The 72,089-nt window shown below is 46.2% G+C and overlaps 1 pseudogene; it reads right to left on the bottom strand.

The window, feature by feature from the left end:
* Positions 1 to 56,318: 56,318 nt before the first annotated feature.
* LOC146209295 (uncharacterized) lies at positions 56,319 to 58,517 on the bottom strand (annotated as a pseudogene).
* Positions 58,518 to 72,089: the final 13,572 nt, after the last annotated feature.

Raw genomic sequence — 72,089 nt, 5'->3', positions numbered from 1 at the left:
TTCTTTGCGGCCGAATTAGCATCCAAAGCAGCACTAGAAAAAAACGTTTTAGTGTGTTACATCCGATCTGCCAAATATAACCTGCCGGTGGGTTATAAATATGCAAGCTGACTACTCTGTTGCAGTAACAAATAGCTTATTCCGTATCGCAATTTTACGCGAGCGGCCTGCAAACGTTTTTACAAGCATCAGGGCAGGAAGTAAACGCTGTGTATTCGACTTCCCCCATGTACTGGGCGGCTTGTTTCCACGTAATAACTGGCAAAGAGTTTCGTGAGGGTTCGTACTCAGAAATAAAGTAATACACCCTATGGTGACACGTGTCGATCTGTTTCCCGCATAGTTCGTCGCACTGTCACATAACGCAGCGCAAATTTGCACCCAAGCCTCATTTTTTAAGCGAAACTTAGCTGTGTTTACCCAGCGCAGAGCAGTGGTTTAGTTTTGTGTACCGAGCAAACATGAAGGGTTCTCAGAGCGTTACGAGGCGACGTTCCGCATTTCGCATATCGCCTGTGTGCTCATGATTTGTTATCCCTCGCGAATGGCGCAAAACTTACGAACACCGTAAAATGAAGCTTCAACAGTGCTTGTTATACTGTCGCATTACAGTATTAGGTGCATGGTTTCAAGGCCGAACTCTCAAAACCACCCCTTGGTCCAATAATGTTCGACAGTAGACGTGAACTACAAAATTACTTACGGGGCCCGATTAACACATTCTACACACTGCACCTCATTGCAGGCTCTCTCCCATAAGCAGTCATCCACCCACCGTGTCGCTCGGGCGACAGGGTGCACATAGCAGCACTAGCCTCTGTCGCCCACACAGCGAAACGTTTTTCACGCCGTACCGTCGGACAGCGTCATTCCTCCCAACGAGTATAATGTAAAGCTCAGGTTCTCACATTAGTTAACCGGGCCGGTGCTCGCGCTTCGCTTATATACCACAAGCACTGGACTTGTGTCGCCCAAGGTATAGGGGAGCGCAGTTCTATTGAGTAGCCTGTGATTACAAATAGGACGGCACAAATTGCGCCTAAGTCTGTTCATGTCACTTTTCTCTGGCGCCAACTTCTTCAACGGCATACCGATAAAGGTATATATAAGGATCAATGTTCGCTTTAAAAAAAGAAGTATCACATCTGCATAAGTGCTCCTAAGCAGTATGCCACAGCCGCAGAGCCACCCCAACAGGAAAATCTACTTGAGCTACACACATTTTGCAAACAAACAACCCTTTATTGGGAGAGGCAGTTCTCGCCGCAGCTTGCCCAAGATGCGGTGTCCCATCGCTCTCTTGCGCACACTGATCCCTTTGTGTGTTGTTTACGCAAGAGGACACGGTCCTAGCGCTGCAGGCTGGAGGAGCCACCGCACAAACTGACGAGGACACGCTGGTAGTCCAAGGGATGCTTCCTGTTCCTGCGGCACGCGTGTACAATGAAAAAGTGAAAAAAGAGCATGAAGTAGCAGAATGATTGATGCAGTGACTTTGCACAGACAGCGTCATAAGCGGAGAGAGGGGGGGGGGGGTGAGAGCGCGCAACATTAGGGCGGCAGACACCTTGGTGCACAACGCCGAGGCCCTCCGCGAAAACCAGTCAAGGTGTTTTGTCCCAGTATGAAGTCGACGCGCTGTTCGATGGCTATTTTATTATCACTGTTAGTGCAATAATATTATCCAGTACCAACGCTGCACTGTACAAACTCCAGCTCGCACAATTTTTAAGGCTAGAATGCAACCTCAAAGCCTTGTTCGGCATGTCATTCGGTGAAACAGTCAGCCCGTTCCTTCGCACTACAGGCAGCATCAAACCCAGTCTAAATAAGAAAATAAATAATATAAATACATCTGAGTGACATACCACAATAGGAACAGGAACGATCTTTTAAAAACAGCTGTTTGGACGAGGAGCAAAACGCAGTTGATCAAATCACGAGGTTTGCCTCGTTTCTGAGCGCACTTGCTGCGATGGAAAAAGAGGCAAATCTCACGTATGCACTCCGCTGTTTCTAATCATCGGCAAGCGAAAACATAGATGGACACTTAAGTTCGCGAAGAAGCCGAACTAAAGCGTTAAAATTAGGGGGACACTTAAGACTACTTTGATTATACGACACGACAGGGGCATTTCGTTCTCTGACAATCAACTATGAAATCGACAAATACGCGGAGTTTAAATCGCAAAAGTAGCCTTCAGATAGAGAACACTGATGCCACAAAGCGTCATTTCACCCATGAGCCACTGCTGTGGCAGCGACGAATGAGCTCCTGAAGGAGTCCCAATCGCCGCTACATCCCATCATCACCATCTCATGGGAGGCGGTGAAGCAACACCAAAAAGCATACTGCTACTTCTTAGTTACTACTTCGCCATTACAACTTCTCTATTTAAGCATATACTCGTTGGCATACACCAGTAAAGTATCCACTAAATTCCCACAACAGATGCATAAACAATAGCATCAAAGCCCCACAAGAGCTCCATCTTGGCGAAGTTGGTAGCCGACGTCCTTGGCTGGCGGCCAAAGAGTGGTGAATTCAAAATGCCAGTGCAACTGTTACATCACATAACGCGCATTGTGCGTTCCGTGCTTCCATGAACCACAGACGGACGCACGAAGTGGAAAGACGGCTATTCAAGCCGAAAAACCGGCTTATATAGCCTGACCGGGAGAGGGGGAAGGAGGAAAGAAGGAACGAGGGGAAGGGTGGAAGACATTCTGGCTGTTGGCCAAAGACGGAACGTTTTGCAACAGCAACATATGGAAATAGTTATTTAATTAAAATTATGGCTGCTTACGTTTTGAGAAAAGCACTGAATACCTTTAATCCACTCAAATTCATTAACATCCACCTTAATCAAACTATAATCAGTATATTAAACGGGCAATTCAAATTTGTCCGCAATAGTAAATGTTACACATACTAAACTCTACGCAGATCTAACCTACAGCTGGTTTATTGCGACGCAATCTACCAGAATTTTCTTTTGGTAAACTTTGATAACGAAATAAAGGAAATCGAGTTTAATTCAACGTATTGACGAAAACAGCACTCGCCGAAGTCACAGACAAAAAAGAAAAAGAAAAAAACAAAACATAAACACATTGACGTTTCGGCACCACTACGGGTGCCTTGTTCACAATGGAAATGAAACGAGATGGGCCGTTGCTTATGAAGTTAAAGTGTTGCGTACAAAGTGCATGTACATCTCATGTAGATTTCCCCGCGTCCTGTTTATCGCTTCGCTTGTCATTTGGATGTGTAATGATTCCTTGAGTAGGCGGGTAGATAACAGATAACGGGTAGCGCCCAGCTGCATCTGGAGCGGCTCATTCCCGCGGATTTCATTTCATTTCATTTCATTTCATTTTATTTCCTTAAAGGCCCCAGGAAGGGGTGTTACATAAGGGGTGGGAAACATTATAAAAACATAGTTATTGTACATATTTTTTGACATTTTCAAGAAACTCGGATGAGCAGGTGATAACAGCGATGTCACCTGGAAGGCCGTTCCAGTCTGCAGCTGCGCGGGAAAAAAGGAATTCGAAAAGGTAACGGTGCGTGACAATGGACGGGCGACGTGCAGGCGATGACTGGTGCGGGGTGATATGCGTGCTGGGGGAAGAATATAAGTAGCTGCCCGCATGGGACTGTTGAATATTTTATGGAATAAAGAAAGGCTTGAAGTGCGACGACGGAGAGATAGTGATGATAAACCTGAGGCTGTTTTTAGGGCAGAGACACTAACATCATAAGAATACAGGGCATGGATGAACCTGGCAGCGCGATTTTGAACGGATTCGAGAGAATTAATGAGGTAAGCTTGATGGGGGTTCCAAATGGGTGACGCGAATTCCAGTTTAGACCTGACGAGTGAATTATAGGCTAAGAGTTTAACATGTTGAGGCGCGCAATGTAGATGACGTTTTAAGAATCCTAATGTTTTATTGGCCGATGATATTGTGTTAGTTACATGCAAATTCCAAGAAAGATCACTAGAAAGTGTTACGCCTAAATATTTATATGACTGAACAGGTTGTACGGGCACTCCAGAGATTACGTAGGAAAAAATAAGAGGATTACGACGACGGTGGAAGGATAAAAGTTTACATTTATGTGGGTTAAGTTCCATTAGCCAGTGGTCACACCAGTTATGTACAGCATTAAGGTCATTTTGTAGTGTTGATTGATCAGTGGGACCAGTGATGGTACGATAAACTACACAGTCGTCAGCAAACATGCGTATGTTAGAGGTTACATGTGTTGGTAGGTCATTAATGTATATAAGAAAAAGTAGGGGGCCAAGTACTGATCCCTGGGGAACACCTGACGTCACCGGAAGGAAGTTAGAGAACTTATTGTTAATAGTAACAAACTGGGAGCGATTAGTTAGAAACTCTTCAATCCATTTTAAAATGTTGGGGTGCAGATTTAATAGGGAAAGTTTTATCATTAAGCGTTTGTGGGGTACTTTGTCGAAGGCTTTAGCAAAATCTAAAAATATGACGTCGTACTGTTGATTAGAATCCAGGTTAATGTGCAGGTCATGCACAAAATAGCCAGTTGGGTTTCACAAGAGTAGCCCCTACGAAACCCATGCTGCGCGGGGTGAAAAAAGTTGTTAGAATCAAGGAAGGCCATGATATGGGTATAGATAACATGCTCCATGATTTTGCAGGGTACGCTGGTTAGAGAAATGGGGCGGTAATTTAATGGCGAGTTCTTGTTACCTGATTTAAAGACTGGAACGACCTTCCCATGTGATTCCTTGACGCCCTGCTACATGCCAACAGTGAAGCAGCCAGGAGCCAAGAAGAAAGAAGTGACCAAGATGCCAAATTCAAGAAATTGTTGTGCAAAAAACCTGAGACCGAGGGAACATCAGGAGTCTGCAATCTGTCTTCATACCAGCTTGACGCAGATGAACGAAGCCTACTTCAGCGGGGCCTTAATTTCAATGTCGGCGCTCGTCCAAATGTCGTTCACATGACATGTGCTGTTGAAGAGGCTGTAAGCAAGGTCGCCCCCAGCTTACAAAGCGAAGCTCGCTCACGGGCCATCGGAGCGCTTTCCAAGCTTTCAAAAGGCGAGAATGGCTCGATCACACCCGCTGAGCAAAGAGCACTAATGAGACTAAAACACAACAGCGACATTGCGATACTTCCTGCCGACAAAGGTAACGCCGTTGTCGTAATGGACCGCGTTCACTACGCGCAAAAAATGGAGGCACTTTTGAGTGATACAGCGACATACGCCAAGTTGGCCCGAGACCCTACAAACAAAAATTGAAGCTGAGTTGCAGAAGCGTCTGACAGAAGTTTTCAAGTTCGTTCCACCGGACAAGGGCTACCTGTATAACCGTCTGCTCTGCCACAATGGCTCCGCGCTAGCCATATACGGGGTACCCAAGGTGCACAAAAAGGATGTGCCACTTCGCCCGATTGTGGACTTCACCCGGTCTCCATTATACAAGTTGTCGGGCTACCTACACCGGGTACTTGTTCCTTTGGCCGGAAGAACCAGCACGCACGTGAAAGTTTCGGCACAGTTTGTAGAAAAACTAAAGACAATAACGTTTGACGACGACCACGTCATGGTGTCTTTCGAGGTGAGATCCATGTTTACGTGTGTGCCGGTAGACTTCGCAGTCGAATGTTGCAAAACAACTATGAACAACGACTTGTCTCTGCTAGAACGTACACCTATTGAAACGGACGATCTATGCCAGCTCCTCAAACTCTGCCTGTCCAACACGTACTTTACGTTCAACAAGACGTTCTACAGGCAGGTCTTCGGGACAGCAATGGGTGCTTCCATTTCTGTGATTTGGGCCAACCTGGCCCTAGAAACGATTGAAAACTGCGCACTGACATCATTCGACCCTCCACCAAGACTGTTCCTTCGTTACGTTGACGATTGTTTCTGCCTCATCCGTCGAGAGGACGCCGAAAGATTCCTGCGGCCCCTTAACTCGTTTCAAGAAAGCGTCCAGTTCACTACGGAAGAAGTCAACGGGCGACTCCCCTTCCTTGACGTCCTTGTTGAAAGAACAAGAAACGGTTTAGCGACGAGTGTATACAGAAAGCCTACCCACACGGGTAAATATCTGGATTTTCATTCAGCGCACCCATTAGGGCATAAGCGATCGGTTGCCTCGGCGCTTTTTAATCGGGCCTTCAGGATTTGCTCAAGCCCAAGAAAAACACGTCGTGAACTGAGCCAGATACGGAAGGACCTTAAAGAAAACGGATACCCTTCCCAAGTCCTCCGTTCGCAAGAACTACGCGCTGCAGCCCCTCCAATCGGAGAAAGGAGAGAAAAGAAAAAGCGTGATGTCATTCCTTATGCCCAGGGCGTCAGCGAAACCTTATGCAGGATATTCGCTGCCTACGACGTCCAAGTGTCTCATGTACCATCCAGCAAGCTCCGAAATCATCTGGTACGGGTCAAAGACCCTTTGGAGAAGACAAGCTACCCTAGCGTCGTCTACAAGATCCCTTGCCAAGATTGCAGAGCTTCCTACATAGGCGAAACTGGCGACTTCAGAAGACGATTGAAGGAACACCAACATGACGTAAAGAACAAAAAAGTGACTTCTAACGCTCTAGCAGAGCACAATCAAGACACGGGCCACCTGATTGACTGGGATTCAGCGCAGATACTTGAAAGGGAAAAACTGTTATCTACCCGCCTACTCTAGGAATCATTGCACATCCAAATGACAAGCGAAGCGATAAACAGGACGCGGGGAAATCTACCCGAGATGTACAGTACTCACGGATTGAAATAGGACACTCGGAGCGCAAGCCTTGCAGCGCCACGCAGGCAGTGTGGTAAACAACAGGCCGGCTTATTGGCGACCGGAAGGAGCAGTTCTGCTTTTTAGATGTTCTCCCCCTCGCGCTATACCACAATGCAGCACCTTGGTTCCATGAGCATCCACGGGCGGCGCTGCACGCAGCGACGGCCACGCGCTCCGAGTGTCCTATTTCAATCCGTGAGTACTGTACATGCACTTTGTACGCAACACTTTAACTCCATAAGCAACGGCCCATCTCGTTTCATTTCCATTGTGAACAAGGCACCCGTAGTGGTGCCGAAACGTCAATGTATTTATGTTTTGTTTTTCCTTTTTCTTCTTTGTCTGTGACTTCGGCGAGTGTTGTTTTCGTCAATATGCTGAATTTCTCTTGCCGGACGGGTTTCCGTCGAATCCTCAACTAATTCAACGTAATCCACTCTTAGTCAACAATCCGTTACCGCGCTATCCACCTTAGACCCTCGCAGTTCCGTCTACTGCAACATATTTGAATGTAATGAACTGTAAGCCAACCTAAAGCGACTTAATACAACGTAATCCGTCCTTCATTCATATATAGCTACTTACAGAAAAGTAATCAAATGTAATTCACTGAAACCTCCGGGAATTTGCCCTTAATACACAGCACCGAACTAATCCGCGTAAGTTTCCGTCTTTAAACCGCATTAATCTACCAGACTCTGTCCTTAATTATACTTCACCATAATACAGCATGATCGACTTCAATCTATCAATATACCGTTTATTGTAATGCAACCTGCCCTTTATATATGTGCCTCTAATCCAACGTGTCCACCAATAAAATAACGTAATTCAGGCTCAATTTTTTTTTTTTGTTCTATTCAGACCACACGTCAACGCATCCTTCAAGGCATTCCTTCAAATTTTTTTTTTTTTTCTGCTTCAACCAGGGCGGCCGTTGACGGCTAGTTTGAGCCACACAGGCTATCTTGCAAATCTGTCCGGAAAATAAATATTCAGTTTGGCTCCCTGGCTATTTCGACCCCTTGTTGCGTGTTTATCAACCACTTTTCAGTAGCACGAGATACGACGGAAAACAAATAATAACAGCCCATTTTCTTCCTGCAGCTTTGTTGTCGTGGCAGAATTTCGCGCGCGTCGTCCACGCCGGAGAGGATGGCGCTCGCGTATAGGCAGATTGTGGGTTATTGTAAGTCTCTCACTCGAGGTTAACTAATTTGAGCCCTGGCAGATATTTCATACTCTACCCACTTCTATTTATTTATATTTATGTTTGTATAAAGGGATAATTGGAGAAATATGGAAGAGGCCTAGCCCTGCAGTGGGTAAAGTCAAGCTGATGATGATGATGATGATGATTATGATGATGATGATGATGACATAAAGCGATGTGTACAAAGGCAACATGACTACCCTGCACCAGTGCACTTGATCCATCATGTTTCATTTTGTGGCACGCAGCGAAATCTTATAGGAAAACTGCGATGACCGCCATTTTCCTCACATCGCGGGACGTGTACTAAAGTCTTAGTTAGTGCGAGTTTCTTTCATTTCCTTCCCTTAGAGGTTTTTATCTTGCGTGAACTTGACAAAAATAGCCTCGGCGACAAAATGAAGTTGGGCTGCCTAGTGGCAATTTTAATGCTCAAATTCGATATGCATGTCCACGAAACGTTTTAGGTTTAACCGAGTTGTTGGCTAGACTACAATAATATACCTCGGGAAAAATATTACACATATCAGAAAAGATATGTAGACTCTCATTGTGCATTTGTTGATTTAAATATTTATTTCCAATGCATACGTGGCTTTAAAATCAAGAAAATGCCAAAATTTGGGATGCTCCTTGTCCTGCTTCTAGAGCCAATTCAATTTGCTTCAATTGGTAAACTATTTACAACAGCGCTTCTATTCTTTTTGGCTACAAATTTGGAGCGCAAATGAAATGGCGCGGCCATTTTTGGCAACTTTAACTCGAGTTCGGGCTTCCTTTAATATCTCCTCCACGCAAACCTGGCTTCATATAAATAGCTACACCATTTTATAGCTAATAGTGGAAGCATTTGGAATTTGGTATCCCATCAATTGTTTTTGGATTATTGATCATCAATGGGCGCGGTAAGGAAAGCGCTTAAAGCACGCTTCGCTGTAGATCAGAGACACTTGGAATCATGCAAACCAGAACTTAGCATCGCTGGAACCGAATGTAAATCTGGTATCTGCCAAGCAGCCATATAACACCTCTGCGGTGGAATTCAGGCAGAAAGTTTACCGCTCCTCACGACATCAAGAATTGTGCGTTTCAGTAGTAGGTGTTACTGTGTTCACTGTGTGCGACCAAATTGCACTGTTCCCTGGCTGGCTGCAGCCGTCCTAAGCCTGTATACCTGCCTAATCTCATACACCCACCTAGCAGTCGCAACCTGCTGCATGTATTCGCTCCCTGTGCAGCTTTGATCTCTTCCTAAGCATTACTTTTACCCCTACTTTTTTGTTTTGCGTACTTGTGGCTTGCCCAGAATAAACTCGACGAGACTGAGGCCGTCCAAAGGTATAGAGAACCGTGTGGAAGGTGTCAAACTAAATATCAGAGGCCTTTATTGTAACGAATTGTCTCACTTTGCATTCGTTCAGTGCTCTGGCACTGATTGAGGCATACTGCTGACAAAGGCCATAGAGAATGACATCAGGTACAGAGGAAACATAACTAAACGCTGCATAACAAATGACAAAGTTATGTCATACGCGCTTGGTGCCAAGAGCCATAAACCGCTGGCCACATCTGAGCAAACGGCCTTTCGTATTCCACCTTTGACTGGCGCTGGAGAGGTGCAGCACAGGCGCTTACCTAGCCTTAGTCGGACCGTCCCTTTCCGCCTTGCTCGCGTTTGGGGGAGGCCAGCTGGTCCTGGTTTTGTGCGCAGCGAGAACTGCCCTGGAAGGAACAGTGGACAGTGAAGCACCTCACAGATCAAAAGCGCAATGCTGGAACCGATCAACCGTGAAACGGAAAAAACAGAGGTGGCTGGAATTATGGGTCATAGTGCTAGCGACGAAAATCAAATGTTGTAGCAGCACAAAGGCAGACTCTCTAGTAATAATTGGTTTATAGCCTATCGCTATAGGCGTTTATTGAATAAGGCAAAAAAACTACCCATGCTTACTCTTGATAGCTTTATCTGCTCGGCATTCTAATAAAGTTTGTTGGTGGAGCAGCTGCCCCAATAGAAAGTGGTAGCCGGTTTCATGTCCATAGCAGGACGTTATTTCCTCCGACTGCGAGGCTTGTTTAGAGGTTTTGTTTTTCTTTTCTGACCATATAAGGGAGCTCAAGATGTTATCCGGAACTGGTTTTCGCTTCATCTATGAGGTTTTCTTCAGCATGAACTAATCATGATATGGCGCAGAAACCTCGGTAGGAAAACAAAATCACTTACAAAATCCATGTGCCACATCTTCCATTCAACGAACCGGCGCGCGTCGACCGCGAAACGTAAGAACAGTTCTCACCTGAGAGCTCGCTCATAACTCTCCAGAGATCATGGAGACACAGAACGCATTCTACGTACTCCTTTACAGCTGTATTGGCGCCTATTAGTCGTCTTACTTGCCCCTCACTCCTTGCCTTCACCCGAACTAGGTGGAGGACAAACAGGTCTTGCAGGACCCATATATACTGAGGTCTGGAATGAAGTTCTTCTTTTTCCATGTGTGCAGAGTTTTCGCAGCGTGTGACATGGCTGTGTATACTTGCCTGGTGCTCCTCGATGAGACGTGTCATGAGAGAGACCGGCAGCATGTTGGAAAACCCCGGGCCCCGCCTCGGGGCCCGCTCCTCTGGCGGAACTGTTTCGACCCTTTGCCTTTCACCAACAACGACGCTCCCACTGCCGAGTCGGTGCGGGATCCCACCGAAGTAGCACATCATATGCACAGGTCGAACCGTCGCGGACTCGTCAGGATTGTCTGCTTCTTCGTCTGATGTGTCGGCAATGGCTGCGTTTTCGCCTTTAAGGAGAACCAGGAGAAATTGCCGAGACTCAGTTCAGCGAGGAAACAAACATGTTACTCTGTGTTAAGTTATCAGCGTATTAAAGGGTATATAAAGGGTTTCCACCAAAGATGAAGAAAGGCAAAGAAAAGGGTTCATACTGTCACCTGTCTTTGTCTCGTAAAAAAAAAAAGGAAATCTTATGTAGTACCGGAGATGCAGACGATTAAAAAGAAAGATTATTGACTAGTACCGCACTTTGCTCACGATTGTGTCACGAGCCGATCAGGCTCGAGTTTTACTTTTTTTTTCTTGCCCTCCGCGGTAGGAAGCAGTGGGAAAAAAACAGTGGCTATTATAATTGCTCACCGGATGACCTCCCGGTTTTGGCCAAACCTGATCACAGATCTGTGACACTGTTGAGCAAAGTTATTATTCATTAGAAAAGCGTAACATTGACCAGTGCTTTATTTTAAGCCGAGGCTGCCTCTAAATAAAAACAAGCACTCATTAACTAGAACCTCGCGAAGCAAATAATGTGATTTATGGGCAGTTGCGAGGAACCTGAAATTTTCCTACCTTCGAAAACGCTGCCCTAAATGGACCTATAAACGCTATATTGGTTAATGACCTTGTCATTAGGTACAAATTTACGTGTTTGTTTCATCACCTTGTCGTACTTTTATTCACTACAGCCTTCATCGACAGCATGGGCTTGCCGGCGTTAGTACTACGTCCTGCGAAGCATGCAAATGTGGTAACCTATCAAAGAACTCTGGCGTCGAGCACTTCTTATGTCAAAGGCGCTTACGACCCACATGAATCAGAATTTCTGTAATAACTGCGGTTATTTGAAAGCAGCCCCAAAATGGGAAGTTGCTCCAATTTACCACATGCTCGGATAGCAGTGAACACCAACATACCCTTTTTATCCGGCGTTGAAGGCCGCTCGGCGGAGACCACGACGGGCAAAGTTGAAGTTACCACGTCAGCATCGGACTCGGCGCCTTTGGAAGACGCCGCAGGCGGGCATTCTTTCTCAGGCACCAACGACATCGGTGGCGTAGGCGGTGACCAACGCTGCTTGCAGAAAGGTGGGGACGTCCTGGTCTTGAGGGCCGTAACGGAGGGCAGCGTTCGGAAGACAGGAGACCGAAGCGCAGGCTGCGACCAGCTCGTAGCTCGGTCGGAATTCGTTCTGCGCGAGACGCGAGGATGGCAGAGAGCAGCGCATACTTGCGAAACTTCATATCGTCAAGCGATATTATTGAAGCCATTAAATTGCCGTAAATATAGCTGGAAACACAGCTAAAAGTGTGTTGAAACTGCAGAGTGCAAATTAGTTCTTTGGAACATAGCAGCGTAACATTCTCTGAAACACGAGCTCTGTTTCTAGGGAATGTATAGACGCCACAGATTTATTGGCAAAGGATAGTGCACTTTGATAACGCTTAATCTCCGCTTCCTTAATTTGTGCCCGTGTTATCACGCAAATACTCCATAGCACACAACCATAACCTACCACATTATTTGAAGGGCCACCCGACAGAAATATAAAAGCTTCTTTAACCAAACCATACGCATATACAGGCATTGTCAAAATTGTATTTGTTTAAAATATTTTCTCAAAGAAAATGTTTTAGGGATGAGGAGCGGCGTTGGGCGGTCCCGCTGTCCGGCACTTCGTTGGCCGAAGCTGCCGGCCATGCCCTCGCAATGAAGCACCTTTGTGCCGCGAGGTCGGACTTACACTGGGCCGCTTCCTTATCCGCCCACGCGGCGTCTTCTGTGTGGGGTACGCCTTGAATTTCTAGGCAAACCATAGATTTATGATAGAAGTCTGCATTCTGGCCACAAAGCTTGCATTCGGCCGCAATATAATGTGGTTTAGTTTCGTACAGTCTAGCTGACGTTTTGTAGAGCAGTAAATGTAGCAGCCCCAGGTGACACTTCTCAGATTTATTCTGTCCTTCGCGTGAAGGAGAAATGTTTGCCTCAGTAAGTGGGTGTTTTAGATTATCTCGAGGTACGTAGTAAGGAAGAGGTAATGGCGTGTAGGGGTAGTGATGAGGGACCTCGGGAGAGGAATGCTCGGGCTTTGCGTGTGCGTGCTCATTTTCCTCTACCTCTTTATGACCAAGTACCCATATGCGTTTCTTTTGTGAGGCCTCGTCTTTATCTTGATTAAAATTTGGGAGGCCAATGAAGATACCTTGTTCCGAATGTAGTTTCTGCAGGCGGCTTGGGAGTCGCTAACGATGTACGTGGATTCGGTGCGTGTTGGGGCTAATGCGATCGCTGCCTCCTCCATGTGTGCGATGTCCGACTTTATGCCCGTGAGCCCAGCTACATACGGTCTAGTCCAGTGACACTACTATTGTGTTGCGCTCGCCGGGACAAGTGTTTTTCAAAAGGAAGGTCTTTTGTCCTTGGAGTAGTTTTGGCTGTCGTCCTGGCTTGCTCCTCACACAAATGTGATTCAGGGTAGCTGCATAGTGTGGAATTTGCCTACCCTCTCCGTTCACCCGTTTGTCTTGTCCACCTTGCGTGCTGTTGCTGAGGTTAATGTCCAGCGTGCCGTACAGCGGTGGTACCAGAGAGGCGGAGGGTTTTAGTAACAAAGTCCGCCCCTGTGAATTGTCGATGGTGTTGAAGACGTGAAGTTGAAAGAGCCTGTCGGTACACCCAGTGAGCGGTAACCCCACAAGCCATGCTTGTTGTAGGCCATGCTTAGGGTATCGAGAAGCTTGAAGTACCTATTCCGTAGCGAGCCGCATAACCTCTGGAGTTACGTACGCTATACGGCTTAAGATAAAGGGTCGAATTAGAGAATGCGTTCTCGTCATACAGCTTTCTTTGGTCTTAATGCGCGAGTTAATTCTGCTGACTTGTCCACATGTCATTCGGTGCTCACTGATAGCTGTCGCGTTGGCCCCTTGTTGGTAATACACAGATCCATGCGAACCGTGTCTGCTTTGTGATTCGGTGTATCGTAGATTTCGATATGTGTCAGTTCTTTGCTGCCGCAATAAACAGCAATGGAGTGCAGGTGGACCATCTCCACGGACGCTGAAGGACCATGGTGCGATCTCGATGGTGCGCAATTATTTCTCTAGGCAAAACGAAATTCGCATGTCGCTGTAATTGATTACGGACGCCACTGCCGAAAGATTACTCCCCGCCGAAATAAGATTTCGCCATCCTGGTTGAATATAATTACTGTAATAAGCCTCCGCTCATCAGCCCCTTGCACCAACTTACCACGGTAACGGTCACACCTGAGACGCAGCGGAGGTGCCAAGAATACCGAACCCAAGGCCGGCCCCATTAAATACTCAGCCTGGTAACGTTTACTGTAGAACCCGCCTCTAGTGAGTCTAGTTCAGCAGTCCTGTTCTAGGAACCAGCAAGCATTAAAAGGTATATCACGTGGCTTAAGGAGGTTGTAAGTATAAATGAAGCGTATACTAAATTAAGGGTGGGTATGTGCTGCTAACAAGGTTCAATTGAAACACGAGAAACGGGTGCGAGGCTCCTTGTCAATACGCACACAGCTGGTAACATAGGTGAGTTCTACGGCAGTATTGAGAAAGTGGCCGGTCATAAGGCAATCCGTAATTATACTTACGCTAGACAAACTGGCCGTCGTGTAGTTCTCTATATGAAATTCCTCATGACAATTCCTGACACCGGAATATTGGCTAACATTACCTGAATTCTAAGAAGTGAGCGAAAAGGCTTTTAAGAACTACAGACCGGTCTTCTTACTATCCATTACGTAAAACGTAATCGCTAAGATAATCACGGAAAGAATGTCTAAATGTCTGGAAAGTCTAGCCTAGAACATAGAAAAGCCTTAACGGGCAGACTAAAAGTGAAATTTACTTCATACTTTAGTTCATACCCTGGCATTGTGCAGGATGCAGAATTAATAGAAAAGGTGCGATGCAGTGACTACAGAATGATAAGGTTTCGAATTTGCCTGGATTTCAATTTCAATTTAATTATTTCCCTTGCGTACATGATGAGGTTCGAAGGACAAAAGCCAGAAAATGTGGCTTGGCATGCCCCGCGGCCCCTACATTGCAGGGCAGCAAGCAAATTTCAAACTAAATACACAGGTAACATCGTGAAATGCGAGCATGGTTGTGAAAGAAATGGCATTCGCAAAATTAAAAAGATAAACAAAAAAGGAAGAAAATGAGGCGCATACAAAAAATAACAAAAATACAATTTATAGAAAAGCAGGTTTTTGGTTATTCAAAACAAGTCATCACTTTGAGAAACGAAAAAGATGAACAAGCAAAGAAAGCATGGTGAAATCTTAAATGCGGCACATCCTGTGTACCTTGGCGGCATGCTCGAGATGTGTGAACTTTTACAGCATGAAACTGGTTTAAAAGGCGGGACGACGTGTTTGCTAAGCTATACGTACCATATATTGTGCGGCATGTTGGAATATGCCACAGTTCGCTGTATCTGCTAGAGTAAAATTGTGCATTTAGCGAAAGGTGTGATGTGTCATGCAAGTAATTGGCATTTTTTATATCCCATGCGTTTGATGAGAACAGTGAGACGTCAGCTGCATACATAACACACTTCGCATGGGAACATTGCTTAACGATATCATTTATATACCTGTATACATAACACTTCGCATTTGGGCATTGATTAACGCAATCATTTATATCTAATTAAAAAGTAGGGGCCTAAGATTACTTCCCTGAAGTACGCAAGAACTTACTTTTTCTTGCTGCGCTTAGACAGCTATTAATGCTGACAAACTGAAAACGGTGTGCAAGATATGACGAAAGGAGCGCATGAGCACGTCACCAGAAGCCTTAGTCGGACAGGTTTGCCAAAAGCATATTATGACTAATGTAGTCGAATGCATTTTGAAGAGGATTTTAACGGGGAATAAACCAGATTTGTAAGGTAGGCGTTCATCTTTGATTTGTAGCGAGAGGGAAGGCAAATGAATTCTGGATCTCGCTACAAATAGATATTCAGCTTTATCTGAGGAAGAGAACGTTAGTGTAGACACAATGTACGACAACTTTAAAGATAATGCCGCGAAATTTTCAAAAAGTATTTGTTGTTTTTTAACAGCCGCCAGCATACAGGCTTATCACTCTGATCCTGGACCGCGTATCAGTTCCGTAATCTTTGTTTGTTAATGCTCGATGTCGCGAGTCACACCTTTATCAGTTTCGCTTTAGCGCAAGATGCACCGAGATCTGTCTCGAAGGTTCCGGCCACTCGGGTGTCTTTCCACAATGTTCCAGCCCGTGCTGGTAGCTGTTTGCGACGTTATCTAGAGTGTTCTGTGCAGCTTTTAAATTGAGCGTTGACGAGTGTGATGGGCATTTTTAGTTCGACGATCGACGAGCACGTTTGTTTCTATCGCTGCCGCCGAGTTGCTTAGTTCTTTTGCGGGCGCAAGTCAGCCCAAATAAAGAGTTTCTTTAGTGCAGTCATCGGCCCTTCATTTGTGTCGTCGACCTCGCCACCACTACGTGACAATATAATTACTGGGTTCGGTAGGAGTAGGAGGAAGAATAGTTAGAGATGATACCAGGAAATTATCTCAGCGAATGAAATATTCGAGTAATAAATGGCAATGTATGAAAGGAATAGAACTGGCAGAACTATGCAAGCTAATCAATAAGCGCATAGTGTCCGACATAAGAAAGTAAGCATAATATGGAAAAAATCGAGCAGGCTCTTAAGAACGGCGGAAGCCTCAAAGCAATGAATAGGCAATTAGGCATTCGCAAAAACCAAATATATGCGCTAGGGACAAGGCGGCAATGTCATCACAAATATGGACAAGATAGCCAAAGTAGCCGAGGAGTTCTATACTGACCTATACAGCAGCCTAAGTCAGGACCATAATGAGGTTCACATTAGTGAAGAGTAATCATAAGTTACGCCAGTAACGAAGGGCGAGGTTAAGAAAGCGTTAGTAGCTATTGTTGAAGAGAAGTAGATTTGTTGAAGGATGGTTGGGATGTTGCGCTAGAAGAAAAGCCGAACATGTATACGCAATGTCTGAAGGCATCGACGGTACCGGAATAAAGCTACATTGATCCATAAGGAATGGGACACTGAGGGCTTGAAAAATATGTCCAAACAGCTCACTATCCGTTACCTACAAGATATTCACTAAAGTAGTCGCGAATAGATTCAGGACAACCTTAGGCTTTAATCAAGCAGGTTTTCAAAAATAGTGCTATACTGTCGAGCATATCCATAGTATCAACCAGATGATAGAAAAAATATCGAAACATAACCGTATATATAGCATTGACTGACTACGAAAGAGCGTTTGACTTAGTCGAAACCTAGGTGGTCATAGAGGATTTGCGTAACCTGGGTGTTGATGAGCCATGTGAGAAAGTACCTAAATATACCTATTGTGGCTGCACAGCAACCATAGTTCTGCATAACGAAAGTAATACAATTTCCATAAAGAAAGGCATTTGGCAAGGAGACATGATCTCTCCAGTACTATTCATACCTTGCTTATAGGAATCCTTCAGACTTAGAATGGGAGCAGTGAGGGATAAGGTTCGATAGAAAATACTTCAGTAATCTGCGATTCGCTAAGTAACTCAGGGGACGAATTGCAAAGAGTGGTTAGTGACTAAGACAGGTAAAGCACAAAGACAGGCCTTAAAATAAATATGCAGCAGACCAAGGTAATGTTAAACATCATCGGAAAGGAACATTCTACAATAGGTAGCAAAGCATTGGAAGTGGTAGGCGAATATATCTTCGTAGGACCACTAGGACAAAGACAGTGAAAAGACCACATTCTTCACACCGGACGGATTATACCGTTTAAAGTCATGCCGTTCTGTCTCTTCAATGCTCCAGCTACCTTGAAGCGAATTATGGACTCCTTGCTTCGAGGCTTTAAATGGCCTATATGTCTTTTTTTACCTGGACGATGTTGTAGTTTTTTTCCTCCACATTTTCCGCGTACTTCGAAAGACTAACGAGCCTTCTTTCTGTCTTCCGTATAGCCAGGTTGCAGCTCAACTCATCGAAATGCCAATTCGGACGCCGCCAACTCAAAATCTTTGGGCATCTTGTCGGTGCTTCTGATATCCGCCCAGATCCTGCTAAACTTCAAGCTGTCAAGGACTTCCATCTGCCTCGATCTTCAATGGATGTGCGAAGCTCTGTCGGCTTGTGCTCCTATTTCCGACGTTTCATCAAAACTTTTGCTGCCATCGCCCGTCCCCTCGCCGACCTCCTTAAGAAAGGCACCCCTTTTACCTGGGGCCCTCCTCAAGAAAACTCATTTTCTTCCCTGATTCACTTGCCCACCTCACCACCTGTATTGGCTCAGTTCGAGCCATCGGCTGCAACAGAAGATCGCACAGATGCCAGTGAATGTGGTATCGGCGCCGTGCTCGCCCAACGTCACCAAGGTCAAGGAAGTGTAATTGCATATGCCAGCCGGATTCTTTCCACTGCCGAGCGCAACCATTCCATTTCAGAACACGAGTGAACAGCCCTTGTTTGGGCCGTGTCTAAATTTCGGCCCTACCTGTTTGGCCGTCCTTTCTCGGTTGTGTCTGATTACCACGCTCTTTGTCGGCTTTCTTCACTGAAGGACCCTACAGGCCGGCTTGGTCGTTGCGCATTGCGCCTTCAAGAGTGTTCTTACACCGTTGTCTGCAAGCCAGTGCGTGTACATCAAGACGCTGACTGCCTGTCTCGTCACAGTGTGGAAACGCCCGATCCTGCAGACAGTGACCTCAGCCCTTGCTTGTTCGCTATCTCTGATCTGCTTACCATCGAGGAAGATGGCACCCTTCGCCCAGATGGATATCCGCTGCTGCTCCTTGTTCCACAGCGTCTCCGCTTCTCTCTACTCAGGGAACTAGATGACCTGCCCACCGCGGGTCACGTGGGTGTCTCACAAACGTACGATCGGGTCCGACGCCACTTCTTTTGGTCCGGTCTATATCGTAATGGTCGCCGTTACGTTGCCAGCTGCGACCTCTTTCAACGCAGAAAACGCCCATCCACATTGCCTGTCGGTCTTCGACAGCCTATAAACGTACCCCTAGAACCCCTCCATTGTGTCGGACTAGACCTCCTCGGACCTTTTCCGATGTCCAGTTATGCAACCGCTGGATTGCTATTGCGACCGGCTACCGATCACGCGTGCATTGCCATCCAGTTGCGCCACCCATGTCGCTAATTTCCCGTTTCAAAATGTCATCCTTCACTACGGTGCTCCCCGCTAATTGCTGACGGGCCGCGGCCGCTACATTTTGTCCCGGGTCGTGGACGACATACTCCGGTCCTGCTCCACGCAACATAGGCTCACTGCAGTGTACCATGCTTAAACGAACGGGCTTACCGAGCGGCTGAACAGGATCCTCACTGACATGCTATCTATGTACGTCGCACCCGATCATCGTAATTGGGACATTGCCTCGTCCTATGTAACATTTTCTCATAATTAATCGCGGCATGACACCATTGGCTATTCGCCATTCTATCTTCTATTTGGTAGACATCCTGCATTGCCATTGTATACACTGCTGCTGCCATCTTTGGAGTCGACCACGGAGTACGCACGTGACGCCATCGCCCAAGCAACTATGGCCCGCGAAATCGCCCGCGACCGTCTCACCGCCTCCCAGACCTACCAGAAGTCTGTTTACGACCGCCGGCACCGACCAGTAGACTATGCCCCAGGATCACTCGTTCTCGTTTTGTCTCCTTCTCGGCGTGTAGGTCTTTCTGAGAAGCTCCTTCAGCAGTACAACGGCCTTTATCGTGTGCTCCATCATGTGACCGACATGACATATGAGGTTGCCCCTCTTGATTCACCGACATCATCCACCCCCCCTGCCACCGACGTTGTTCCCGTAGTTCGCTTCAAGCCGTACCATGCACCTGATCCGTCTTCTACTTGGCACCGGGACGGTGCTTTCGCCGCCGGGAGTTATGTAAAGGGACGATGTGGAAGGTGGAGATCGACGAAGTGTGTGTGATACATGCTGGGCTCCGCTGGCATGAAGTTGTTTGTCTGGTAAATATCTGTAAATACATCCGTGTATCTACGTTACAATATGTATAAACTAGTATCAGAGAAGCATAAGCGTTTCATATTGGCCTAGTTGGTAGCATACATTGTTGGATGGCGGCTGAGTTCTAACCGCTGGTGATACATGGAAATGTTACTTTAAGTAAAATTACGGAGGACACAAAGTTATTTACGTTCTATGAAGGCGGGAGCACTGGATACCTTTTTCCACTTAAATTCTTCAAAGTCCATCCTACTCGAACTTAATTTAATGTAATAAACAGCAATTCAAGGCCACCAGCACGCAGTGGTTGCAGTTCCATCAAGTTGCGGTTTCCAAGAACAAGCCAGTTTTCAAAGACATCTGCAGAACAGTCTCCAGGCCGGAACATACTTCTCTACAAATCAATAGCATTTAGAAAGCGTTATGTGAGCAGTGAGCAAAATTTTGACGGCGACATCGTACCCCGTACATGCCGGCAACAGAACGTAAAAAAAAGCTAACACGACAAGGGAAGGTATACGTAGTTTCATGCAACAGGCTATTCTTCTGACAGACTTACAGTTAACTCTAGCGTCCATCAGGGCTCTGTTCTTGTGCCTCTGTTGTTTTTAGTATATACTCATGGTATTTTCGTTAACATTCCTGTTAAATTAGACTTTACGCTGTGTTATTTTACAGAAGTAATAAATGTCTCCGATCGACTACAACTTAACAGTGCTTTGCAAACTGTTTTCGCATGGTGTGCAGCGGCATGGCAAATGTCCATTAACTTTGGAAAAACTGTACTGATGAGATTTACTCAAAAAATTATTGTATTAACGGCATGGCACGTACAGAAGTAAGAGAATATAAATATCTAGGGCTCTGGGTCACTAACAATCTTAGTTGGAATAAACATATTGACTTCATAACGTGTAACGATTTTCGGAAATTCTTTTTCCTGAGACGGGCATTGCGGTTGTCTACCCCATCTGTACGGCTACTTGCTTACAAATGTATTGTTCTGCCTACTTTAGATTATGCTGCTAGCATTTGGGACCCGTCAACACAAGCATGAATAAATTAAAGAAGGTTAGAAAAAGTGGAACGATACATATATAACAATTACCAACGTACATCAGTAACGCATCTTTTATTTCAAGGCGGCCTGCCGACAATAACTGAGCGAAATCGTTGTGGACGACTGAAATTTCTGTACCAATTAATTAAAAGACACTACAGAACGGAACTTTGTTTGTTTGTTTGTTTGTTTGTCTGTTTGTCTGTTTTTTTGTTTGTTTGTTTGTTTTTGTCCGTATATGCAACGTAAAAACGAGACCAGCCAACTCTTTTTCGGGTTCGAAATAACTGCTTCAAATGCTCATTCCTTCCGCGAACTATTTTCCATTGGAATAACCTCAGTAATAATGGACTGGTGCAGCCGCCGCTGACGCTGTTCCGCAACCTATCACCTAGCTTCTATTCTAATTGCATTTGTTATTTCACCGCTGTGTTGTATATGTTTGATTATTGCATTCCTAATGATGCAGATCAGCTTCAACTTGCACTGTTATTTTTGTTTATTTTTGTCTTTTTTGTTAAACTGCTTAGTTTGTATCCCCACCCTGGTAAACTCCCCACAACGGGATGGCAGTAATAATAAATAAATAAATAAATAAATATAAAAACTCAAACCGAGTAAATAGCGATTGCTCAAACCCTGAAAAAAAAAATGAACAGTCACGCATCAGTTTCTTTACGCTGAAAACGTAGGGAACTAAGCATGAATCGGCACGTGGTTGAGTGTACTTTCACAGAATTACCTGTTTCTGGCTGGAGCGCACTGCGAACATATGGACCCGATTTGCCAGAATATTAATGAAACCTTCTTTGCGGCTGAATTACCATCCGGAGCAGTACTGGCGAAAACGTTTTAGTGTGGGACATTCGATCTGGCAAATATAATCTGCCGGAGGGTTATAAATATGCAAGCTGGCTACTCTGTTACAATAACAAACAGCATATTCTGCATCGCAATTTTACGCGAACAGCTTGCAAAAGTTTCTGCAAAAATCAGGGCAGGAATTAAACGCTATTAGACCTCCCCCAAGTATTAGGGGGATTGTTTCCATGTAATAACTAGCAAAGACTTTGGTGAACGTCCGTACTCAGTAATAAAATAAACCCTGTGGTGCCAAATGTTGATCTGTTCCCCGCATAATTCGTAGCACTGTCACATAACGCAGCGCAACTTCGCACCCATGCCTCATTTTTTAAGCGAACCTTAGCTTTGTTTACCCAGCGCAGAGCAGCGGTTTCGTTTTGTTTACCGAGCAAACATGAAGGATTCCCAGAGCGATAAGAGGTGACGTACCGCATTTCGCATATCGCCTGTGTGCTCGTGATTTGTTATCCCTCGCGAATGGCGCAAAAATTGTGAACATCGTAAAATGAAGCTTCAACGGTGCTCGCTATGTTGCTGCATTACAAAGTCAAGTGTATGGTTTTGAAAGCCGAACTCTCATAACCACCCCTTGGTCTTTATTAGTTCGACAGTAGACGTGAACTACAAAATTGCTTTCGGGGCCCGCGCAACACATTCTACACACTGCACCTCGTTTTCAAGCTGTCTCGCATAAACCGTCATCTACCCACAGAGTCGCTCGGGTGGCAGGGTGCACATTTCAGCAGCACTAGCCTCCGCCGCCCACACAGCGCAACGTTTTTCACGCCGTACCGACGGACAGCGTCATTCCTCCCCACGAGAATAATGTAAAGCGCAGGTTCGCACATTACTTAACACGATCGGTGCTCGCGCTTCGCTCATATGCCACAAGCACTGGACTTGTGTAGCCCTAGGAACAGGGGAGCGTAGCTCTATTGAGTAGCCTGTGATTACCAGTAGAACTGCACAAATTGCGCCAAATTCTGTTCATGTCACTTTTCTCTGGCGCAAAATTCTTCAACGGCATACCGATAAAGGGATATATGAGGATCAATGTACGCTTTAAAAAAATACATATCACATGTGCATAAGCGCTTCAAAGCAGGATGCCACAGCCGCAGAGCCATCCCAAAAAGAAAATCTACTTGAGCTACACAAATTTTGCAAACAAACAACCCTTTATTGGCCCCGCCGGGGTGGTGCAGTGGTAAGACGCCCGACTACTGTGCCGGAGTTCCCGGGTTCGAACCCGACCGCGGCGGCTGCGTTTCGATGGAGGCGAAACGAAGAGGCGTCGTGTGCTGTGCGATGTCAGCGCACGTTAAAGATCCCCAGGTGGTCGAAATTACTCCGTAGCCCTCCACTACGGCTCCTCTTTCTCTCTTTCCACTTTCATTCCCACTCTCCTCCCTTCCCTTACGGCGCGGTTCGGGTGTCCACAGAGCAAGTGTGACAGTTACTGCGCCTTTCCCTTCCTGTGAACCAATTTAACTTTAACTTTAACAACCCTTTATTGGGAGAGACAGTTGTCGCCGCAGCTTGCCGAAGATGCGGTGTCCCATCGCTCGCTTGCGCACACCGATCCCTTTGTGTGTTGTTTACGCAAAAGGACGCGGTCGAAGCGCTGCAGGCCAGTTGACCGGAGGAGCCACCGCACAAACTGACGAGGACACGCTGGTAGTCCAAGGGATGGTTCCTGTTCCTGCGGCACGCGTGTACAATGGAAAAGTGAAAAAGCAGCAGAAAGTAGCAGAATGAATGATGCGGTGACTATGAACAGACAGCATCATAAGAGGGAAGGGGGGGGGGGGGGGGAGAGCTCACAACATCAGGGCGGCAGACACCTTGGTGCACAACGGCCAGGCACTCCGCGAAAACCAGTCAAGGTCGTTTGTCCTAGTATGAAGTCGACGGGCTGTTAGATGGCTATTTTAGTATCACTGTTAGTGCAATAATATTATCCAGTACCAACGCTGCACTGTATAAACTTAAACTCCACCTCGCACAATTTTTAAGGCTAGAAAGCGACCTCCAGGCCTTGTTCGAGGTGTCATTCGGTGAAACAGTCAGCCCGATCCTTCGCACTTCAGGCAGCGTCAAACCCAGTCTAAATGATGAGAAAATAAATACCATAAATAGATCTGAGTGACATACCACAATATGAAAGGGAATGACCTTTTAAAAACAGCTGTTTGGACGAGCAGCACAACATAGTTGATCCAATCACGAGGTTTGCAAAAGAGGAAAATCTCACATATGCTCTCCGCTATTTCTGCAGGTGGTTGAGAATCATCGGCAAGCGAAAACATAGATGGACACTTAAGTTCGCGAAAAGATACGAATAAAACGTTAACGTTAACACTTACGATTGCTTTGATTAAACGACACGACAGGGGCCTTTCTTTCTCTGGCAATGAACTATGAAATCGACAAATACGCGCAGTTTAAATTGCAAAAGTAGCCCTCAGATAAAGAACCCTGATGCCACAAAGCTTCATTTAACCCATGAGCCACTGCTGTGGCAGCGACGAATGAGCTTCTGAAGGAGTCCCAGTCGCCGCTACATGCCATCATCACCATGCCATAGGAGGCAGTCAAGCAACACGAAAAAGCATACTGCTACTTGTTAGTTACTGCTTCGCCATTACAACTTCTCTATTTAAGCATATACTCGTTGGCATACACCAGTAAAGTATCCACTTCATATGAATATTCCCACAACATATGCGTAAATAATATCATCAAAGCTGTACAAGAGCTCTTTCTTGGCGAAGTTCGTAGCCGACGTCCTTAGCTGGCGACCAAAGGGTGGTGAATTCAAATTGCCAGTGCAACTGTTACATCACATATACGCGCATTGTGCGTTCCGTGCTTCCATGAACCACAGACGGACGCACGAAGTGGAAAGGCGTTTATTCAGGCCGAGCAACCGGCTTATATAGCCTGACCGGGAGAGGGGGAAGGAGGAAAGAAGGAACGAGGGGAAGGATGAAAGACATTCTGGCTGGCGTTCGTCAAAGACGGAACGTTTTACTACAGCAACATATGGAAATACGTTATTTAATTAAAATTATGGCTGCTTAAGTTTTGAGAAACGCACTGAATACCTTTAATCCACTCAAATTCATTAACATCCACCTTAATCAAACTATAATCAATATACTAAATTTGTCCGCAGTAGTTATTGTTACAAATACTAAACTCTACGCAGATCTAACCTACAGCAGGTTTATTGCGACACAATCTACCAGAGGTTTCTACTAGTAATTTTTAATAACGTAAAAGACGAAATCAGGTCTAATTCAACGCAATTCACTCTTAGTCAACAATCCGTTACCGCGCAATCCATCTTAGACCCTCGCAGTCCCCTCTACTGCAACATATTTGAACGTAATGAACTGTAAGCCAACCTAAAGCTACTTAATACAACGTAATCCGTCCTTTATTCATATAATCCTACTTTCAGAAAACTAATCAAATGTAAATCCCCCAAACCTCCGGGAATTTGCCCTTAATACACAGCACCGAACTGATCCTCTTACGTTTCCGTCTTTAAACCGTCGCAATCTACCAGACACCGTCCTTAATTATATTTTACCATAATACAACATGATCGACTTCAATCTATCAATATATCGTTGATTGTAACGCAACCCGCCCTTTAAATATCTGCCTCTAATCGAACTTTGTCCACCATTAAAAAAATAATAATTCAGGCTCTATTTTCTTTGCTCCATTCAGACCGCACATTAACGCATCCTTTCAAGCTATTCCTTTAAAATTTGTTTTTCTGCTCCAACCAGGGCTGGCGTTGGCGGCTAGTTTGAGCCGCACAGGCTATCTTGCAAATCGGTCCGGAAAATAAATATTCAGTTTGGCTCCCTGGCTATTACGACCCCTTGTTGCGTATTTATCAACCACTTTTCAGTAGCACGAGATACGACGAAAAGCAAATAATAACAGCCCATTTTCTTCCTGCAGCTTTGCTGTCGTGGCAGAATTTCGCGCGCGTCGTCCACGCCGGAGGGGATGGCGCTCGCGTATAGGCAGATTGTGGGTTATTGTAAGTCTCTCACTCGAGGTTAACTAATTTGACCCCTCGCAGATATTTCATACTCTACCCACTTCTATTCATTTATATTTGCGTTTGTATAAAGGGATAATTGGAGAAATATGGCAGAGGCCTTAGCCCTGAAGTGGGTAAAGTCAAGCTGATGATGATGATGATGATGATGATGATGATGATGATGATGATGATGATGATGATGATGACGACGACGACGACGACGGCGATATAAAGCGATGTGTACAAAGGCAACATGACTACCCTGCAACAGTGCACTTTATCCAGGATGTTTCATATTGTGGCACGCAGCGAAATCTTACAGGAAAACTGCGATGACCGCCATTTTCCTCACATCGCGGGACGTGCACTAAAGTTTTAGTTAGTGCGAGTTTCTTTCATTTCCTTCCCTTAGAGGTTTTTATCTTGCGTGAACTTGACAAAAATAGCCTCGGCGACAAAATGAAGTTGGGCTGCCTAGTGGCAATTTTAATGCTCAAATTCGATATGCATGTCCACGAAACGTTTTAGGTTTAACCGAGTTGCTGACTAGACTACACTAATATACCTCGGGAAAAATAATACACATATCAGACAAGATATGTAGACTCTCATTGTGCATTTGTTGATTTAAATATTTATTTCCAATGCACACGTGGCTTTAAAATCAAGAAATTGACAAAATTTGGGATGCTCCTTGTCCTGCTTCTAGAGCCAATTCAATTTGCTTCAATTGGTAAACTATTTACAACAGCGCTTCTATTCTTTTTGGCTACAAATTTGGAGCGCAAATGAAATGGCGCGGCCATTTTTGGCAACTTTAATTCGAGTTCGGGCTTCCTTTAATATCTCCTCCACGCAAACCTGGTTTCATATAAATAGCCACACCATTTTATAGCTAATAGTGGAAGCATTTGGAATTTGGTATCCCATCAATTGTTTTTGGATTATTGATCATCAATGGGCGCGGTAAGGAAAGCGCTTAAAGCACGCTTCGCTGTAGATCAGAGACACTTGGAATCATGCAAACCAGAACTTAGTATCGCTGCAACCGAATGTAAATCTGGTATCTGCCAAGCAGCCATATAACACCTCTGCGGTGGAATTGAGGCAGAAAGTTTACCGCTCTTCATGATATCAAGAATTGTGCGTTTCAGTAGTAGGTGTTACTGTGTTCACTGTGTGCGACCAAATTGCACTGTTCCCTGGCTGGCTGCAGCCGTCCTAATCCTGCATACCTGCCTAATCTCGTACACCCACCTAGCAGTCGCAACCTGCTGCATGTATTCGCTCCCTGTGCAGCTTTGCTCTCTTCCTAAGCATTACTTTTACCCCTACTTTTTTGTTTTGCGTACTTGTGGCTTGCCCAGAATAAACTCGACGAGACTGAGGCCGTCCAAAGGTATAGAGAACCGTGTGGAAGGTGTCAAACTAAATATCAGAGGCCTTTATTGTAACGAATTGTCTCACTTTACATTCGTTCAGTGCTCTGGCACTGATTGAGGCATACTGCTGACAAAGGCCATAGCGAATGACATCAGGGACAGATGAAACATAACTAAACGCTGCATAACAAATGACAAAGTTGTTATGTCATACGCGCTTGGTGCCAAGAGCCATAAACCGCTGGCCACATCTGAGCAAACGGCCTTTCGTATTCCACCTTTGACTGGCGCTGGAGAGGTGCAGCACAGGCGCTTACCTAGCCTTAGTCGGATCGTCCCTTTCCGCCTTGCTCGCGTTTGGCGGAGGCCAGCTGGTCCTGGTTTTGTGCGCAGCGAGAACTGCCCTGGAAGGAACAGTGGACAGTGAAGCACCTCACAGATCAAAAGCGCAATTCTGGAACCAATTGACCGTGAAACGAAAAGAACAAAGGTGGCTGGAAATTTGGGTCATAGTGCTAGCCACGAAGATCAAATGTTGTAGCAGCACAAAGGCAGACTCTCTAGGAATAATTGGTTTATAGCCTATAGCTGTAGGCGTTTACTGAATAAGGCAAAGAAACTACCCATGCTTACTCTTTATAGCCTTATCTGCTCGGCATTCTAATAAAGTTATTTGGTGGAGCAGCTGCCGCAATAGAAAGTGGTAACCGGTTTCGCGTCCGTAGCAGGACATTATTTCCTCCGGCTGTGAGGCTTCTTTAGAGGTTTTGTTTTTCTTTTCTGACCATATAAGGGAGCTCAAGATGTTATACGGAACTGGTGTCCGCTTCATCTATGAGGTTTCCCTCGGCATGAACTAATCATGATACGGCGCAGAAACCTCGGTAGGAAAACAAAATCACTTACAAAATCCCTGTGGCACATCTTCCATTCAACGAACCGGCGCACGTCGACCGCGAAAGGTATGAACAATTCTCACCTGAGAGCTCGCTCATAACTCTCCAGAGATCACGGAAACACAGAACGCATTCTACGTACTCCTGTACAGCTGTATTGGCTCCTCTTATTCGTCTTACTTGCCCCTCACGCCTTGCCTTCACTCGAACTAGGTGGAGGACAAACAGATCTTGCAGGACCCATATATACTGAAGTCTGGAATGAAGTTCTGTTTCCATGTGTGCAGAGTTTTCGCAGCGTATGACACGGCTGTGTATACTTGCCTGGTGCTCCTCGATGAAACGTGTCATGAGAGAGACCGGTGGCATGTTGGAAAACCCCGGGCCCAGCCACGGGGTCCGCTCCTCTGGCGGAACTGCTTCGACCCTTTGCCTTTCACCAACAACGACGCTCCCACTGCCGAGTCGGTGCGGGATCCCACCGAAGTAGCACATCATATGCACAGGTCGAACCGTCGCGGACTCGTCAGGATTGTCTGCTTCTTCGTCTGATGTGTCGGCAATGGCTGCGTTTTCGCCTTTAAGGAGAACCAGGAGAAATTGCCGAGACTCAGTTCAGCGAGGATACAAACATGTTACTCTGTGTTAAGTTATCAGCGTATTAAAGGGTATATAAATGGTTTCCACCAAAGATGAAGAAAGGCAAAGAAAACGGTTCATACTGTCACCTGTCTTTGTCTCGTAAAAAAAAAAGGAAATCTTATGTAGTACCGGAGATGCAGACGATTAAAAAGAAAGATTATTGACTAGTACCGCACTTTGCTCACGATTGTGTCACGAGCCGATCAGGCTCGAGTTTTACTTTCTTTGTTGCCCTCCGCGGTAGGAAGCAGTGGGAAAAAAACAGTGGCTATTATAATTGCTCACCGGATGACCTCCCGGTTTTGGCCAAACCTGATCACAGATCTGTGACACTGTTGAGCAAAGTTATTATTCATTAGAAAAGCAGTAACATTGACCAGTGCTTTATTTTAAGCCGAGGCTGCCTCTAAATAAAAACAAGCACTCATTAACTAGAACCTCGCGAAGCAAATAATGTGATTTATGGGCAGTTGCGAGGAACCTGAAATTTTCCGACCTTCGAAAACGCCGCCCTAAATGGACCTATAAACGCTATATTGGTTAATGACCTTGTCATTAGGTACAAATTTACGTGATTGTTTCATCACCTTGTCGTACTTTTATTCACTACAGCCTTCATCGACAGCATGGGCTTGCCGGCGTTAGTACTACGTCCTGCGAAGCATGCAAATGTGGTAACCTATCAAAGAACTCTGGCGTCGAGCACCTCTTATGTCAAAGGCGCTTACGCCCCACATGAATCAGAATTTCTGTAATAACTGCGGTTGGTTGAAAGCAGCCCCAAAATGGGAAGTTGCTCCAATTTACCACATGCTCGGATAGGAGTGAACAACAACATACCCTCCTTATCCGGCGTTGAAGGCCGCTCGGCGGAGACCACGACGGGCAAAGTTGAAGTTGCCACGTCAGCATCGGACTCGGCGCCTTTGGAAGACGCCGCAGGCGGGCATTCTTTCTCAGGCACCAACGACATCGGTGGCGTAGGCGGTGACCAACGCTGCTTGCAGAAAGGTGGGGACGTCCTGGTCTTGAGGACCGTAACGGAGGGCAGCGTTCGGAAGACAGGAGACCGAAGCGCAGGCTGCGACCAGCTCGTAGCTCGGTCGGAATTCGTTCTGCGCGAGGCGCGAGGATGGAATAGAGCAGCGCATACTTGCGAAACTTCTTCATATCGTCAAGCGATATTATTGAAGCCATTAAATTGCCGTAAATATAGCTGTGAACACAGCTAAAAGTGTGTTGAAACTGCAAAGTGCGAATTAGTTCTTTGGAACATAGCAGCGTAACATGCTCTGAAACACGAGCTCTGTTTCTAGGGAATGTATAGACGCCACAGATTTATTCGCAAAGGGGAGTGCACTTTGATAACGCTTAATCTCCGCTTCCTTAATTTGTGCCCGTGTTATCACGCAAATACTCCATAGCACACAATCATAACCTACCACATTATTTGAAGGGCCACCCGACAGAAATATAAAAGCTTCTTTAACCAAACCATACGCATATACAGGCATTGTCAAAATTGTATTTGTTTAAAATATTTTCTCAAAGAAAATGTTTTAGGGATGAGGAGCGGCGTTGGGCGGTCCCGCTGTCCGGCACTTCGTTGGCCGAAGCTGCCGGCCATGCCCTCGCAATGAAGCACCTTTGTGCCGCGAGGTCGGACTTACACTGGGCCGCTTCCTTATCCGCCCACGCGGCGTCTTCTGTGTGGGGTACGCCTTGAATTTCTAGGCAACCCATAGATTTATGATAGAAGTCTGCATTCTGGCCACAAAGCTTGCATTCGGCCGCAATATAATGTGGTTTAGTTTCGTACAGTCTAGCTGACGTTTTGTAGAGCAGTAAATGTAGCAGCCCCAGGTGACACTTCTCAGATTTATTCTGTCCTTCGCGTGAAGGAGAAATGTTTGCCTCAGTAAGTGGGTGTTTTAGATTATCTCGAGGTACGTAGTAAGGAAGAGGTAATGGCGTGTAGGGGTAGTGATGAGGGACCTCGGGAGAGGAATGCTCGGGCTTTGCGTGTGCGTGCTCATTTTCCTCTACCTCTTTATGACAAAGTACCCATATGCGTTTCTTTTGTGAGGCCTCGTCTTTATCTTGATTAAAATTTGGGAGGCCAATGAAGATACCTTGTTCCGAATGTAGTTTCTGCAGGCGGCTTGGGATTCGCTAACGATGTACGTGGATTCGGTGCGTGTTGGGGCTAATGCGATCGCTGCCTCCTCCATATGTGCGATGTGCGACTTTATGCCCGTGTGCCCAGCTACATACGGTCTAGTCCAGTGACACTACTGTTGTGTTGCGCTCGCCGGGACAAGTGTTATTCAAAAGGAAGGTCTTTTGTCCTTGGAGTAGCTTTGGCTGTCGTCCTGGCTCGCTCCTCACACAAATGTGATTCAGGGTAGCTGCATAGTGTGGAATTTGCCTACCCTCTCCGTTCACCCGTTTGTCTTGTCCACCTTGCGTGCTGTTGCTGAGGTTAATGTCCAGCGTGCCGTACAGCGGTGGTACCAGAGAGACGGAGGGTTTTAGTAACAAAGTCCGCCCCTGTGAATTGTCGATGGTGTTGAAGACGTGAAGTTGAAAGAGCCTGTCGGTACACCCAGTGAGCGGTAACCCCACAAGCCATGCTTGTTGTAGGCCATGCTTAGGGTATCGAGAAGCTTGAAGTACCTATTCCGTAGCGAGCCGCATAACCTCTGGAGTTACGTACGCTATACGGCTTAAGATAAAGGGTCGAATTAGAGAATGCGTTCTCGTCATACAGCTTTCTTTGGTCTTAATGCGCGAGTTAATTCTGCTGACTTGTCCACATGTCATTCGGTGCTCACTGATAGCTGTCGCGTTGGCCCCTTGTTGCTCTTGCGCAGATCTATGCGAACCGTGTCTGCTTTGTGATTTCGTGTATCGTAGATTTCGATATGTGTCAGTTCTTTGCTGCCGCAATAAACAGCAATGGAGTGCAGGTGGACCATCTCCACGGACGCTGAAGGACCATGGTGCGATCTCGATGGTGCGCAATTATTTCTCTAGGCAAAACGAAATTCGCATGTCGCTGTAATTGATTACGGACGCCACTGCCGAAAGATTACTCCCCCACCGGAATAAGATTTGGCCATCCTGGTTGAATATAATTACTGTAATAAGCCTCCGCTCATCAGCCCCTTGCAGCAGCTTACTACGGTAACGGTCACACCTGAGACGCAGCGGAGGTGCCAAGAATACCGAACCGAAGGCCGGCCCCATTAAATACTCAGCCTGGTAACGTTTACTGTAGAACCCGTCTCTAGTCAGTCTAGTTCAGCAGTCCTGTTCTAGGAACCAGCAAGCATTAAAAGGTATATCACGCGGCTTAATGAGGTTGTAAGTATAAATGAAGCGTATACTAAAGTAAGGGTGGGTATGTGCTGCTAACAAGGTTCAATTGAAACACGAGAAACGGGTGTGAGGCTCCTTGTCAATACGCACACAGCTGGTAACATAGGTGAGTTCTACGGCAGTATTGAGAAAGTGGCCGGTCATAAGGCAATCCGTAATTATACTTACACTAGACAAACTGGCCGTCGTGTAGTTCTCTATATGAAATTCCTCGTGACAATTCCTGACACCGGAATATTGGCTAACATTACCTGAATTCTAAGAAGTGAGCGAAAAGGCTTTTAAGAACTACAGACCAGTCATCTTACTATCCATTACGTAAAACGTAATCGCTAATATAATCACAGAAATAATGTCTAAATGTCTAGAAAGTCTAGCCTAGAACATAGAAAAGCCTTAACGGGCAGACTAAAAGTGAAATTTACTTCATACTTTAGTTCATACCCTGGCATTGTGCAGGATGCAGAATTAATAGGAAAGGTGCGATGCAGTGACTACAGAATGATAAGGTTTCGAATTTGCCTAGATTTTAATTTCAATTTAATTATTTCCCTTGCGTACATGATGAGGTTCGAAGGACAAAAGCCAGAAAATGTGGCTTGGCATGCCCCGCGGCCCCTACATTGCAGGGAAGCAAGCAAATTTCAAACTAAATACACAGGTAACATCGTGAAATGCGAGCATGGTTGTGAAAGAAATGGCAGGCGCAAAATTAAAAAGATAAAGAAAAAAGGAAGAAAATGAGGCGCATACAAAAAATAACAAAAATACAATTTATAGAAAAGCAGGTTTTTGGTTATTCAAAACAAGTCATCACTTTAAGAAACGAAAAAGATGAACAAGCAGAGAAAGCATGGTGAAATCTTAAATGCGGCACATCCTGTGTACCTTGGCGGCATACTCGAGATGTGTGAACTTTTACAGCATGAAACTGGTTTAAAAGGCGGGACGACGTGTTTGCTAAGCTATACGTACCATATATTGTGCGGCATGTTGGAATATGCCACAGTTCGCTGTGTCTGCTAGAGTAAAATTGTACATTTAGCGAAAGGTGTGATGTGTCATGCAAGTAATTGGCATTTTATATATCCCATGCGTTTGATGAGAACAGTGAGACGTCAGCTGCATACATAACACACTTCGCATGGGAACATTGCTTAACGATATCATTTATATACCTGTATACATAACACTTCGCATTTGGGCATTGATTAACGCAATCATTTATATCTAATTAAAAAGTAGGGGCCTAAGATTACTTCCCTGAAGTACGCAAGAAGTTACTTTTTCTTGCTGCGCTTAGACAGCTATTAATGCTGACAAACTGAAAACGGTGTGCAAGATATGACGAAAGGAGCGCATGAGCACGTCACCTGAAGCCTTAGTCGAACAGGTTTGCCAAAAGCATATTATGACTAATGTAGTCGAATGCATTTTGAAGAGGATTTTAACGGGGAATAAACCAGATTTGTAAGGTAGGCGTTCATCTTTGATTTGTAGCGAGAGGGAAGGCAAATGAATTCTGGATCTCGCTACAAATAGATATTCAGCTTTATCTGAGGAAGAGAACGTTAGTGTAGACACAATGTACGACAACTTTAAAGATAATGCCGCGAAATTTTCAAAAAGTATTTGTTGTTTTTTAACAGCCGCCAGCATACAGGCTTATCACTCTGATCCTGGACCGCGTATCAGTTCCGTAATCTTTGTTTGTTAATGCTCGATGTCGCGAGTCACACCTTTATCAGTTTCGCTTTAGCGCAAGATGCACCGAGATCTGTCTCGAAGGTTCCGGCCACTCGGGTGTCTTTCCACAATGTTCCAGCCCGTGCTGGTAGCTGTTTGCGACGTTATCTATATTGTTCTGTGCAGCTTTTAAATTGAGCGTTGACGAGTGTGATGGGCATTCTTTGTTCGACGATCGACGCACGTTTGTTTCTATCGCTGCCGCCGAGTTGCTTAGTTCTTTTGCGGGCGCAAGTCAGCCCAAATAAAGAGTTTCTTTAGTGCAGTCATCGACCCTTCATTTGTGTCGTCGACCTCGCCACCACTACGTGACAATATAATTACTGGGTTCGGTAGGAGTAGGAGGAAGAATAGTTAGAGATGATACCAGGAAATTATCTCAGCGAATGAAATATTCGAGTAATAAATGGCAATGTATGAAAGGAATAGAACTGGCAGAACTATGCAAGCTAATCAATAAGCGCATAGTGTCCGACATAAGAAAGTAAGCATAATATGGAAAAAATCGAGCAGGCTCTTAAGAACGGCGGAAGCCTCAAAGCAATGAATAGGCAATTAGGCATTCGCAAAAACCAAATATATGCGCTAGGGACAAGGCGGCAATGTCATCACAAATATGGACAAGATAGCCAAAGTAGCCGAGGAGTTCTATACTGACCTATACAGCAGCCTAAGTCAGGACCATAATGAGGTTGACATTAGTGAAGAGTAATCATAAGTTACACCAGTAACGAAGGGCGAGGTTAAGAAAGCGTTAGTAGCTATTGTTGAAGAGAAGTAGATTCGTTGAAGGATGGTTGGGATGTTGCGCTAGAAGAAAAGCCCAACATGTATACGCAATGTCTGAAGGCATCGACGGTACCGGAATAAAGCTACATTGATCCATAAGGAATGGGACACTGAGGGCTTGAAAAATATGTCCAAACAGCTCACTATCCGTTACCTACAAGATATTCACTAAAGTAGTCGCGAATAGATTCAGGACAACCTTAGGCTTTAATCAAGCAGGTTTTCAAAAATAGTGCTATACTGTCGAGCATATCCATAGTGTCAACCAGATGATAGAAAAAATATCGAAACATAACCGTATATATAGCATTGACTGACTACGAAAGAGCGTTTGACTTTGTCGAAACCTAGGTGGTCATAGAGGATTTGCGTAACCTGGGTGTTGATGAGTCATGTGAGAAAGTACCTAAATATATCTATTGTGGCTGCACAGCAACCATAGTTCTGCATAACGAAAGTAATACAATTTCCATAAAGAAAGGCATTTGGCAAGGAGACATGATCTCTCCAGTACTATTCATACCTTGCTTATAGGAATCCTTCAGACTTAGAATGGGAGCAGTGAGGGATAAGGTTCGATAGAAAATACTTCAGTAATCTGCGATTCGCTAAGTAACTCAGGGGACGAATTGCAAAGAGTGGTTAGTGACTAAGACAGGTAAAGCACAAAGACAGGCCTTAAAATAAATATGCAGCAGACCAAGGTAATGTTAAACATCATCGGAAAGGAACACTCTACAATAGGTAGCAAAGCATTGGAAGTGGTAGGCGAAAATATCTTCGTAGGACCGCTAGGACAAAGACAGTGAAAAGACCACATTCTTCACACCGGACGGATTATACCGTTTAAAGTCATGCCGTTCTGTCTCTTCAATGCTCCAGCTACCTTGAAGCGAATTATGGACTCCTTGCTTCGAGGCTTTAAATGGCCTATATGCCTTTTTTTACCTGGACGATGTTGTGGTTTTTTTCCTCCACATTTTCCGCGTACCTCGAAAGACTAACGAGCCTTCTTTCTGTCTTCCGTATAGCCAGGTTGCAGCTCAACTCATCGAAATGCCAATTCGGACGCCGCCAACTCAAAGTCCTTGGGCATCTTGTCGGTGCTTCTGATATCCGCCCAGATCCTGCTAAACTTCAAGCTGTCAAGGACTTCCATCTTCCTCGATCTTCAGTGGATGTGCGAAGCTCTGTCGGCTTGTGCTCCTATTTCTGACGTTTCATCAAAACTTTTGCTGCCATCGCCCGTCCCCTCGCCGAACTCCTTAAGAAAGGCACCCCTTTTACCTGGGGCCCTCCTCAAGAAAACTCATTTTCTTCCCTGATTCACTTGCCCACCTCACCACCTGTATTGGCTCAGTTCGAGCCATCGGCTGCAACAGAAGATCGCACAGATGCCAGTGGATGTGGTATCGGCGCCGTGCTCGCCCAACGTCACCAAGGTCAAGGAAGTGTAATTGCATATGCCAGCCGCCTTCTTTCCACTGCCGAGCGCAATAATTCCATTTCAGAACATGAGTGAACAGCCCTTGTTTGGGCCGTGTCTAAATTTCGGCCCTACCTGTTTGGCCGTCCTTTCTCGGTTGTGACTGATTACCACGCTCTTTGTTGGCTTTCTTCACTGAAGGACCCTGCAGGCCGGCTTGGTCGTTGCGCATTGCGCCTTCAAGAGTATTCTTACACCGTTGTCTACAAGTCAGGGCGTGTACATCAAGACGCTGACTGCCTGTCTCGTCACAGTGTGGAAACGCCTGATCCTGCAGACAGTGACCTCGGCCCTTGCTTGTTCGCTATCTCTGATCTGCTTACCATCGAGGAAGAGCATCGGTAAGACTCCTCCTTCCGTCCACTAATTGATCGCCTCAGCGGTGCCACCTCAGACCCTACACTTCAACTCTTCGTTCTTCGCGATGACATCCTGTACCACCGCAACCTTCGCCCAGATGGATGTCCGCTGCTGCTCCTTGTTCCACAGCGTCACCGCTTCTCTTTACTCAGGAAACTAGATGACCTGCCCACCGCGGGTCACCTCGGTGTCTCACAAACGTACGATCGGGTCCGACGCCACTTCTTTTGGTCCGGTCTATATCGTAATGGTCGCCGTTACGTTGCCAGCTGCGACCTCTGTCAACGCAGAAAACGCCCATTCACATTGCCTGTCGGTCTTCGACAGCCTATAAACGTACCCCTAGAACCCCTCTATTGTGTCGGACTAGACCTCCTCGGACCTTTTCTGATGTCCAGTTACGGCAACCGCTGGATTGCCACTGCGACCGGCTACCGATCACGCGTGCATTGCCATTAAGTTGCGCCACCGATGTCGCTGATTTCCCGTTTCAAAATGTCATCCTTCACCACGGTGCTCCACGCTAATTGCTGACGGGCCGCGGCCGCTACATTTTGTCCCGGGTAGTGGACGACATACTCCGGTCCTGCTCCACGCAACATAGGCTCACTGCAGCGTACCATGCTTAAACGAACGGGCTTACCGAGCGGCTGAACAGGATCCTCACTGACATGATATCTATGTACGTCGCACCCGACCATCGTGATTGGGACATTGCCTCGTCCTATGTAACATTTTCTTATAACTAGTCGCGGCATGACACCATTGGCTATTCGCCATTCTATCTTCTATTTGGTAGACATCCTGCATTGCCATTGGATACACTGCTGCTGTCATCTTTGGAGTCGACCACGGAGTACGCACGTGACGCCATCGCCCAAGCAACTATGGCCCGCGATATCGCCCGCGACCGTCTCACCGCCTCCCAGACCTACCAGAAGTCTGTTTACGACCGCCGGCATCGACCAGTAGACTATGCCCCAGGATCACTCGTTCTCGTTTTGTCTCCTCGGCGTGTAGGTCTTTCTGAGAAGCTCCTTCACCAGTACAACGGCCATTATCGTGTGCTCCGTCGTGTGACCCACGTGACATATGAGGTTGCCCGTCTTGATTTTCCGACATCATCCACCCGCCCTGCCACCGACGTTGTTCACGTAGTTCGCCTCAAGCCGTACCATGCACCTGATCCGTCTTCTACTTGGCACCGGGACGGTGCTTTCGCCGCCGGGAGTTATGTAAAGGGACGATGTGGAAGGTGGAGATCGACGAAGTGTGTGTGATACATGCTGGGCTCCGCTGGCATGAAGTTGTTCGTCTGGTAAATATCTGTAAATACATCCGTGTATCTACGTTACAATATGTATAAACTAGTATCAGAGAAGCATAAGCGTTTCATACTGGCCTAGTTGGTAGCATACATTCTTGGATGGCGGCTGAGTTCAAACCGCTGGTGATACATGGAAATGTTACTTTAAGTAAAATTACGGAGGACACAAAGTTATTTACGTTCTATGAAGGCGGGAGCACTGGATACCTTTTTCCACTTAAATTCTTCAAAGTCCATCCTACTCTAACTTAATTTAATGTAATAAACAGCAATTCAAGGCCACCAGCACGCAGTGGTTGCCGTTCCATCAAGTTGCGGTTTCCAAGAACAAGCCGGTTTTCAAAGACATCTGCAGAACAGTCTCCAGGCCGGAACATACTTCTCTACAAATCAATAGCATTTAGAAAGCGTTATGTGAGCAGTGAGCAAAATTTTGACGGCGACATCGTACCCCGTACATGCCGGCAACAGAACGTAAAAAAAAGCTAACACGACAAGGGAAGGTATACGTAGTTTCTTGCAACACGCTATTCTTCTGACAGACTTACAGTTCACTCTAGCGTCCATCAGGGCTCTGTTCTTGTGCCTCTGTTGTTTTTAGTATATACTCATGATATTTCCGTTAACATTCCTGTTAAATTAGACTTTACGCTGTGTTATTTTACAGAAGTAATAAATGTCTCCGATCGACTACAACTTAACAGTGCTTTGCAAACCGTTTTCGCATGGTGTGCCGCGGCATGGCAAATGTCCATTAACTTTGAAAAAACTGTACTGATGAGATTTACTCAAAAAATTATTGTATTAACGGCATGGCACTTACAGAAGTATGAGAATATAAATATTTAGGGCTCTGGGCCACTAACAATCTTAGTTGGAATAAACATATTGGCTTCATAACGTGTAACGCTTTTCGTAATTTTTTTTTTCCTGAGACGGGCATTGCGGTTGTCTACCCCATCTGTACGGCTACTTGCTTACAAATGTATTGTTCTGTCTACTTTAGATTATGCTGCTAGCATTTGGGACCCGGTTACACAAACATGAATAAATTAAAGAAGGTTAGAAAAAGTGGAACGATACATATATAACAATTAACAACGTACATCAGTAACGCATCTTTTATTTCAAGGCGGCCTGCCGACAATAACTGAGCGAAATCGTTGTGTACGAGTGAAATTTCTGTACCAATTAATTAAAAGACACTACAGAACGGAACTTACTTGTTTGTTTGTTTGTTTGGTTGGTTTTTGTTTGTTTGTTCGTTTGTTTGTTTGTTTGTTTGTTTGTTTGCTTTTGTCCGTATATACAACGCAAAAACGAGACCAGCTAACTCCTTTTCGGGTTCGAAATAACTGCTTTAAATGCTAATTCCTTCCGCGAACTATTTTCGATTGGAATAACCTCAGTAACAATGGACTGGTGCAGCCGCCGCTGACGCTGCTCTCGCAACATATCACCTAGCTTCTTTTCTAATTGCATTTGTTATTTCACCGCTGTGTTGTATATGTTTGATTATTGCATTCCTAATGATGCAGATCAGCTTCAACTTGCACTGTTATTTTTGTTTATTTTTGCCTGTTTTGTTAAACTGCTTAGTTTGTATCCCCACCCTGGTAAACTCCCCACAACGGGATGGCAGTAATAATAAATAAATAAATAAATATAAAAACTCAAACCGAGTAAATAGCGATTGCTCAAACCATGAAAAAAAAATGAAAAGTCGCGCATCAGTTTTTTTACGCTGAAAACGTAGGGAACTAAGCATGAATCGGCACGTGCTTGAGTGTACTTTCACAGAATTACCTGTTTCTGGCTGGAGCGCACTGCGAACATATGGACCCGATTTGCCAGAACATTAATTAAACCTTCTTTGCGGCTGAATTACCATCCGGAGCAGTACTGGCGAAAACGTTTTAGTGTGGGACATTCGATCTGGCAAATATAATCTGCCGGAGGGTTATAAATATGCAAGCTGGCTACTCTGTTACAATAACAAAAAGCATATTCTGTATCGCAATTTTACGCGAACAGCTTGCAAAAGTTTCTGCAAAAATCAGGGCAGGAATTAAACGCTATTAGACCTCCCCCAAGTATTAGGGGGATTGTTTCCACGTAATAACTAGCAAAGACTTTGGTGAACGTCCGTACTCAGTAATAAAATAAACCCTGTGGTGCCAAATGTTGATCTGTTCCCCGCATAATTCGTAGCACTGTCACATAACGCAGCGCAACTTCGCACCCATGCCTCATTTTTTAAGCGAACCTTAGCTTTGTTTACCCAGCGCAGAGCAGCGGTTTCGTTTTGTTTACCGAGCAAACATGAAGGGTTCTCAGAGCGATAAGAGGTGACGTACCGCATTTCGCATATCGCCTGTGTGCTCGTGATTTGTTATCCCTCGCGAATGGCGCAAAAATTGTGAACATCGTAAAATGAAGCTTCAACGCTGCTCGCTATGCTGTTGCATTACAAAGTCAGGTGTATGGTTTTGAAAGCCGAACTCTCAAAACTACCCCTTGGTCTTTATTAGTTCGACAGTAGACGTGAACTACAAAATTACTTTCGGGGCCCGCGCAACACATTCTACACACTGCACCTCGTTTTCAAGCTGTCTCGCATAAACCGTCATCTACCCACAGAGTCGCTCGGGTGGCAGGGTGCACATTTCAGCAGCACTAGCCTCCGCCGCCCACACAGCGCAACGTTTTTCACGCCGTACCGACGGACAGCGTCATTCCTCCCCACGAGAATAATGTAAAGCGCAGGTTCGCACATTACTTAACATGATCGGTGCTCGCGCTTCGCTCATATGCCACAAGCACTGGACTTGCACTGTGCCCAGGGACTGCTCCTAGGAACAGGGGAGCGTAGCTCTATTGAGTAGCCTGTGATTACCAGTAGAACTGCACAAATTGCGCCAAAGGCTGTTCATGTCACTTTTCTCTGGCGCAAATTCTTCAACGGCATACCGATAAAGGGATATATGAGGATCAATATACGCTTTAAAAAAATACACATCACATGTGCATAAGTGCTTCAAAGCAGCATGCCACAGCCGCAGAGCCATTCCAAAAAGAAAATCTACTTGAGCTACACAAATTTTGCAAACAAACAACCCTTTATTGGGAGAGACAGTTGTCGCCGCAGCTTGCCGAAGATGCGGTGTCCCATCGCTCGCTTGCGCACACCGATCCCTTAGTGTGTTGTTTACGCAAGAGGACGCGGTCGAAGCGCTGCAGGCCAGTTGACCGGAGGAGCCACCGCACAAACTGACGAGGACAAGCTGGTAGTCCAAGGGATGGTTCCTGTTCCTGCGGCACGCGTGTACAATGGAAAACTGAAAAAGCAGCAGAAAGTAGCAGAATGAATGATGCGGTGACTATGAACAGACAGCGTCATAAGAGGGAAGGGGGGGGGGGGGGGGGAGAGCTCACAACATTAGGGCGGCAGACACCTTGGTGCACAACGGCCAGGCACTCCGCGAAAACCAGTCAAGGTCGTTTGTCCTAGTATGAAGTCGACGGGCTGTTAGATGGCTATTTTAGTATCACTGTTAGTGCAATAATATTATCCAGTACCAACGCTGCACTGTATAAACTTAAACTCCACCTCGCACAATTTTTAAGGCTAGAAAGCGACCTCCAGGCCTTGTTCGGGGTGTCATTCGGTGAAACAGTCAGCCCGATCCTTCGCACTTCAGGCAGCGTCAAACCCAGTCTAAATGATGAGAAAATAAATACCATAAATACATCTGAGTGACATACCACAATATGAAAGGGAATGACCTTTTAAAAACAGCTGTTTGGACGAGCAGCACAACATAGTTGATCTAATCACGAGGTTTGCAAAAGAGGAAAATCTCACATATGCTCTCCGCTATTTCTGCAGGTGGTTGAGAATCATCGGCAAGCGAAAACATAGATGGACACTTAAGTTCGCGAAAAGATACGAATAAAACGTTAACGTTAACACTTACGATTGCTTTGATTATACGACACGACAGGGGCCTTTCTTTCTCTGGCAATGAACTATGAAATCGACAAATACGCGCAGTTTAAATTGCAAAAGTAGCCCTCAGATAAAGAACCCTGATGCCACAAAGCTTCATTTAACCCATGAGCCACTGCTGTGGCAGCGACGAATGAGCTTCTGAAGGAGTCCCAGTCGCCGCTACATGCCATCATCACCATGCCATGGGAGGCAGTCAAGCAACACGAAAAAGCATACTGCTACTTGTTAGTTAGTGCTTCGCCATTACAACTTCTCTATTTAAGCATATACTCGTTGGCATACACCAGTAAAGTATCCACTTCACATGAATATTCCCACAACATATGCGTAAATAATATCATCAAAGCTGTACAAGAGCTCTTTCTTGGCGAAGTTCGTAGCTGACGTCCTTAGCTGGCGACCAAAGGGTGGTGAATTCAAATTGCCAGTGCAACTGTTACATCACATATACGCGCATTGTGCGTTCCGTGCTTCCATGAACCACAGACGGACGCACGAAGTGGAAAGGCGTTTATTCAGGCCGAGCAACCGGCTTATATAGCCTGACCGGGAGAGGGGGAAGGAGGAAAGAAGGAACGAGGGGAAGGATGAAAGACATTCTGGCTGGCGTTCGTCAAAGACGGAACGTTTTACTACAGCAACATATGGAAATACGTTATTTAATTAAAATTATGGCTGCTTAAGTTTTGAGAAACGCACTGAATACCTTTAATCCACTCAAATTCATTAACATCCACCTTAATCAAACTATAATCAATATACTAAATTTGTCCGCAGTAGTTATTGTTACAAATACTAAACTCTACGCAGATCTAACCTACAGCAGGTTTATTGCGACACAATCTACCAGAGGTTTCTACTAGTAATTTTTAATAACGTAAAAGACGAAATCAGGTCTAATTCAACGCAATTCACTCTTAGTCAACAATCCGTTACCGCGCAATCCACCTTAGACCCTCGCAGTCCCCTCTACTGCAACATATTTGAACGTAATGAACTGTAAGCCAACCTAAAGCTACTTAATACAACGTAATCCGTCCTTCATTCATATAATCCTACTTTCAGAAAACTAATCAAATGTAAATCACCCAAACCTCCGGGAATTTGCCCTTAATACACAGCACCGAACTGATCCTCTTACGTTTCCGTCTTTAAACCGTCGCAATCTACCAGACACCGTCCTTAATTTTATTTTACCATAATACAACATGATCGACTTCAATCTATCAATATATCGTTGATTGTAACGCAACCCGCCCTTTAGATATCTGCCTCTAATCGAACTTTATCCACCATTAAAAAAATAATAATTCAGGCTCTATTTTCTTTGCTCTATTCAGACCACACATTAACGCATCCTTTCAAGCTATTCCTTTAAAATTTGTTTTTCTGCTCCAACCAGGGCTGGCGTTGGCGGCTAGTTTGAGCCGCACAGGCTATCTTGCAAATCGGTCCGGAAAATAAATATTCAGTTTGGCTCCCTGGCTATTACGACCCCTTGTTGCGTATTTATCAACCACTTTTCAGTAGCACGAGATACGACGAAAAGCAAATAATAACAGCCCATTTTCTTCCTGCAGCTTTGCTGTCGTGGCAGAATTTCGCGCGCGTCGTCCACGCCGGAGGGGATGGCGCTCGCGTATAGGCAGATTGTGGGTTATTGTAAGTCTCTCACTCGAGGTTAACTAATTTGACCCCTCGCAGATATTCCATACTCTACCCACTTCTATTCATTTATATTTGCGTTTGTAAAAGGGATAATTGGAGAAATATGGCAGAGGCCTTAGCCCTGCAGTGGGTAAAGTCAAGATGATGATGATGATGATGATGATGATGATGATGATGACGGCGATATAAAGCGATGTGTACAAAGGCAACATGACTACCCTGCACCAGTGCACTTTATCCAGGATGTTTCATTTTGTGGCACGCAGCGAAATCTTACAGGAAAACTGCGATGACCGCCATTTTCCTCACATCGCGGGACGTGTACTAAAGTTTTAGTTAGTGCGAGTTTCTTTCATTTCCTTCCCTTAGAGGTTTTTATCTTGCGTGAACTTGACAAAAATAGCCTCGGCGACCAAATGAAGTTGGGCTGCCTAGTGGCAATTTTAATGCTCAAATTCGATATGCATGTCCACAAAACGTTTTAGGTTTAACCGAGTTGCTGGCTAGACTACACTAATATACCTCGGGAAAAATAATACACATATCAGACAAGATATGTAGACTCTCATTGTGCATTTGTTGATTTAAATATTTATTTCCAATGCACACGTGGCTTTAAAATCAAGAAATTGCCAAAGGGATGCTCCTTGTCCTGCTTCTAGAGCCAATTCAATTTGCTTCAATTGGTAAACTATTTACAACAGCGCTTTTATTCTTTTTGGCTACAAATTTGGAGCGCAAATGAAATGGCGCGGCCATTTTTGGCAACTTTAATTCGAGTTCGGGCTTCCTTTAATATCTCCTCCACGCAAACCTGGTTTCATATAAATAGCCACACCATTTTATAGCTAATAGTGGAAGCATTTGGAATTTGGTATCCCATCAATTGTTTTTGGATTATTGATCATCAATGGGCGCGGTAAGGAAAGCGCTTAAAGCACGCTTCGCTGTAGATCAGAGACACTTAGAATCATGCAAACCAGAACTTAGTATCGCTGGAACCGAATGTAAATCTGGTATCTGCCAAGCAGCCATATAACACCTCTGCGGTGGAATTGAGGCAGAAAGTTTACCGCTCTTCATGATATCAAGAATTGTGCGTTTCACAAGTAGGTGTTACTGTGTTCACTGTGTGCGACCAAATTGCACTGTTCCCTGGCTGGCTGCAGCCGTCCTAAGCCTGCATACCTGCCTAATCTCATACACCCACCTAGCAGTCGCAACCTGCTGCATGTATTCGCTCCCTGTGCAGCTTTGCTCTCTTCCTAAGCATTACTTTTACCCCTACTTTTTTGTTTTGCGTACTTGTGGCTTGCCCAGAATAAACTCGACGAGACTGAGGCCGTCCAAAGGTATAGAGAACCGTGTGGAAGGTGTCAAACTAAATATCAGAGGCCTTTATTGTAACGAATTGTCTCACTTTACATTCGTTCAGTGCTCTGGCACTGATTGAGGCATACTGCTGACAAAGGCCATACAGAATGACATCAGGGACAGAGGAAACATAACTAAACGCTGCATAACAAATGACAAAGTTGTTATGTCATACGCGCTTGGTGCCAAGAGCCATAAACCGCTGGCCACATCTGAGCAAACGGCCTTTCGTATTCCACCTTTGACTGGCGCTGGAGAGGTGCAGCACAGGCGCTTACCTAGCCTTAGTCGGATCGTCCCTTTCCGCCTTGCTCGCGTTTGGCGGAGGCCAGCTGGTCCTGGTTTTGTGCGCAGCGAGAACTGCCCTGGAAGGAACAGTGGACAGTGAAGCACCTCACAGACCAAAAGCGCAATGCTGGAACCGATCGACCGTGAAACGAAAAAAACAAAGGTGGCTGGAAATATGGGTCATAGTGCTAGCGAGGAAAATCAAGTGTTGTAGCAGCACAAAGGCAGACTCTCTAGTAATAATTGGTTTATAGCCTATAGCTATAGGCATTTATTGAATAAGGCAAAGGAACTACTCATGCTTACTCTTTATAGCCTTATCTGCTCGGCATTCTAATAAAGTTATTTGGTGGAGCAGCTGCCCCAATAGCAAGTGGTAACCGGTTTCACGTCCGTAGCAGGACGTTATTTCCTCCGGCTGCGAGGCTTCTTTAGAGGTTTTGTTTTTCTTTTATGACCATATAAGGGAGCTCAAGATGTTAAACTGGTTTCCGCTTCATCTATGAGGTTTCCCTCAGCATGAACTAATCATGATACGGCGCAGAAACCTCGGTAGGAAAACAAAATCACTTACAAAATCCATGTGCCACATCTTCCATTCAACGAACCAGCGCACGTCGACCGCGAAAGGTATGAACAGTTCTCACCTGAGAGCTCGCTCATAACTCTCCAGAGATCACGAAAACACAGAACGCATTCTACGTACTCCTGTACAGCTGTATTGGCTCCTCTTATTCGTCTTACTTGCCCCTCACGCCTTGCCTTCACTCGAACTAGGTGGAGGACAAACAGGTCTTGCAGGACCCATATATACTGAGGTCTGGAATGAAGTTCTTCTTTTTCCATGTGTGCAGAGTTTTCGCAGCGTGTGACACGGCTGTGTATACTTGCCTGGTGCTCCTCGATGAGACGTGTCATGAGAGAGACCGGCAGCATGTTGGAAAACCCCGGGCCCCGCCTCGGGGTCCGCTCCTCTGGCGGAACTGTTTCGACTCTTTGCCTTTCACCAACAACGACGCTCCCACTGCCGAGTCGGTGCGGGATCCCACCGAAGTAGCACATCATATGCACAGGTCGAACCGTCGCGGACTCGTCAGGATTGTCTGCTTCTTCGTCTGATGTGTCGGCAATGGCTGCGTTTTCGCCTTTAAGGAGAACCAGGAGAAATTGCAGAGACAGTTCAGCGAGGAAACAAACATGTTACTCTGTGTTAAGTTATCAGCGTATTAAAGGGTATATAAAGGGTTTCCACCAAAGATGAAGAAAGGCAAAGAAAACGGTTCATACTGTCACCTGTCTTTGTCTCGTAAAAAAAAAGGAAATCTTATGTAGTACCGGAGATGCAGACGATTAAAAAGAAAGATTATTGACTGGTACCGCACTTTGCTCACGATTGTGTCACGAGCCCAACAGGCTCGAGTTTTACTTTTTTTTCTTGCCCTCCGCGGTAGGAAGCAGTGGGAAAAAAACAGTGGCTATTATAATTGCTCACCGGATGACCTCCCGGTTTTGGCCAAACCTGATCACAGATCTGTGACACTGTTGAGCAAAGTTATTATTCATTAGAAAAGCAGTAACATTGACCAGTGCTTTATTTTACGCCGAGGCTGCCTCTAAGTAAAAACAAGCACTCATTAACTAGAACCTCGCGAAGCAAATAATATGATTTATGGGCATGTGCGAGGAAACTGAAATTTTCCGACCTTCGAAAACGCTGCCCTAAATGGACCTATAAAGGCTATGTTGTTAATGACCTTCTCATTAGGTACAAATTTACGTGATTGTTTCACCACCTTGTCGTGCTTTTAATCCCTACAGCCTTCATCGACAGCATGGGCTTGCCGGCGTTAGTACTACGTCCTGCGAAGCATGTAAATGTGGTAACCTATCAACGAACTCTGGCGTCGAGCACCTCTTATGTCAAAGGCGCTTACGCCCCACATGAATCAGAATTTCTGTAATAACTGCGGTTGGTTGAAAGCAGCCCCAAAATGGGAAGTTGCTCCAATTTACCACATGCTCGGATAGCAGTGAACAACAACATACCCTCCTTATCCGGCATTGAAGGCCGCTCGGCGGAGACCACGGCGGGCAAAGTTGAAGTTCCCACGTCCGCATCGGACTCGGCGCCTTTGGAAGACGCCGCAGGCGGGCATTCTTTCCCGGGCACCAACGACATCGGTGGCGTAGGCGGGGACCAACCCTGCTTGCAGAAATGTGGGGACGTCCTGGTCTTGAGGACCGTAACGGAGGGCAGCGTTCGGAAGACAGGAGACCGATGCACAGGCTGCGACCAGCTCGTAGCTCGGTCCGAATTCGTTCTGCGCGAGGCGCGAGGATGGAAGAGAGCAGCGCATGCTTGCGAAACTTCTTCATATCGTCAAGCGATATTATTGAAGCCATTAAATTGCCGTAAATATAGCTGGAAACACAGCTAAAAGTGTGTTGAAACTGCAGAGTGCGAATTAGTTCTTTGGAACATAGCAGTTTAACATTCTCTGAAACACGAGCTCTGTTTCTAGGGAATGTATAGACGCCACAGATTTATTGGCAAAGGGGAGTGCACATTGGTAACGCTTAATCTCCGCTTCCTTAATTTGTGCCCGTGTTATCACGCAAATACTCCATAGCACACAACCATAACCTACCACATTATTTGAAGGGCCACCGGACAGAAATATAAAAGCTTCTTTAACCAAACCATACGCATATACAGGCATTGTCAAAATTGTATTTGTTTAAAATATTTTCTCAAAAAAATGTTTTAGGGATGAGGTGCGGCGTTGGGTGGTCCCGCTGTCCGGCACTTCGTTGGCCGAAGCTGCCGGCCATGCCCTCGCAATGAAGCACCTTTGTGCCGCGAGGTCGGACTTACACTGGGCCGCTTCCTTATCCGCCCACGCGGCGTCTTCTGTGTGGGGTACGCCTTGAATTTCTAGGCAACCCATAGATTTATGATAGAAGTCTGCATTCTGGCCACTAAGCTTGCATTCGGCCGCAATATAATGTGGTTTAGTTTCGTACAGTCTAGCTGACGTTTTGTAGAGCAGTAAATGTAGCAGCCCCAGGTGACACTTCTCAGATTTATTCTGTCCTTCGCGTGAAGGAGAAATGTTTGCCTCAGTAAGTGGGTGTTTTAGATTATCTCGAGGTACGTAGTAAGGAAGAGGTAATGGCGTGTAGGGGTAGTGATGAGGGACCTCGGGAGAGGAATGCTTGGGCTTTGCGTGTGCGTGCTCATTTTCCTCTACCTCTTTATGACCAAGTACCCATATGCGTTTCTTTTGTGAGGCCTCGTCTTTATCTTGATTAAAATTTGGGAGGCCAATGAAGATACCATGTTCCGAATGTAGTTTCTGCAGGCGGCTTGGGAGTCGCTAACGATGTACGTGGATTCGGTGCGTGTTGGGGCTAATGCGATCGCTGCCTCCTCCATATGTGCGATGTACGACTTTATGCCCGTGAGCCCAGCTACATACGGTCTAGTCCAGTGACACTACTGTTGTGTGGCGCTCGCCGGGACAAGTGTCATTCAAAAGGAAGGTCTTTTGTCCTTGGAGTAGTTTTGGCTGTCGTCCTGGCTTGCTCCTCACACAAATGTGATTCAGGGTAGCTGCATAGTGTGGAATTTGCCTACCCTCTCCGTTCACCCGTTTGTCTTGTCCACCTTGCGTGCTGTTGCTGAGGTTAATGTCCAGCGTGCCGTACAGTGGTGGTACCAGAGAGGCGGAGGGTTTTAGTAACAAAATCCACCCCTGTGAATTGTCGATGGTGTAGAAGACGTGAAGTTGAAAGAGCCGGTCGATAAACCCAGTGAGCGGTAACCCCACAAGCCACTTGTTGTTGTAGGCCATGCTTAGGGTATCGAGAAGCTTTGAAGTCCCTCTTCCGTAGCGAGCCGCATAACCTCTGGAGTTACGTAGGATATACGGCTTACCATAAAGGGTTGACTTAGAGAATGCGTTCTCATCATACAGCTTTCTTTGGCCGTAATGCGCGAGATCATTCTGCTGACTTGTTCCCATGTCATTCAGTGCTCACTGATAGCTGTCGAGATGGCCCCTTGTTGCTAATGCACAAATCCATGCGAACCGTGTCTGCTTTGTGATTTGGTGTATCGTAGATTTCGATATGTGTCAGTTCTTTGCTGCCACAATAAACAGCAATGGAGTGCAGGTGGACCATCTCCACGGACGCTGAAGGACGATGGTGCCATCTCGATGGTACGCAATTATTTCTCTGGGCAAAACGAAATTCGCATGTCGCTGTAATTGATCACGGACGCCACTGCCGAAAGGTTTCTCCCCCGCCGGAATGCGATTTGGCCATCCTGGTTGAATATAATTACTGCAATAAGCCTCCGCCCCTTCAGCCCCCACCAGCAACTTACCACGGTAACGGTTACACCTGAGACGCAGCGGAGGTGCCAAGAATACCGGACCCAAGGCCGGCCCCGTTGAATACTGAGCCTGGTAACGTTTACTGTAGAGCCCGTCTCAAGTGAGTCTAGTTCAGCAGTCCTGTTCTAGGAACTAGCAAGCATTAAACGGTATATCACGTGGCTTAATGAGATTGTAAGTATAAATGAAGCGTATACTAAAGTAAGGGTGGGTATGTGCTGCTAACAAGGTTCAATTGAAGCACGAGAAACGGGTGCCAGGATCCTTGTCAATAAGCACACAGCTGGTAACATAGGTGAGTTCTACGGCAGTATTGAGAAAGTGGCCGGTCATAAGGTAATCTGTAATTATGCTTACGCTAGACAAACTTGCCGTCCTGTCGTTTTGTATATGAAATGCCTCATGACAATAGAGGCTTTACAAAAGTTAGCGCCATCTAGTGAAAGAAACAGAAACTGTGCGCGGCAGCCATGTTTTGCTCAGTCCGCCCGCGCCTCCCATCGAGTACGCTGTCAACGTGCGCCTTCGTAGAACCCGTGCATGCACCGAAAGGTGCATTGAAATGCTCACAAGCGATTGTTTCATTTTTTAACATCACAGCAGTCGCTATTAGCTCCAAGCTCTATTCGGAATGATGCCAGCATGTTGTTGCGTGCCCTTCTGCAGCCAGCGCACCGTCATAGACGCGCACGGAATCAAGGTATACGCGTGTATGCGACCGTTCGTTTGCAGTCCTAATCGGCTTTACAAGGGTCCCTTGCATCATGTAAAGCATTACTGTACGTCCCTCTGACTGGGAGCTACCTCACAGAATGTGCTATCACCTAAAACAGCAAGGTTAATTGTTTTGCGCGCTATGTAGCCTTGTGAACTTGAAGGATAAACTTATGCTGCGATGGAGGACACGGGAGAAGGAGCAATGCATGTGTAACGAATGCTATTGTGCAAATACGCTCTTTGAAACATTAGGTACGTAGGTTACATTTACCATTGTGTATTTGATTTAAGACACGGGCATGATTACCGAAACTACTTTTCACAGTCGTACGAAATGGTAGTGCTTGGTGCAGAGAGCAATACGGTTGTCTAGTGCGCCCGAGGTGCGTGTTTCACGCTGCAGAAGCAGACGGCTGCCAGACCCGCGGCGTCTAGAAAAGCAGGAAAAGATGACATCTCACTAGTGTGTTGTAACATGCTCACGTACAGCCCGTTTCGACCGATCCACGTCCACAGCGCGCAGCTGAGGTTTTATACCTGCCAGCGTGGCCGATAAAATAACCAAGCGTGCGCTTCACTTTTGTGTTTTTTCGAGTCACCCGATGGTTCGCTAATTCACAGCTACCTGAAATTCACTGGAATTTTTAAATATGTCGATTTCTTGTTTATTCCCTCTGTCAGAAAGTAAACATTTGAAGCCGTGAACTCATATGAAAGCGCTGACATTGGAAGCTTCGAGGAACTCGGGGGAGGAAGAACTCGGCTGAAACGAAAAGAAATTTGAAAAGCCAACTCACATTACTGCGAAGTGTTTGTGCTTTGTGCAACTGGCTGTGTTCATAAAATATTTATATTATATCATATCGTTATAGAAAAATTAGGGGGTCACTTAAGCTCCGCCGTTAAAGGTATAACGCGATAGTGTCTCTCTCTCCTACACACACACGCACGATGTTTTTTTTCTTCGCGTGTTATATTTTAGCTCTTTTATTTATTTATTTATTTTATTTGCCAAATACTGCAGGCCCTAACTGGGCCCTAGCAGGAGGGGCGAAAAGAATACAATGCAGTGAAATATGAATTCATCAAAAGTAACATACTACACACAAGTGTTATATAGTATGTTATATGTTGTTATGTATGTCATATTTCTATGTTATGTATGTTATGTTATATTTCTATCATTTCTTTATTTATTTTTATTTTATTTGACGTTTTATATTTATATACACCAATACGCATGCGTCAGGAACAATCGGCTTTCCATTCTGAGCAATTTGACGCTTTTGAACATATTCTTCAATTATTTCAATTAATCAATTACACATTCTAAATTTTCTTCCTTAGTATCACCAAGCACTGGTTTTTCATTCTGACACCTTTAAACCCTTACTTTACAATTTTTCCTTTTTTTTCGTTTCTTTATTTCATCAATTGATAAATTAATTACAACGATTTTATTACCTCGTCATCGCCTATCGCACACCAATCAATATTCAATCTCTGGAAGCACAAATTACCATGGCACTTATTTTTTTTTTACGCAGCCCCCGATTATTTCCGAGACTAATGCCAACTACTGCGTCGACGGCATGGGAAGGAAAGTGCTAAGCGCCAGTCCAACTTACATCAAATTACGCATGATCCTTTTATCATAAAATAAAATGCATCCTCGCTCATTTCACCAACCAAGTATCTTCCAGTGGGATGAGTGACGGTGATTGCGCAAACCAAGCAAACACACTCGCGATGATCTCTCATAGGCATTTAAGTAAACAGCAAAGGCGCACAGACAAAAAAAATCCACATTACAGAACTCTGGATACTGTACCTGGATAGGGATGACGCTGCGGATTTCCGAGGGGGGGGGGGGGGGGGCGCATACACGACTCGTAGAGCAATTTGTAACTGCGCTCGGCAGCGCAGCCGGTGGGCCCCGCCACGTCTCGGCTGTCAAAATACGCTTCTAGGCGTCTCTAACAGAAACCGCCAGGGACCGAACAGAGGTCCAAGCACAGCACACTAAGTTAAAACGTGAAAAGCGCGAGCAGAACGGCGAGCGCTGACGGACTGACACGAAGCGAACGGATGGAGCGAACAAAATATGGCGGCCAGCGCGGGATCAGGATGCCGCTCACGGTTGCCAGACGTACTTTTGTAAACCCTCTATTCCCGACACCGGAATATTGGCTAACATTACCTGAATTCAAAGAAAGGGAGCGACAAGGCTTTTAAGAACTACAGACCCGTCATCTTACTATCCATTACGCAAAACGTAATCGCTAATATAATCACAGAACGAATGTCTAAATGTATAGAAAGTCTAGCCTAGAACATAGAAAAGCCTTAAAGGGCCACTGTCCAGGGAAGGCCCTTTTAAGCAAAGGAGCCCAGTGTTTCGATCAGGTACTGGAGATAGTCTGTGCAAAATGCTACAGTGACACGCGCGCCGCAAAGCATCGAAAATACAATTCAAAGCTCACTCATGCTCTCCTTTGGGAAGCCAGCTTCCCCGTTTCCTGCGCTGGCCCGACGGGCCACGATAATGACGTACGTACCGCGAACGACGTCCATTGGTCCGTCTCGCTGACTGACGGGAGAGGGATGCGTGTCTACCGCTCGCAGCCAGCTCGCAGCGCGCTTTTCCCTCGCCACGGCCAGACTGAATCCAGCGGCGCGCGCTCCCTCGACCGTTTTTTTTTTTTCGCGCTCGCGGAGAGCCACGCCCCACCTCCCGCCAAACGTGGAGGAGGAAGGGAAATTTGTATTGCGGAGGCTAGACGACCTCGGGCAGGGGAGTGAAAAACATTTGCGAGGGAACGGAAGGAGAGAGGCATGACAAAATCGGGTGATTGCGGTGGCTGTAACTGCGTTATTAGTTACTCTTTTCAAAAACATTTCGCGGCCTTGCGTTCTAGGGGCGAAGTCTCACAGTCACGGGGAAGAAAATGTTTTCGACCGGAGGGTTGACAGTGGGCCTTTAACGGGCAGACTAAAAGTGAAATTTACTTCATACTTTAGTTCATACCCTGGCATTGTGCAGGATGCAGAATTAATAGGAAAGGTGCGATGCAGTGACCACAGAATGATAAGATTTCGAATTTGCCTAGATTTCAATTTAATTATTTCCCTTGCGTACATGATGAGGTTCGAAGGACAAAAGCCAGAAATTGTGACTTGACATGCCCCTCGGCCCCTACATTGCAGGGCAGAAAGCAAATTTCAAACTACATACACAGGTAACATCGTGAAATGCAAGCATGGTTGTTAAAGAAATGGCTGGGCAAAATTAAAACGATAAAGAAAAAAGGAAGGAAATGAGGCGCATACAAAAAATAACAAAAATACAATTTATAGAAAAGCAGGTTTTTGGTTATTCAAAACAAGTCATCACTTTATGAAACGAAAAAGATAAATAAGCAAAGAAAGCATGGTGAAATCTTAAATGCGGCACATAGGGCACATCCTGTATACCTTGGCGGCATGCTCGAGATATGTGAACTTTTACAGCATGAAACCGGTTCAAAAGACGGGGCGACGTGTTTGCTAAGCTATATGTACCATATATTGTGCGGTATGTTGAAATTTGCCACAGTTCGCTGTGTCTGCTATAGTAAAATTTTACATTTAGTGAAAGGTGTGCCGTGTCACACAAGTAATTGGCATTTTTTATATCCCATGCGTTTGATGAGAACAGTGAGACGTCACCTGCATACATAACACACTTCGCATGGGAACAGTGCTTAACGATATCATTTATATGCCTGTATACATAACACTTCGCATTTGGGCATTGATTAACGACATCATTAATATATAATTAAAAAGTAGGGGCCTGAGAATACCTCACTGAAGTACACAAGAAGTTACGTTTTCTTGCTGCGCTTAGACAGCTATCAATGCTAACAAACGGAAAACGGTGTGCAAGATATGACGAAAGGAGCGCATGAACACGTCCCCTGAAGCCCTAGTCGAACAGGCTTGCCGAAAGTATATTATGACTAATTTAGTCGAAGGCCTTTTGAAGAGTATTTTAATGGGGAACGAACCAGATTTGTAAGGTAGGCGTCCATCTTTGATTTGCAGCGAGAGAGAAGGCAAATGAATTCGGGTTCTCGCTACAATAAAGATATTCAGCTTTATCTGAGGAAGAGAATGTTAGTGTAGACACAATGTACGACAACTTTAAAGATATAATTACTGCGTGCGGTAGCAGTAGGAGGAAGAATAGTTAGAGGTGATACCAGGAAATTATCTCAGCTAATGAAATATTCGAGAAATAAATGGCAATGCATGAAAGCCTCTCACCTCAAAAGGAATAGACCTGGCAGAACTATGCAAGTTAATCAGTAGGCGCATAGTGTCCGACATAGGAAAATAAGCATAATATGGAAACAATCAAGCAGGCTCTTAAAAACGCTTAAGAATACTGAGCGCCCTCGCTGGGCACAAACAGGCTTTGCAAGCGTGAAACCGCAGCCCGCACATCATACGCGCCTAGGTTTTATCATCCAACGGGCGAGAGTGAGGGTGCGAAGTACGTCAGCTATTGTACCCTCGGAGCTGACGAGCAGCGATAAGCCACAGCGAGCGCAACGCCGCCACACGGCCGCGCGCTTGCTCCGGCAGCCTTCGGAGCAGCCTGGTTACTTTTGGCAAAGACGGTACGTCGCATCTAACCATCGTGATTGGGACATTGCCTTGCCCTATGTAACGTTTTCTTACAATTCCTCGCGGCATGACACCACTGGCTATTCGCCATTCTATTTTCTATTTGGTCGACATCCTGCATTGCCATTAGATACATTGCTGCTGCCATCTTTGGAGTCGACCACGGAGTACGCACGTGATGCCATCACCCAAGCAACTATGGCCCGCGAAATCGCCCGCGACCGTCTCACCGCCTCCCAGACCTACAAGAAGTCTGTTTACGACCGCCGGCATCGACCAGTACACTATGCCCCAGGATCACTCGTTCTCGTTTGGTCTCCTTTTCGGCGTGTTGGTCGTTCTGAGAAGATCCTTCACCAGTACAACGGCCCTTGTCGTGTGCTCCGTCATGTGACCGACGTGACATATAAGATTGCCCCTCTTGATTCTCCGACATCATCCACCCGCCCTGCCACCGACGTTGTTCACGTAGTTCGCCTCAAGCCGTACCATGCACCTGATCAGTCTTCTACTTGGCACCGGGACGGTGCTTTCGCCGCCTAGAGTTATGTAAAGGGACGACGACGACAAAGGGCTGTAGTCTCATGTGGAAGGCGGAGAACGACGAAGTGTGTGTGATTCGTGCTGGGCGCCGCTGGCATGAAGTTGTTCGTCTGGTCAGCTACCCCTTTGTAAATATCTACAAATACATCCGTGTATCTACGTTACAATGTATATAAACAGTATCAGAGCAGCATAAGCGTTTCATAATGGCGTAGTTGGTAGCATACATTATTGCATGGCGGCTGAGTTCAATTCGCTGGTGAAACATGGAAATGTTACTTTAAGTAAAATTACGGAGGACACAAAGTTATTTACGTTCTGTGAAAGCGGGAGCACTGGATACCTTTATTCCACTTAAATTCTTCAAAGTCCATACTACTCGAACTTAATTCAATGTAATAAACAGAAATTCAAGGCCACCAGCACGCAGTGGTTGCAGTTCAATCAAATTGCGGTTTCCAAGAACATGCCGGTTTTCAAAAGGCTGGTACATCTAAGAGCAGTCTCCAGGCCGCAACATACTATTCTACAAATCAATAGGATTTAGAAAGCGTTATGTGAGCAGTGAGCAAAATTTTGACGGCGCCATCGTACCCCATACATGCCGGCAACAGAACGTAAAAAAGCGAACACGACAAGGGAAGCTACGTATTTTCTTGCAACAGGCTATTCTTCTAACAGGCTCACAGTTCACTCTGGCGTTCATCAGAGCTCTGTTCTTGGTGGTGGTGAACTCTTTTATTGCGCCCAAAAACAGGAGCCCAGTCAAAGGACCGGTTGCGCGGGCTTAGAGGAGGTCGCCGGGGATCCCTTGGGACGCCGCGGCCTCCACCGTGCGCTGGATAAGCCAGCATTGGTCTCCTGGCTCGGAAGTGCGCAGGAGACTCCCACTTCTCTGGGGTGTTTGAGTTGTCCGTGTTATAGTGTGTAAGAGTCCACGCCATGTATATGAGAGTGGCCGGAGTTGAGCAGTGGTTACACATGGGGGCCATCTCTTCCGGAAAGATCCGGCTGTATAAGATGGGGTGTGGGAAGCGGCCAGTCTGTAGTTTGCAGCCATTGGACGGCCTCGCATCTTGTTAGATCGCGGTGTGCGGGAGGATATCTGCCTCTTTGGAGTCGGTAATGCAGGAGTATGTCCGTGTAAGTGGTGATTGGACAAGCGCGTGAGATATTAGTGTCAGCGGAAGCAGGATGGCTGATCATACTCTCGGCTCGGCTGCTGATATCTCGAGCGAGAGTGTGCGCCTGGGCGTTTCCGCTGATGGACTTGTGGGCTGGAGCCCAAAGAAGTAAGCGAGATGTGAAAAAGGATGCTGTAGAACGTAAAATGTGTAACGCCTGGCAAGAGATACGGCCAGCATTGTAATTGCGAATAGCCTGTAGAGAATCACTGATGTCGACTTCGGTATTAGGGTCGGCTAGCGCTAGCGCAATGGCAACCTCCTCTGCTGCGGTGACTGTTTCTGCATTGCGAATGCTGCAGGCTGTGTACCAGCTACGATGAGGGGCGAGAGCTACCGCCACCATCGCTGGCCTCGACGAATGGTAAGAGGCGTCCGTATATGTGACGTCCGGACGTCCACTGAATCGTTTCTCGAATTGACGAGCCCGGTCGGCCCGTCTCTCGGCGTGGTGTTCCGGGTGCATCCGTTTGGGAATGGGAGGAATGCGGAGATATAGGCGATATTCCTGTGTAAGTACAGCGTAACTTGGCGCCGATCTCGGCGGGGAGATACCAACTTGCTGTAGTACCACTCGGCCAGCGTGTGTGCGTGAGAGCCGCTCATACTGGGCGCTGGGGGTTGCTTCGATCAGTTCGCTCACGATATTGGAGATTCCGAGAGCTATGAGCTTATGAGTGGACATTGCAAGACCTAGGGCCGTCTAGTATGCTTTTCGAAGTGACGCCTCTAGCTGTTCGCTTTTGGCACGAGTGAGACCTAAGTAAGGTCCAGAGTAGGTGATGCGGGAGCAGATGAAAGCTTGAACGATGCGCAGGAGGTTGGACTCTCGCATGCCATGATGCTTGTTGGAGATTTGCTTAAGGAGGCGTCCGATCTGTACCGCCGACTGGTCGATGCGTTGGAGCGTGATGTTGTTGCTGCCGTTAGCCTGCAGGTGCAAGCCCAAGATCCTGATGTTGTCTGTTCGAGGAATTTGGTTTCCGTGCACCTGGAGGTTGATGTCAGGATGTATCTTTGGAGGGCGTCGTCCCGGGGAAAGGATCATGATATACTCAGACTTTGTCGCCGAACAGGTGAGGCCAACTGTACTTAGATAATCTCCGATCCTTTCGATGGTAAAGTCTCTTAATTTGGTCGTCACTGCCGCGCGTGATCCAAAGTGTGAGGTCTTCAGCATAAATGCTGTGATGCAGGTGGGGGATATCGGCCAGTAGCTTCGGCAGTGCGACGTTAAAAAGCATCGGCGAAAGTACGGCGCCTTGCGGCGTTCCACGGTCTCCCGGAAAGATGATGAAAGGATCTCCCGTGCCGCCTTTAGGTTGCACTGTACGGTCGGTGAGGAAGTTTCGGATGTACGCATACATGCGATGTCCAACACCGAGAGCCTGAAGTTGTTGAAGAATCGCTTCATGGAGGACGTTGTCGAATGCCTTGGCAACATCGAGGCCGACGATAACTATCGTGTCTAGTGTACGTCTCATGACTACCTGATGATGGAGAAGAAGCATAATATCCGGGGCTGCTAAATGAGGGCGGAAGCCGGACATTGTGTCTGGTAGAAGATTGTTGTCTTCAAGGTATCGTGAGAGTCTGGTCTGGATAACGTGTTCCATCAGCTTCCCAACGCAGGACGTGAGAGACATGGGACGGAGGTTGGCCAAGGTTGGTGGTTTGCCCGGCTTGGGGATGAGGACTAGATTGGCGCATTTCCACTCTTGAGGGATGGTACCGCTGGCCCGAGATTCTTGAAAATAGTCGGTAAGAGCATGAATTGCTGCGTCGTCTAGATTCCTAAGCATTTTATTTGAAATGCAGTCAGGGCCGGCCGCCGAAGTCGTTTTGAGGCGATTGAGTTCTGCTCGGACCTCCGAAAAGTGATTTGAGCGTCTAGACAGAGATTGTCCGCGCCCTGATAGAAGTGGAGGTTGGTTGCTGGTTCGGGGCGGATGTAAATATCTATAAGCTCTTGTCTGAGCTCGTAAGACGTGCCAGGATACTGGAGGAAGATTTGCTCGAGCTGTTGGCGTATTTGGAGTTTGCCTCCAGCTGGGTCCAGTAAATGTCGAAGGAGGTTCCACGTATTAAAAGCGTTCGGAGTCTTGTTCATCTGGTCACAGATGCCGTGCCAGCTCTGTCTAGTGAGTTCTATTGCATAGTTCTCGATATTTGTATGTGCGCGCTCCAGTCTACGTCGGATATCGCAGTCCCATTTCCGAGTGGCAAGTAGAGCTTCGAGCGACTTCTTGCGCTCCCACAGATGGGCATAGTAGAGGTCGCAGTGCGGGACACTGCTCTCGAACTCGATGGTTTGTGTGGCGTTGGCCGCTTGTTTGACAATTTCGGTTGTCCGCGCCTTGATGTCAGTAATAGCGGGAACGAACAGCCGGATAGTAATAGCCGGATGCACAGAAAACAGCAGGAAAAGGCTCCGTTCTTGGGCCTCTGTTGTTTTTAATATATACTCCTGATATTTTCGTTAACATTCATGTTAAAATCAGACTTTACGCTAATTATTGTGTTATTTTACAGAAGTAAGAAATGTCTCCGATCGACTACATCTTAACAGTGCGTTGCAAACGGTTATTGCATGATGTGCTGCAGCATGGAAAATGTCCATTAACTTTGAAAAAAACTGTACTGATATGATTCACTCAAAAACTTATTGTATTACGGCATGGCACTTACAGAAGTAAGAGAACATAAATATCTAGGGCTCTTTGTCACTAACAATCTTAGCTGGAATAAACATATTAGAGAGTTTTAGCTGAGCGGTTTTACGGCCAGAAGAGCCAATTGGGCGAACGGAGACGCCACTGCCCATGCGCAGAAATCGAAGCAGAGCGCGTCGACCTTTTCCGCTAGGGTGGGTGACGGATCCGCCGAGCGCATCGAGGCACCCTACCCAAGCTAAAGCTCTTTTCTCGAGCGACGCTCACCTCCGCTGGACATAAAGCTAAAAGTGTCTATTGACTTCATAACGTGTAGCGCTTTTCGTAAATTATTTTTCATCAGATGTGCATTGCGGTTGTCTACCCCATCTGTACGCCTACTTCCTTACAAATGTATTGTTCTGCCTACTTTAGATTATGCTGCTAGCATTTGAGACCCGTTAACACAGACATGAATAAATTAAATAAGGTTAAAAAAAGCGGCACGATACATATATAATAATAACCAACGTACATCAGTAACACATTTTTTATTTCAAGTTGGCCTTCCGACAATAACTGAGCGAAATCGTTGTGGACGATTTAAATTTCTGTACCAATTACAAGAAACTACAGAACGGAACTCACTTATTTGTTTGTTTGTTTTTTTGTCCGTATATGCAATGCAAAAACAAGACCAGCTAACTTCAACTCCTTTTCGGGTTCGAAATAACTGCTTTAAATGCTCATTCCTTCCGCAAACTATTTTCGATTGGAATAACCTCAGTAATAATGAAGTGATGCAGCCGCCGCTGACGTTGTTCTCGCAACGTATCACCTAGTTTCTTTTCTTATTGAATTTGTTATTTCACAGCTGTGTTGTATATGTTTAATTATTGTATTCCTAATGATGCAGAACAGCTTCAACTTGCACTGTTATTTTTGTTTATTTTTGCCTGTTTTTTAAACTTAGTTTGTATCCCCACCCTTGTAACCTCCCCACACCGGGATGGCAGTATTAATAAATGAATATAAAAACTCAGACCGAATAAATAGCGACTGCTCAAACCCTGAAAAAAAAAAATGAAACGCCACACATCGGTTTCTTTAAGCTGGAAACGTAGGGAACTAAGCATGAATCGGCACGTGGTTCAGTGTACTCTCACGGAATTGCCTATGTTTGTGGCTGGAGCGCACTGCGAACATATGGGCCCAATTTTCCAGAACCGTAATAAAACCTTCTTTACGGCCGAATTAGCATCCAGAGCAGCACTAGCAAAAACGTTTTAGTGTGTTACATCCGATCTGGCAAATATAATCTGCCGGTGGGTTATAAATATGCAAGCTGACTACTCTATTGCAATAACAAATAGCATATTGTCGCGTAAACAGCGACCCTTACAGTTGCGTCCGAGGTCCAAGGCGTGGCAAAGGTTCTACGAACAGCGTCAGAGTTCAGGCTCGAGGTTAGCACACTTCTTCTTCTCACGCTTCTGCGCTTCTTTGTCGTCAACGCATGCTACATTAGCCCCCCCGTGCGAAAAGCATCGTCCCGATGCCAGATTGAAAGAGGGACAGAGTAAAAGGGGCTGCTATCTGGCATGAAAAGGCTTCAAGCGGACCACTTGGACCACTTCAGAACGCTTGGGACGCCGGGGCTCTGGTTCCTCGTGTGGAACGACTTCATAGTCCAGTTCACTAACGCGTCAAAGAACGCGGTAGGGGCCGAAATAACGGCGCAAGAGTTTTGCGCTGAGTCCGCGTCGTCGAATGGGGTACCAAACCCAGACAAGGTCACCTGGCAGATAGTCTGCAGTCCGCCGCCGCAGGTTGTAGCGTTGTGCATCTCGGCCTTGCTGGTACTGTATTCGCACCCGTGCAAGTTGACGGGCCTCTTCGGCACGCTGTAGAAAAGAGGCGACATCATCATTTGGACTTTCGTCTATGTGGGGCAGCATGGCGTCGAGCGTGGTTGTCACTTGTCGGCCGTAAACTAGGCTGAATGGAGTCATGTTGGTAGTTTCCTGAACGGCGGTATTGTATGCAAATGTTACATACGGCAATACTTCGTCCCATGTCTTGTGATGGACGTCCACATACATTGACAACATATCGGCAATGGTCTTGTTCAAACGTTCTGTCAGGCCGTTTGTTTGCGGGTGGTATGCAGTCGTGCGACGATGATTGGTGCGACTAAGAACAAGGATATGCTGGATGAGCTCTGCAGAAAATGCAGCTCCTCTGTCAGTAATGAGTAGTTCTGGTGCGCCATGTCTCAGGACAATTTGAAGAACGAAAAATTTCGCAACTTCAAAAGCGGTAGCACAAGGAAGAGCAGCGGTTTCTGCGTAGCGGGTCAGGTAGTCAGTAGCTACTATAATACACCTGTTCCCACAGGTGGAAGTAGGGAACGGTTCGAGCAAGTCCATCCCTATTAGCTGGAATGGTCTGGACGGTGGCGTAATGGGCTTTAAAAGACCGGCTGGCCTCAGAGGCGGAACCTTTCGACGTTGGCCGTCACGGCAAGTTCGAACATAATGCGTTACATCGCTTGACAAACGAGGCCAGTAATACCGTTCTTTAATTCTGGATATCGTCCGAGTGACTCCCAGGTGGCCGGATGTGGGTTCGTCGTGGCAGGCTTGAAAAATCTCATCCCTTAAGCTTGCTGGTACAACGAGGAGGTATTGGCGACTATTGGCTGTAAAATTCTTCTTGACGAGAACGCCATCACGAAGACACAGAGAAGACAAAGTACGACTGAAAGGGCTAGGGACCATGCTGCCGGCACCTTGAAGAAAGTCGATTAACTGGCGAAGTTCGGGATCATTACGTTGGTCATCGGCAAAATTGTCTGAACTAATTGCACTCAGAAATGCGTCGTCGTCACCTGAGGCGTCCGAAGCTGGTTGTAGAGGAGCACGAGACAGGCAGTCAGCGTCTAAATGCTTACGACCTGACTTGTAGGTTACAGTGATGTCGTATTCTTGAAGTCGTAGGCTCCACCTGGCGACACGCGCAGAAGGGTCTTTTTAAGGCTTGTCAGCCAACAAAGCGCGTGATGTTCGGTCACCACTTTGAAGGGTCTGCCGTACAGGTATGGTCGAAACTTCGAAATAGACCACACGATGGCCAGGCATTCCTTTTCAGTGGCAGAGTAGTTTGTCTCAGCCCTAGACAAAGCCCGACTAGCGTAGGCGATCACACGTTGTTCACTGTTCCGTATCTGTACTCGGACAGCGCCCAAACCGACATTGCTTGCATCCGTGTGGAGTTCGGTGTCTGCGGTTTCATCGAAATGTGCTAGGACTGGAGGTGACTGCAGGCGACGTTGAAGCTCCTGAAATGCGTCCATTTGCTGGTCGCCCCATGTGAACGGCATATCAGCCTTAGTAAGAAGTGTAAGGGGGGCGGCTATTTTAGAAAAGTTTTTCACGAAACGTCGATAATATGCACATAGCCCAAGAAAGCGTCGCACCTCTTTCTGGTCCCGCGGCGTCGGAAAATTGGCGATGGCAACTGTTTTTTCGGGATCCGGCAGAACTCCCGCTTGGTTCACGACATGGCCCAAAAACTTCAGCTCTTCATAAGCAAAATGACATTTTTTCGGCTTTCAGAGTGAGGCCCGACGTTTGGATGGCGTCTAGTACTGCGTCTAGGCGACGGAGGTGCTCCTCGAAATTCGGGGCAAATACAATTACGTCGTCCAAGTATACAAGACATGTCGTCCACTTCAGATCTCCAAGAACACTGTCCATGAGTCTCTGAAAGGTTGCGGGCGCGGAGCAAAGGCCGAAGGGCATGACCTGGAATTCGTATAGCCCGTCAGGTGTAATGAAAGCAGTATTTTCGCGGTCCCTCTCATCGACCTCTATCTGCCAGTATCCAGACTTGAGATCCATGGAGGAGAAGTATCTTGTGTTGCACAGACGATCTAAGGCGTCATCTATTCTGGGCAAAGGGTAAACATCTTTTTTCGTAAAGTTGTTCAGTCGGCGATAGTCTACGCAGAAACGAAGTGTGCCATCTTTTTTCTTCACAAGTACCACAGGTGCAGCCCAGGGGCTGCGGGAAGGGCGAATGACATCGTTATTGAGCATTTCCTTCACTTGGTCTCGGATGGCAGTACGTTCTTTAGGGGAAACTCGATAAGGCGACTGGCGGAGTGGTCGAACAGCTTCGTCTGTAATGACGCGGTGCAAGGTGGGTTCGACCGATGCGTGATGATCTGGCAAATGCATTAGAGTAGCGACGGAGCAGGTGCCGTAGTTTCTCTTGATACTTTCGAGGTAAGGCCGGGTTTATATCGTACAGAGGTTCAGTGTTGTCGGAGGGTTCTGTTGCTGAAGCGCTGGTGAAATTGCATTCATAACTAGTGTCAGTTATGGCGTCGAGATATGCGACAGTTGTCCCTCTGTTCAGATGTTGATGTTCATTGCTGAATTTCGTGAGAAGAACATCAACTTTGCCATTTTCAACAAAAACAACTGCCCTGGCAACGGCGATGCCTCTTTCAATAAGCAGTTTCTGTTTTGTCTCGACGAAACCTTCTGTATCTTGCATTGGGAGGGAACCCACGGAGACCATGATGCTTGAACGTGGGGGCACACTAACATGGTCATCAATAATGTGGAGTGCACCGGGGAGCATGCTGTTGGATTCGATAGCATTCTCAACTGAAAATCTTACGGACTTATTCTGCAGATCGATAATGGCGCCATTTTCGGTTAAAAAGTCCATACCGAGGATGACGTCACGGGAACACTAAGCCAATACGATTAACGTCGCCAGAAAGGTTTGCCCTTGTACAGTGATCCTCGACGTGCACACTCCCGTGGGCATAATTAAATGTCCACCAGCTGTGCGTATTTGCGGGCCACCCCATGATGTTGTGACCTTTCTGAGAGCTTTGGCGAAGTGTGCACTTAGAATTGAATAATCAGCGCCAGTGTCGACTTGAGCAGTGACGTCTACGTCATCAACGGAGATCTGCAGGTCGGCAGTTTGTTGTGTCGGGCGGCGACAGCTTCGTGGGGTTCGGTCTCGACTTCGATGCTCTGAAGGAGTGGTGGGGCGAATGTCGGCGTCGTGGTTACGTTGAGGATCAGCGGAATTTCGTAGCGGCGTCGATTCTGCTGGTGGCCGTATGTAACGAACTGTAGTTTGCAGTGAAGAACTGTCGTGGGTCTGTGGAGGATCTTGAAATTTTCGCACTGTAGCAGCCGCACCTCCAGAGGCTGCTGCATCTAGTTTCCCCTATGGGGACTTTGGAGTTGCTCCTGGCGTCCAGGAGAGCTGTAACGGCGAGGCGACGGCGATCGGAGGCGGCTTGGGCCTGTGTTGGAACGCGAAATGTATTCTGTGATTTCGCGTGGCTGCTGGCCAGGCAACGGACGACGGGCATCAAAAGAAAACCCACGGAGGCCGAGTTCCCTGTAGGGGCAGCGGCGACACAGGTGTCCAGCTTCGCCGCAATGGTAGCACAACGGTTGGTGATCGGGCGTTCGCCAGATATCGGTCCTTCGGCGGCGTACGCTCGGCCGTGAAGACACATGGGCGACCGGTCCGCGAGGCTCGTAGGATGCTGTCGAAGGCGGCAGGTAGCGGCTGGTGACCGCGACGTAGCTCAGGGTCTGGGGCAGTGGTGTAGCTACGACGGGTTCAGGCGCGGCGACGGGTGCGGGCCCGGGGACGGGTGCGGGCACGGTGACGGGTGCGGGAACACCCAGCGCCTGTTGCACTTCCTCACGGATGATATCGGAAACTGTGGCAACCTGTGGCTGTGGAGGAATCCGCAGGTATTTGGCCACCTCTTCCCGGACTATAGCCCGGATCGTATCACGCAACGATTCTGACGAAAACTGTATGGCTTCACCTGCACTCGCGGCGTTCATAGACACTGTAGTGCGCTGGTATTGCCGGGCGCGCATGTCATGGTAGAAGCCTCACTTATGAATTCGGCGACAGTTGTTGGTGGACTTCGCACCAGGCCTGCAAATAACTGCTCTTTAACACCTTGCATCAAAAGGCGCACTTTTTTCTCTTCCGACATCGTTGGGTCCGCGCGTCGAAAGAGTCGCTTCATCTCTTCGGCGTAGGCCGTAACAGTTTCATTCGGATGTTGTATACGGCTATTTAAAAGCAGTTGCGCTTTTTCCTTGCGAAGCGTGTTGGTAAACATACGCAAGAATTCTGCCTTGAATGTGTCCCACGTTCGGAGTCCGGCTTCTTGATTTTCGAACCATGTCCTCGCAGAATCCTCCAGTGCGAAGTAGACATGGCGAAGCTTCGAGTCAGCGTTCCAGGCGTTGAAGGCAGCCACCCGGTCGAACTGCTCCAGCCAGTCTTCAGCGTCCTCATGGGGCAGGCCGTGGAAATGTGGTGGATCCCGCTGGTGGTGGAGCAGGACAGGAGTTGTCGATACCGGGGGATTCATCGCGCTGACAGAAACGCTCCTTGTTGGTCTGTGGTCAGGGAGAGGACCACACTAGGGAGGCAGACCTTGCAGTCGGCGGCTGCTCTGCTGTACTGGGGTCTCCACCTTAGGGGTGCGTCCTGGGCTTGTAGGGGGCGTCCGGCTCATGAAAATCGTACCCGGCAGCTCCACCAGATGTCGCGTAAACAGGGACCCTTACAGTTGCGTCCGAGGTCCAAGGCGCGGCAAAGGTTGTTGTTGTTGTTGTTGTTGTCCAAATAACTTATGGCACATACCCACAGAGGGGGATCGGCCAAGAATTGGGTAGCAAAGATTTTTTTTTTCTTTTTTTTTTAATATACTTGCATAAAAAAATGATTTGAGGGGTAGAGCAAAGGAAACAAAACGGGAAATAAGTGAAATGTAAAATGAAAAGTGGTAACACTCACGGGAGATTGACACTACAATTTTAGAACAAGTGATGTTTAAATATTTAGCAAGGCAAACGATTTGAGTCCAGTAAAAAATTTTGCATGGCGGTAAACACAGACCTGTGACTGTGCCCAAGGATTGTGGCGCCAAATGATAACAATGTCGGGCTGCTTAAACTAAGGCCAAGCTGTTGCAATGGCCTTTCCATCAACTGCTTTCTCAGCGTAGTAAAGCGGCGGCAAAACAATAAAAAGTGATCTAATGTTTCTTGTTCACCGCAAAATGCGCAGACGGGAGACAGTGCCAAACCAGACCTGTAAAGATAGAAATTTAAAGGTGGGATACGGCATCGCAGCCTTGTTAGTGAAATCTCAAGTTGCCGTGAATGACATAATTTTCTATTCCAAGAATAATTTAGATGCAGGTAGTCATCAGATCTTAAAAGATGTCCATTTTTCATATTTAATAGGACGTTTCTTCGAAACCTCGCTGCGGTGATGTACGCGGTCGCCGGAAGGATAGATAATACGGGGCCATTAAGGGACTCTTTTGCCAAATTGTCAGCATATTCATTTAAAGTCACATTGCTGTGGCCTGGAACCCATACCATATGTACAATTTTCAAATGTCTAGGGATCAGGGAGACAAAGGTTTTTACTATTGCAGAATCCACCGACGAAGAGAGGGATGAACACAAGGATAGAGAGTCGGAAATTACTGCCACTTTAGAAAAAGAGGAGTCTAATTTTCGTAAAGCGAGTACCACCGCCAGAAACTCTGCCTCAAAAATTGGGGTGAAGTCCGGAAGCCGGACAGAAAAAGACCAGTCTAAATGTGGACAATATATACCCACACCCGCCTTTTCATTACTTTGAGATGCGTCTCTACGAACAGCGTCAGAGTTCAGGCTCGAGGTTAGCCCACTTCTTCCTCTCACGCTTCTGCGCTTCTTTGTCGTCAACGCATGCTACAATATTCCGTATCGCAATTTTACGCGAGCGGCCTGCAAACGTCTTTGCAAACATCACGGCAGGAAGTAAACGCTGTGTATTAGACCTCCCCCATGTATTGGGCGGCTTGTTTCCACGTAATAACTGGCAAAGAGTTTCGTGAGGGTTCGTACTCAGTAATAAAGTAATACACCCTATGGTGACACGTGTCGATCTGTTCTCCGTATAAAACGTCGCACTGTCACATAACGCAGCGCAAATTTGCACCCAAGCGCCATTTTTTAAGCGAAACTTAGCTGTGTTTACCCAGCGCAGAGCAGCGGTTTCGTTTTGTTTACCGAGCAAACATGAAGGGTTCTCAGAGCGTTAAGAGGTGACGTTCCGCATTCGCATATCGCCTATGTACTCACGATTTGTTATCCCTCACGAATGGCGCAAAAATTGCGAATATCGTAAAATGAAGCTTCAACGGTGCTTGCTATACTGTCGCATTATAGAGTTAGGTGTATTGTTTTCAAGTTCGAACTCTCAAAACCACTCCTTGGTCCAATAATGTTCGACAGTAGACGTGAACTACAAAATACTTGCGGGGCCCGCGCAACAGATTCTACACGCTGCACCTCGTTTCAAGCTCTCTCCCATAAGCAGTCATTTTCCCACCGAGTCGCTCGGGTGACAGGGTGCATATATCAGCAGCACTAGCCTCCGCCGCCCACACAGCGCAACGTTTTTCACGCCGTACTGACGGACAGCGTCGTTCCTCCCCACGAGAATAATGTAAAGCGCAGGTTCGCACATTACTTAACACAATCGGTGCTCGCGCTTCGCTCATATGCCACAAGCAGTGGACTTGTGTAGCCCAAGGTACAGGGGAGCGTAGATCTATTGAGTAGCCTGTGATTACCAGTAGGACTGCGTAAATTGCGCCAAAGTCTGTTCATGTCACTTTCCTCAGGCGCCAAATTCTTCAACGGCATACCGATTAAGGGATATATAAGGATCAATGTACGCTTAAACAAAAAGAAATATCACATGTGCATAAGTGCTCCACAGCAGGATGCCACAGCCGCAGAGCCATCCCAAAAGGAAAATCTACTTGAGCTGCACAAATTTTGCAAACAAACAACCCTTTATTGGGAGAGACAGTTGTCGCCGCAGCTTGCCGAAGATGCGGTGTACCATCGCTCTCTTCCGCACACCGATCCCTTTGTGTGTTGTTTAAGCAAGCGGACACGGTCGAAGCGCTGCAGGCCAGTTGACCGGAGGCGCCACCGCACAAACTGACGAGGACATGCTGGTAGTCCAAGGGATGGTTCCTGTTCCTGTGGCACGCGTGTACAATGGAAAAATGAAAAAGGAGCAGAAAGTAGCAGAATGAATAATGCGGTGACTTTGCACAGACAACGTCATAAGAGGAGATGGGGGGGGGGGGGGGGGGGGAGGTGATAGCGCACAACATTAGGGCGGGAGACACCTTGGTGCACAACCGCCAGGCCCTCCGCGAAAGCCAGTCAAGGTGTTTTGTCCTAGTCCGAAGTCGACGCGCTGTTAGATGGCTATTGTAGTATCACTGTTAGTCCAATAATATTATCCAGTACCAACGCTGCACTGTATAAACTCCAGCTCGCACAATTTTTAAGGCTAGAAAGCAACCTCCAGCCCTTTTGCGGCGTGTCATTCGGTGAAACTGTCATCCCGATCCTTCGCACTTCAGGCAGCATAAAACCCAGTCTAATAATGAGAAAATAAATACCATAAATACATCTGAGTGACATACCACAATATGAAAGGGAATGAGCTTTTAAAAACAGCTGTTTGGACGAGCAGCACAACATAGTTGATCTAATCACGAGGTTTGCAAAAGAGGAAAATCTCACATATGCTCTCCGCTATTTCTGCAGGTGGTTGAGAATCATCGGCAAGCGAAAACATAGATGGACACTTAAGTTCGCGAAAAGATACGAATAAAACGTTAACGTTAACGTTAACACGTACGATTGCTTTGATTATACGACACGACAGGGGCCTTTCTTTCTCTGGCAATGAACTATGAAATCGACAAATACGCGCAGTTTAAATTGCAAAAGTAGCCCTCAGATAAAGAACCCTGATGCCACAAAGCTTCATTTAACCCATGAGCCACTGCTGTGGCAGCGACGAATGAGCTTCTGAAGGAGTCCCAGTCGCCGCTACATGCCATCATCACCATGCCATGGGAGGCAGTCAAGCAACAAGAAAAAGCATACTGCTACTTGTTAGTTACTGCTTCGCCATTACAACTTCTCTATTTAAGCATATACTCGTTGGCATACACCAGTAAAGTATCCACTTCATATGAATATTCCCACAACATATGCGTAAATAATATCATCAAAGCTGTACAAGAGCTCTTTCTTGGCGAAGTTCGTAGCCGACGTCCTTAGCTGGCGACCAAAGGGTGGTGAATTCAAATTGCCAGTGCAACTGTTACATCACATATACGCGCATTGTGCGTTCCGTGCTTCCATGAACCACAGACGGACGCACGAAGTGGAAAGGCGTTTATTCAGGCCGAGCAACCGGCTTATATAGCCTGACCGGGAGAGGGGGAAGGAGGAAAGAAGGAACGAGGGGAAGGATGAAAGACATTCTGGCTGGCGTTCGCCAAAGACGGAACGTTTTACTACCGCAACATATGGAAATACGTTATTTAATTAAAATTATGGCTGCTTAAGTTTTGAGAAACGCACTGAATACCTTTAATCCACTCAAATTCATTAACATCCACCTTAATCAAACTATAATCAATATACTAAATTTGTCCGCAGTAGTTATTGTTACAAATACTAAACTCTACGCAGATCTAACCTACAGCAGGTTTATTGCGACACAATCTACCAGAGGTTTCTACAAGTAATTTTTAATAACGTAAAAGACGAAATCAGGTCTAATTCAACGCAATCCACTCCGTTACAGCGCAATCCACCTTAGACTCTCGCAGTCCCCTCTATTGCAACATATTTGAATGTAATGAACAGTAAGCCAACCTAAAGCGACTTAATACAACTTAATTCGTCCTTCATTCATATAATCCTACTTAAAGAAAAGTCATCAAATGTAATTCACTCAAACCTCCGGGAATTTGCCCTTAATACACAGCACCGATCTAATACGCTTAAGTTTCCGTCTTTAAACCGTCGCAATCTACCAGACTCTGTCCTTAATTATACTTCGCCATAATAAAGCATGATCGACTTCAATCTATCAATATAGCGTTTATATATCTGCCCTTTATATATCTGCCTCTAATCCAACGTGTCCACCAATAAAATAACGTAATTCAGGCTCAATTTTTTTTGCTATATTCAGACCACACGTCAACGTATCCTTCAAGCCATTACTTCAAAATTTGTTTTTCTGCTTCAACCAAGGCTGCTGTTGACGGCTAGTTTGAGCCACATAGGCTATCTTGCAAATCTGTCCGGAGAATAAATATTCAGGTTGGCTCCCTGGCTATTTCGACCCCTTGTTGCGTATTTATCAACTACTTTTCAGCAGCACGAGATACGACGGAAAGCAAATAATAACAGCCCATTTTCTTCCTGCAGCTTTGCTGTCGTGGCAGATTTTCGCGCGCGTTGTTCACGCCGGAGGGGATGGCGCTCGCATATAGGCAGCTTGTGGGTCATTGTAGGTCTCTCACTCGAGGTTAACTAATTTGACCCCTCGCGGATATTTAATGCTCTCCCCACTTCTATTCATTTATATTTATATAAAGGGTTAATTGGAGAAATATGGGAGAGGCCTTAGACCTGCAGTGGGTATAGTCAAGCTGATGATGATGATGATTATGATGACGATATAAAGCGATGTGTACAAAGGCAACATGACTACCCTGCAACAGTGCACTTTATCCAGGATGTTTCATTTTGTGGCACGCAGCGAAATCTTATAGGAAACCTGCGATGACCGCCATTTTCCTCACATTGCGGGACGTGTACTAAAGTTTTAGTTAGTGCGAGTTTCTTTCATTTCCTTCCCTTAGAGGTTTTTATCTTGTTTGAACTTGACAAAAATAGCCTTGGCGACAAAATGAAGTTGGGCTGCCTAGTGGCAATTTTAAAGCTCAAATTCGGTATGCATGTCCACGAACGTTTTAGGTTTAACCGAGTTGTTGGCTAGGCTACACAAATATACCTCGGGAAAAGTAATACAAATATCAGACAAGATATGTAGACTCTCATTGTGCATTTGTTGATTTAAATATTTATTTCCAATGCACACGTGGCTTTAAAATCAAGAAATTTCCAAAATTTGGGATGCTCTTTGTCATGCTTCTAGAGCCGATTCAAATTACTTCAATTGGTATTTACCACATCGCTTTTGTTCTTTTTGGCTACAAATTTGGAGCGAAGATTAAATGGCGCGGCCATTTTTGGACACTTTAATTCGAGTTCGAGCTTCCTTTAATATCCCCTCCACGCAAACCTGGCTTCATATAAATAGCCACACCATATTAGAGCTAATCGCGGAAGCATGTGGAATTTGGTGTCCCATCAATTGTTTTCGGATTAATGATCATCAATGGGCCCGGTAAGGAAAGCGCTTAAAGCACGCTTCGCGGTAGATCACAGACACTTGGAATCATGCAAACCAACACTTAGCATTGCTGGAAGTGAATGTAAATCTGGTAATCTGCCAATCAGCCATATAACACCTCTGCGGTGGAATTGAGGCAGAAAGTTTACCGCTCCTCACGACATCAAGAATTGTGCGTTTCAGTTGTAGGTGTTACTGTGTTCACTGTGTGCGACCGAATCGCACTGTTCCCACTGGCTGGATCCAACCGTCTTAAGCCTGCATACCTGCCTAATCTCATACACCCACCTGGCAGTCGCAACCTGCTGCATGTATTCACTTCCTATGAAGCTTTGCTATCTTCCTAAG

This window comes from Amblyomma maculatum, chromosome 1, assembly GCF_055883805.1.
Source record: "Amblyomma maculatum isolate TAMU_Amacu chromosome 1, ASM5588380v1, whole genome shotgun sequence".
NCBI classification, from domain to species: domain Eukaryota; kingdom Metazoa; phylum Arthropoda; class Arachnida; order Ixodida; family Ixodidae; genus Amblyomma; species Amblyomma maculatum.
This window is presented reverse-complemented; position numbering and strand designations above follow the sequence as displayed.